The 72,089-nt window shown below is 39.9% G+C and overlaps 2 protein-coding genes across 12 annotated transcripts in view; both read right to left on the bottom strand.

Moving 5' to 3' along the window:
- CDC27 (cell division cycle 27) overlaps positions 1 to 18,742 on the bottom strand; it is a 67,728-nt gene extending 48,986 nt beyond the window's left edge. For 8 of the 9 annotated variants that reach the window (XM_070728893.1, XM_070728889.1, XM_070728891.1 and 5 more), the window contains exons 1-2: positions 18,287 to 18,742; positions 730 to 805 (exon numbers count right to left, since the gene is read on the bottom strand). In XM_070728893.1, the coding sequence (XP_070584994.1) occupies positions 730 to 805; positions 18,287 to 18,313 (103 nt within the window). In that variant the 5' untranslated portion in view covers positions 18,314 to 18,742. The remainder of the gene's footprint in view (positions 1 to 729; positions 806 to 18,286) is intronic. The other variant, XM_070728894.1, reaches the window with a different exon arrangement.
- A 14,459-nt stretch (positions 18,743 to 33,201) lies between these two features.
- On the bottom strand, positions 33,202 to 56,560 carry LOC139154714 (myosin light chain 4). Of its 3 annotated transcripts, none has more exons than XM_070729627.1 (7): positions 56,176 to 56,560; positions 46,474 to 46,501; positions 38,280 to 38,429; positions 37,521 to 37,694; positions 36,321 to 36,398; positions 34,290 to 34,334; positions 33,202 to 33,511 (listed from the first exon to the last, which is right to left on the bottom strand). In XM_070729627.1, the coding sequence occupies exons 1-6, from the start codon at positions 56,296 to 56,298 to the stop codon at positions 34,306 to 34,308; spliced, it is 582 nt and encodes a 193-aa protein (XP_070585728.1). In that variant the 5' UTR covers positions 56,299 to 56,560; the 3' UTR covers positions 33,202 to 33,511; positions 34,290 to 34,305. The 3 variants fall into 3 exon arrangements, with proteins under 3 accessions (XP_070585728.1, XP_070585729.1, XP_070585730.1); XM_070729628.1 differs by lacking the exon at positions 56,176 to 56,560 and adding an exon at positions 55,820 to 56,013; XM_070729629.1 differs by lacking the exons at positions 46,474 to 46,501; positions 56,176 to 56,560 and adding an exon at positions 45,286 to 45,363.
- Between the last annotated feature and the right edge of the window lie 15,529 nt (positions 56,561 to 72,089).

Raw genomic sequence — 72,089 nt, forward strand, 5'->3', positions numbered from 1 at the left:
TCATACAGGTGGACGAGGACAGGCCCGTCACCTCGACTGATTTATTATCAGCCGAAACTGCATTCCAATTGGAGTCAAGATCTGTCTGGATCTGAGCGATTTTCTCTGCAAAAAACCACTACTCTGCAAGAGTTCGTCAACTCCCCCCTAGTTAAGGAGGGAGCGAGGCACCCTAAACAGATGCAATCAGAGTGACATTGTACGCATGTCTTGTCGTCTTGATCGCCACTTTGTAAATCTCCATGTGAGCTTTTATAAGTGTTTGGTCAGATTTGGATTTACTTCTCCTCCAACACTTATCTAGACATGCGCTATTTTTGATTATATAAATATGAAATAATGTAACACAATAAAGTATGATTCAGTATTAAAATATTTTAAAATATTGCCCAGTTTTCATACATTTAGATTATAGAGTACAACCTCCTTCCAGCTGAGAGCTGATCCGTCAAAGAAGCCTATATTTTGGCTTTTTTTTAAAAAAAAAAGTTCTTGCTACAGTACATTGACTATATACTCAGAATGCTATCTACTAAAACTATTTTTAGTTTTAGTAGATATTTTATAGGAATAATCCTATACACTATTCTCATCTATATAGATGCCATGTTTGCTATTCATCAAACCATATGGCCATTTAGATTTCATGGATAATGCTAGAAAAAAGTTTCAAAGTATTTTAACAATTCTGTAAGCAGTACAAATATTTATATCAGAGCAGGTTCATACCTTCTGCATACAGTCTCTCTGCCAAAAACACAGCATCCCTATAAGAATAGTGGTTAAGAGCTTGCCATATAGCAGCCTATGAGAAAGGAGAGATAAGAAAAAATATTTATTGTTACTGGATGCAAGCAAAAGTTGTATACTGTAAATGTATTTCCAAATATATTTACAGGTCAACATATTTACCCAAAATTTTATTTCACTTGATTTTAAAACTAATTCTGTAATATTTTTTTGAAATGTATAGTAATTATAATTAATTAATTAACCTATTCTAATTTTGTTACTTTAAGCCACCTTAAAGAATGATTTGGATGACAAGCAATTTGGAAAGAAAGTAAAATTAAAATATTTCTGTTAATACAGAAAAAATGTTTCAACCAATAAACTTAATATGAAACACAGTATTGTTATGTGGATAAGACCAAACATAGCTAAGACCAAACATGGGCTTGTTTTGATTGCAAGCCTTACAAATCAGGCCATATACAGGAAACTTGAACAAAAAGCTATTATTATGTCCAACTTTTTTCCCCAAGTAGAAGAAAAATGGCAAGTGGGACTAACTAATTCTCTAGGCCAGTGATGGTGAACCTTTTTCGACTCAGATGCCAAAAGAATGCACGCGCACAATAGTATGTGTGTGTGTGTGTCCACACCCATAACACAATGCCCTACGTATGCACAAAACCCCTGTGCCTTCCCCCACCCATGTGCACAGGCCTCACTGAAGCTTCCGGATTATCAGTATGCCTGTTGAGCTGTTTTTCACTCTCCCAAGAGTTCAGGAAAGCCTCCTGAATCCTGGAGATGGCGAAAAATGGCCCAACAGGCCAATTGGAAGTTTGGAAACAAAACAGAACTGGAGCTACCCTACTACTTACTTTCCACCAAGCATTGCACACCTTGGCCCATTTCTTCTGCAGTCGGGAAAGCTTTCCTGAAGGCCTCTGTAGTCTTTAAGAGAGCTTTGGATCGATCTGGAGCTCCGTTATCAACTACAGAGGCTTTCAGAAAAGCCTTGCTGGCTGCAGAAGAAATAGGCCAAAGTGTGGGAGGCCTGACTGCCACTGTCCAAAGCTGGAGAAGTTCCTGAAGATCTCTGACAGGAAAAGGGAGGTGAACTCACTTCAGAAAGCCTTCCTGAAGCCAGGGGAGAGTGAAAATGGCTGAAAAGAGGGCTGAAAATCAGCTGGTCAGCATGCACATATGCACTGGAGATGACATAGGACAACACCTTGCATGCCTTAGATATGGCTCCAGATGCCAATTGTGGTATGCATGCCAAAGATCCGCCATCACTGCTCTAGGCCATTGCACCATATATATTTTTTATTCCACAAATAAAATTATAACAAATAGTTAAATCCAAACATGCTTGTATTTTCTGAAGCCTATTTGTATCACCCAGGTACAAATATTTCCATAAAATGATATTCATAATAATATTTATTACATTAACATTAATTCTATAGTATAATAATATTAAACATAATAATCATAATATTTGCTTCTCTTTCTTAACATATCTTCTATATTCACTTTTGTTTCCCTGGTCCTAACTTCCATTTTTGTTATCTAACCATTGAAAAGTAAGTCCCATGTCATATAATATTCAGTTTGCTCTTTCTCCTTAATGGCTAGTGTTATTCTATTCATTTTTGCACATTCTAATATTTTCCTGGTCATATTTTCATCTCTGGGATCTGTTCACTTTTCCAATTTTGTGCAAATACAATTCTAGCTGCAGTCAATGTATAGAAAATTAAATACACATTCTGCTTACTATATTTTTTGACAAAATCTCCAACCAGAATATTTCTAAATTTAAAACAATATGCTGGTTTACCATATTTTTCCAGCTATGTATATTTGCCCAATATTTTTTTTGCTTTTGAATATGTCCACCGCATATGGTAATATGATCCAGGTATCTGGTGGTACTTCCAGCATTTAGACAACTTATTTTTAAACATCTTTGCCAACCTCGCTGGCACAAAATGCCCTCGATAAAACATGTTATATAAATTTTCTTTATATACAGTTGACATTGCTTGTTTGTTTATTATTTATTTATTTATTAGATTTCTATGCCCCCCTTCTCCGTAAACTCAGAGTGGCTACCAACATAGGTAAACACAAAAAACACATAAGAAATCAAATACAGTGGTACCTCTACTTAAGAACTTAATTCGTTCCGTGACCAGGTTCTCAAGTAGAAAAGTTTGTAAGTAGAAGCAATTTTTCCCATAGGAATAAATGTAAAAGCAAATAATGCATGCAAATCCATTAGGAGGAGGAGGAGGAAAAAGAGGAGGAGGACAGTCGCTGCCGAAGGAAGAAGGTGAGGTGAGGGAAATAAAAAAACTCCAAAACTTTAAGGCTTTTTTTTTAAAAAAAGAGGGAATCTAAGGCTGCCAGGAGCACGCGCCTCCCATATACCCGGCGCGAGGCTGCCTCCCAAACACTGCGCCAGAGAGAAACCCAGGCGGACGAGAGGGGGGAACCTCCCGCTCCTCTGACTGAAAGGCAGCTGCTGCTGCTACCTGCTTCCTCTTTCTTCCCATGCTGAAGGGCTATCCTCTTCTCTCGCTCGCTTTGTAGCCAGCGCCTTTCCTTCACTGTAGTGACTCCTCAGTTTGGCTGAAGCCGAGTTGATTTGGCAGGGGCAAAGTGCCCCCTTTTGCCTTTCCATGCCCAGATGCTCCGGGAGGTACCTCTCGCCGGGTGTGTGGGAGGCAGCGTGAGGGAGTCACCACAGCGAAGTGGTTTCCAAGTGCCCAGAGAAAGGAAAACACTCTGTTTGCTCTGGGCTGCCCAGAGCAAAAGGAGTGTTTCTTTTCTCTCGGTGCTAGCAGAGGTTTATTCCCTCTCCAAGCGCCAAGAGAAAGGAAAATGCTTCATTCGCTCTGGACTGCAAAAGCCTCCTTAAGAGCCACTGAAAGGCTCCTTTGGCAGCCCAGAAAAGCCCGAGATGGAATGGCAGGAAACTGGCCGGGTCTTCATGCCGCTTTCAAATTTTCTGGGATTTTTTTCCGGGCTCGGGTTCTTAAGTAGAAAATAGTTCTTAAGAACAGGCAAAAAAAATCTTGAACACCCGGTTCTTATCTAGAAATGTTCTTTAGAGACGTTCTTAAGTAGAGGTACCACTGTATTAAAAATATAATCTAAAACCCTGATTCTTAAAACCAATCATCTATATTTCATCCTATCATACATTTTACTTTCAATCATCGGCAGGGGCTGGATGTTAAAAATTCAGTGGCCCCAGGCCTGTCGTCAAAACTAAGTTTTAAGACCTTGCGGAAAGCCGAAAGGGTGGGGACAGTACAAATCTCTGGAGGGAGTTGAGACCAGGTATAGTTCCTTTACCCCAGTTTCTGCCATTTATTTAACTCTATTGTATAACCAATACTATCATTGTCTCCTACAGTTGTTCTTTTTCCAGTTTAATGTCTAATAAGTAGCTGTACGTTTTCTTTATCAATTTTTCTTCTTCCCTATTAATATCTCATCTAACTCTGTTAGTTCATTATAAAAACTATATAGGTTAATAACTTTCTCATTTCTAGAATATATCTGCACTTTGTGAGTACCCTGCCATATCAATCCCTTGATCACTCAATTGTTAGTTTTGAGTTTCCCCTTTTCATTCAGAATATCTTTCATCTGGGCTTTTGAAGTATATTTATAAAAATGTTATTATTGAGCTTTAATTTCAATTATTTATATTTTATTTAAATGTATACAGTATTCATTGAGCATAGTAAAGATTGAAATGCATTTTAAAAATTGAAGTAATTAGTCAGTGAAAATAACATGTATGATTATGGGAGAAAATATATGTACTGTATATCTAATAAAGTTAGTATAAATAAATCTGTTAATATAAAACTAGGAAAAAAGCTTTATTGGTAGTTTTCTTATTTTCCTTAAAAACAGAATTATCTGATTTTCAAATATTCAATACTAATTATATACCAACATACAGTCAGAAAATATTACATCCTTTTTAATAACAATATTGAAATTTATAAAAGATGACTAAAAGCTAGAAATATTAATGCAATAGTTTAGTAGTTTTAATCATTCAGTCATATCAGATTCTTGGTGACTTTATAGGCAAGTGGTCTCCATGCTACCCTCTCAAGCACACATTCTTTCTGTTGGTGGATATTCTTTCTATCAGATTTGATGGTATTAAGCCAGCAAATTCTTTGTTTGTCCCTTCTTCTTGACATACTAACCATTGCTAGCATAATTGACTTCTCCAATGAATTTGCATCAGTGACATGCCCAAAGTAAATCTGACGTGGTCTTATAATTTTGGCTTCTAATGAATGTTTCTGGTTTTATATGATTTAGTAAATCTGTTAGTTGTTCTCGCTAACAAAAGTACATAAAATATTTTATGCCAGCACCACAGTTCAAAGGCAACACCATATTTTTCGAAGTACAGTATAAGATGCACATTTCTTCCCCCCCCCAGAGGGTGAAAAAATGGGTGCATCTTATACAGTGATCCCCCGGTTATTGTGTCCCCGACCATTGCGAACAGGGTAATTTGCGATTTTTGAACCCGGAAGTCAAAACCCCATCTGCGCATGCGTGCCCTTTTTTCTATGGGCACGCATGCGTAGATGGCGCCCGGCAGATCAGCTGCTGGGCGGCTTCCCTGGGTCTTCCCCCTCTTGCTGGCGGGAAGGCGAAGCCCCCCCCAGCACCCGCTCGCCCGCCCTTCGCCCTTCGCCCGGGAAGTTCGCCAGGAGTCAGCGGAGAACGGCGCAACTGTTTTAAAACGATCGGAGCTTTCCAATGAGTCCCGAAGACAAACGTCAAACTTCCGCGTTTGTCTTTGGGACTCATTGGAAAGCCGCGCGGGTGTTTTAAAACGTCCCCGCCGACATGGGGGGCTCGCTAGCACCCCCCCGAACCCCCCATCCCGGGTTTGGGGGGTGCTAGCAAGCCCCCCATGTCGGCAGGGACGTTTTAAAACACCCGCGCGGCTTTCCAATGAGTCCCGAAGACAAACGCGGAAGTTTGACGTTTGTCTTCGGGACTCATTGGAAAGCTCCGATCGTTTTAAAGCAGGCGCGCCGTTCTCCGCTGACTCCTAAAGCGGGGAAGTTCGCCAGGAGTCAGCGGAGAACGGCGCAACTGTTTTAAAACGATCGGAGCTTTCCAATGAGTCCCGAAGACAAACGCGGAAGTTTGACGTTTGTCTTCGGGACTCATTGGAAAGCGCCGATCGTTTTAAAACAGTTGCGCCGTTCTCCGCTGACTCCTGGCGAACTTCCCCGCTTTAGGAGTCAGCGGAGAACGGCGCGCCTGCTTTAAAACGATCGGAGCTTTCCAATGAGTCCCGAAGACAAACGTCAAACTTCCGCGTTTGTCTTCAGGACTCATTGGAAAGCCGCGCGGGTGTTTTAAAACGTCGCCGCCGACATGGGGGGCTTGCTAGCACCCCCCCAAACCCGGGTTGGGGGTTCGGGGGGTGCTAGCGAGCCCCCCATGTCGGCGGCGACGTTTTAAAACAGCCGCGCCGCCCCCAATCTTCGGCTCCTCGCTAGCGCTGCGGAAGTTAAAAACACCATCTGCACATGCGCAGATGGTGTTTTTACTTCCGAAGCGCTACTTCGCGAAAACCCGCTCGTTGCGGGGGGTCCTGGAACGGAACCCTCGCAACGAGCGGGGGATCACTGTATACCGAATATAGCTCCACCCAGCTACACCCATCCTTTGGCCTCTGTCTCCCAGTAATTTATCTCCTTGCATCAAACAGCCCAGAGCACAAGCCACTGATTATATGTCTCCCTACACTCAGCTTATTGATTGAAGCTGCAAGCAGGCCCACATGCTAAAATGAAAGTGAAACTAAAGCGCCACAGAGACAAATTGCTGGCAAGGAGAGGCAAGGCAAAATTTTATTTTCTTGTGCTAATCAGACTCCTGAAACTGACAGTTTGTTGTTTGCTAAAAAGAGGTAATTCAATAAATATAAAAGCTTATAGAATGTTCAAATTATTAGACTTATTTTTTAAAGACTGCTTCATTATTGTTCTAGACAACTTAACAAAATGAAGAAGCTTTTTAAAATACTGTAAATGCTTGATTGGAAGAGGTCCAGTGTTATTGTATCTTCTTTTAAATAGTAGAGAATAACTATACTTCAACAAAGCCACATCAATTTTAACAGGATCTGTAAAAGTATAATCTGAAATGTAGCAGCTTAGTCATGTTTAGAGTAGATCTATTTAACCCTGTTGTGCTGTTCGGGTCTGTAAGACTCGAAATCAAAGTTTGAGACCCTGTAAAAAAATTTCCCTGCATATCTGAAGTTGAAATTTCATGACTTTTCATCATTTCAGGCATTCTCTCTATGTGAATTTTTTTTTAGGGGTGGGGGGTATCTTTCTTGCTGAAAAAAAAAGTCACACTTGTACTGTTCCTGGGTCACCCTGACCCGGACCGACAATTCTTCATTTGAAGTGCTTATGTTTGGTCAATTTGAAAACTTTTTTCACTTGGAAAGTAGTCTGAACATTTCTGCACACAATATGAAAATTGAACTGAAAAAAATTATGCATATTGCTTTATTTTGATTATAAAAGGCAGACCCCCCCCCTTTATTTGTGAACTTTTTTTCAATTTATAGTTTAGCTTGCAAAATGTGTTCAATTTTACTAAAGTTGGTGTGGGATTGGTAGTTTGAACATTTCTGAACATAAGAAAAATATAAATGAACAGAAAGAAATGATGCTTATTGGTTTTTAAAAATCAGAAATAAGCCCCCCCCCCCGGCTGCTTGCAACCATTTTCACTTTAAAAAGTTTTTAGGCTCCAAATCCGCAATATTTTTAATGTATTAGGCATTCATTTACTCAATTTAACATTGCTGATCATCATAAAAATATTTTTGGGGGTGGGGGCTAACTTTTTAATGGGCAAAACTTTACCTAAACCTGTACTGTTTGAGTCTATTTGACCCAAAATAAAACAATTCTTTTAGGTACTTAACTTTGGTCTTTTTGAAAACTTTTTTCACTGGGAAACTAGTTTGAATATTTCTGAACATAATGATATGAAAATTAAACTGAAAAAATTGAGGCGTATATTTTTATTTTGATCAAAAAGCCCCTCCCCATGTTTTTAGCATTTCATGTCAGTTTATATTTTTTTAGGCTACAAATCTCTAAGGAATGTTCCCCCAAAAGTTTTGATATACTAAATTGAACATTCCTGATCATAAGAAAAATAGAAATGAACTGGAAAAAATGATTCTTATTTGTTTATTTTGGCCACAAAAGGGCCACCCCACCCTCGGCCTTGCTGTGTGCCATTATTTTCACTTTTTATATATATTTGGCTAGAAATATTTGGAATATCCTTTTGAAAAGCAAGCACATGATAGCCAGACAACTACTTTCATGAAAAAAATCCATTTTGCTAAAAACAAGTATGTAAGTTTGAAATTAACAGCATAATTTTTATATAAATTGAAATAATTGAACACGGGGGGGGGAATTTTATGTGCAAAATAAACAAATATGCATCAATTTGTCCAGTTCAATTTTCATATCATCATGTTCAGAAATGTTCAAGATACCAATCCCACACCAAGTTTAGTAAAATAGAACACATTTTGCAAGCAAAACTGTCCATAAATTGAAAAATATTTCACAAAAATGGGGGGGAGGATTTTATCAGCAAAATAAACCAATAAGCATTACCTTTTTCATTTCAATTTCATTTCAATGTGTGCAGAAATGTTCAAACTTGTTTCCAAGTGAAAAAAGCTTTCAAAAAGACCAACTATAAGTACCTAAAATGATCAATTTGCGGTCCGGTCAAATAGACCCGGGAACATAACATTAGGGAGTTTTATCGAATAGCACGGCAGGGTTAAATAATTGGGAGGAGTTAGTGTGACTACATTTAAGAAAACTTGCTGGCATTAACATGCTGCCATAATGTTCATTTCTCCATTTCTTTGCTATTGCTCTATGGATCAGGCATACATGCACAGAAATACACAGCAAATAGTGTATATCATGTGTTCTGTTTGCTGGGAGACAGAGGCAGATATGTTTTTTCCTTGTTTTCGTCCTCCAAAACTTAGGTGCATCTTATACTTCAAAAAACATAGTAATTCTTCTTTGATCAGCTATTTTTAGTATTCAACTCTCAAATCTATAGATCATTACAGAAACATAGAAGACATTATAGGAAAGACTATGGTTCTACTAGCTTGCTTTTTGTATTTACATGAATATTTCTGCTTTTCCAAACCTTATTCATGTTTATCATTGCAGTGCGGCCTAAAGTTATCCTATATTTGATAATAGATGTAGAACTGCCATTGTGAACTATTTTTGATCCAAGAAAAATAAATTCTCAAACAATTCCTTTTTGCTTTTAAACATCTTTTGTCCGTTTGCAACCATTGTTATTATCTTTAATATACTAATATTAATACAATACAATATAAAGCAATATAAAATAAAACAATACTATAATATTGAAACCCGCTTTATAAACATTCTTAATATTAATGCTAAAATTAAGATTATGTAGTCCTTTAGACTAAGACTAAGCTGGGGTGAAGATAAGGGGGTGGGTCACAAAAAGAATGCCAGGACAGATAAATATTAATAGATGCAAGAGGGTTTCTCTTTTTTTAAAGGGAAATCCTTAAATTTACTCTTAAACAATACCATTAATTTTCTGTTTACAATATTTAATTTATATCAAGCAAAATCTATTGACATTGTATATAATAAATGATTTCTTATCTCAGAGGAGAAAATAAAGAAGAAAACTTTATGTAACTTGCTGTTACATAAAGAACGAACAATACTTTTTCAACTATATTAATTCATGTCAGAATTTTGATTTCTTCTGACTTTAGAATAAACAAAATGGGATAGGATTTAAATTACATATAATTACAATAAGCCAGGAGTAAGTCCAATTTTGCTGTAATAGTACATTTTTTTAAAAATCAAGAAACTACATTTTTTGACCGTGTGTACGTTTTTAGTTGCAAAACTAGTTTATTAAGTTGTGATATAGAGAATTACAGAAGCTGAAACACAGACAAATATTTCATCTTTATTCATTTCATGTATACTGTATTTCCCCTCTTCTGATAATAAAAATTAATTGTTTTTTTCCTTAAAGAGAAATATAGTACAGGTTTTACAAGCCCTTCATGGCACCGGACCAGATTATCTCAGGGACCGCCTTCTGCTGCACGAATCCCAGCGACCAGTTAGATCCCACAGAGTGGGTCTTCTCCCGGTCCCATCAACTAAACAAAGTCGCTTGGCGGGACCTAGGGGAAGAGCCTTCTCTGTGGCAGCCCCGGCCCTCTGGAACCAACTCCCCCCAGAGATTAGAATTGCCCCCACCATCCTTGCCTTTCGTAAGCTGCTTAAAACCCACCTCTGCCGCCAGGCATGGGGGAATTGAGATACTCTTTCCCCCTAGGCCTTTACAATTTTATGCATGGTATGTATGTATGTATGTTTGGTTTTTATAATAATGGGTTTTTAACTGTTTTTAGTATTGGACTATTATTATATGCTGTTTTGTTATTGCTGTTAGCCGCCCCGAGTCTGCGGAGAGGGGCAGCATACAAATCCGATAAATAAATACATAAATAAACTACCAGTTTGTAATTATGTAAACAATAATATAGTTACACTAGTTAAAAACAAAAAAAGAACGTTTTAAGAGTTATATCATGGTGCCAAAGTAATATTTGCATAATGCCAGTATTATGCAAATTCAGTGGTACCTTGTCTTACGAAACCCTCATCATACGAATTTTTCGAGATACGAACCCGGGGTTTAAGACTTCTTTGCCTCATCTTAAAAACCTTTTCCGTCTTACGAACCTGAGCTTGGGTTCATGGGCTCCCTTACTGCACCTGCGCTCTCTGACTGTCAAAGGGATTCCCCTGCCTTGTGACTGTCACCACCGGGATTTCCCATTTGCTTGTATGGGAATTCCCCACCAGAATTCCCCGCCCCCTTTTGCTTGAGCCTGAGGCAGGGAATGCCGGAGCTGCCCATTTCCCTGCCACTTTCCTCTCTAGTCCTTCGCTTCCTCTGCTGCCCGCAGCCGCCCCATCCTGCTGCCAAAATCCCCCCTAGCCTGCCGCTTCCTTCGCCCCATCTCGCTAAAATCGCCAGTCCAAAAGCTTCCTATCTTGCCCCAAATTCCTCCAAAAATCGCTCCCCCAAAAGCTTCCTAAGCCACCCCAAATCACTTCCAAAGTCTTCCAAACTCACCTCTCCTTTCTAAATGCCTCATTTCTTCTTGCTGCCTTTCTTCACTCCATTTGCCTTCGTTAGGACCTCGATTTGGGTGGCATAGGAAGCAGCTGGAGGGGCGATTTTAGAAGCAATTTGGGGCAAAGTAGGAAGCTTTTGGACTGGCGATTTTTGGAAGAATTGGGGGCAAGATAGGAAGCTTTTGTACTAGTGATTTTTGGAGGAATTTGGGGCAAGATAGGAAGCTTTTGGACTGGCAATTTTTGGAGGAATTGGGGGCAAGATAGGAAGCTTTTGGACTGGCGATTTTTGGAGGAATTGGGGGCAAGAGAGGAAGCTTTTGGACTGGCGATTTTTGGAGGAATTGGGGGCAAGAGAGGAAGCTTTTGGACTGGCGATTTTTGGAGGAATTGGGGGCAAGAGAGGAAGCTTTTGGACAGGCGATTTTTGGAGGAATTTGAGGCAACATAGGAAGGTTTTGAAGGGGTGATTTTGGGAGAGATTTGGGGTGGCGTTAGCCTTCGTTCGGACCTCCATTCCTCGCTTCTCCTCACTGTCCATCTCCATTCCGTTAGCATTCACTTTGCCTTAAAGTTTGAATTTTCCTAATGGATTTGCACACATTATTTGCTTTTACATTGATTCCTATGGGAAACAATGTTTTGTCTTATGAACTTTTCACCTTACGAACCTCATCCCGGAACCAATTAAGTTCGTAATACAAGGTATCACTGTACCAGAATTGTGCACTTGCATTAAAATAGATGACAAAATAACTAAGATATGATATTTGTGCAATGACACAATCAGGCACCTGTCATCATTTGCTATCCCTTGTTGTCCCTAAAAATAGCCATGTTGGGCTGACTTGGAGGGAAGTAAATGGGTTAGAAAAACATTAAACTAATAAATATTGAACAAGTACTGTTAATTCAGTAATTGATTACTATAACCATGTCTTCAATATCAATGGACATTCAGTCAAAACATAGAGAAATTTTAATTAAGATTTGAGGACAAAGAGATAGAATCAAATTATTTATAGTCTACTCCCACAAAATAGTTTTGAGGAAATCTTGTATAAACACCATATTAATAGTATTCTTGCAATATTTTAATAATAATATTGCCTACTTTAAAATGGAGCCCTGAAATTTCTTCATTTCCATTCCATTCCTCCTCTTAGTGTAACCAGGTAAATAAAATAGCAATACAGTGTTCCCTCGATTTTCGCGGGGGTTGCGTTCCAAGACCGCCCACGAAAGTCGAATTTCCGCGAAGTAGAGATGCGGAAGTAAATACACTATTTTTGGCTATGAACAGTATCACAAGCCTTCCCTTAACACTTTAAGCCCCTAAACTGCAATTTCTCAATCTCTTAGCAACCATTTAGATTATTACCGCCCCGAGTCCGCGGAGAGGGGCGGCATACAAATCTAAATAATAAATAAATAAATAAATTACTCACCATGTTTATTTATTAAAGTTTATTTTTTAAAAAAATTATTAAAGGTGGACGAAAGTTTGGCGATGACATATGACGTCATCGGGCGGGAAAAACCGTGGTATAGGGGAAAAAACAGCAAAGTATTTTTTAATTAATATTTTTGAAAAACCGTGGTATAGCCGTTTCGCGAAGTTCGAACCCGTGAAAATCGAGGGACCACTGTAATTCATTTAGTGAACACAATAACAACGACAAAAAATGGTTTGTAATTGTTCATAGTGATGGATTTCAGTTATTTTGGCTTGTCCACTGAATCATATCAGGTATAGTGCCTGGCTCACCTTCCTTAGACTCCATATTAAATAAGGTTATATGTGCTTAGAATTTGGATGTGAGAGCTATAGGGAATACCACGGCTGCAAGCTAACCTTGAAAAAACACCCCAGGAAACCACTTCAGCACTTTTGCCAAATGTTATCTATCACAGAAAGAAAAATGGGAGGAAAGAGAAGATATAACCGGAGTTATTAAGCAAAATGGGTAAGACAAACCCAGGTAAAAAAGTGAAATTATCTATATCCAGGGAAATTAAATTCTTAGGTAACAAAGCACTAAAATTCTTTGATAAAACATCAATAAGTAAAGACTGCTCAATTGTGCCCAACTCCGTACAAGGACACACCTACACAGTGTTTGTGATAGAAATATAGAAATGGTGTACCATTGCCTTCTTCTTGAATATTTTTTGGTTCCTAATTCAAAAACAATGTTGCTAATATTTTGTCTATTGCCTAGAATCTAAAGAGTTTGAAACAGTGTTTTGAACTTTCAGCCTACAGACATTATCACTGAAAATAATTATTGAGTTTGGAAAAAAACAGATAAGACTCTAAAACTAATAGACAAAATCTGATTAATTGATAGAATTTTTTTTTGTCCTATTCTATTGCAAAGTCATCAAACCTTTCTATATTGGGTCTGCAATTATAATTTAAATGCACAACTACTGAAAAATCACATGTCTGATACAAAAATATATATACTAACAACCTTTTTAAATATCTAAGGGATTTGTATGCTGCCCCGAGTCCTTGGTGAGGGGCGGCATACAAATATTATTATTATTATTATTATTATTATTATTATTATTATTATTATTATTATTATATAGTGTTAAGATGTGATCATCTCACTTCAAGAGAGATAATATACATTACAGCCAATTTCCCTCCCAGCCCAATCTATCTCACAGGGTTGTTATTGTGGGGAAAATAGAATAGAATAGAAAATGTGGATTCCTCTTTTGTTTTCAAGCTGCGTAGGCCGGGATAGAACAACACCCAGGTCCCTTAACCAGTAATTTATGCATGACTATCAAATAATACAGTCATTGACAGATGAAATGTTCATATATACTGCTCAAAAAAAGGGAATACTCAAATAACACTTCTGAATGAATGAAATATTCTCATTGAATACTTTGTTCTGTACAGAGTTGAATATGCAAAACAGCATGTGAAGTTGATTATCAATCAGTGTTGCTTCCCAAGTGGACAGTTTGATTTCACAGAAGTTTGATTTACTTGGAGTTATATTGTGTTGTTTAAGTGTTCCCTTTATTTTTTGGAGCAGTGTATATTGTTAGTCCATGTATGACATGCCAAATACTAAATAAATATAGTCATGTATTTACAATTTGCTATAAAATTCCAATAAGGAAGTCTTGGAGATGGAAGTGTGAAAAAACATCTGCCACTTCTTGCTTTTTCTACCATAGTAGAAAATAGGAAAATAAGATTTTTCTAGAGAGAATAATAATAATAATAATAATTATTATTATTATTATTATTATTATTATTAATTAGATTTGTATGCTGCCCCTCTCTGTAGATTCCGGGTGACTCACAGCGGTAATAAAAACAGTGTACAACCTTGTACTGGATATTAGCTAATATGAGTTAGAAATATCAGTCTAGGAACTTATTTGCTACAACCAATTTTTTTCAAGGATAAAATATGACTAACTGCCAGTATTGTCCAATGTTATGAAATCTGGTTCTTTCAGCAGACAGCAACAACTATTTTCTAACTAAATAATATAAACATTAATTAGCTCAATCAACTGGCAACTTCAATGGGTATTTTTATTAATCAAGAAGGACAAAGTTCAAATTCATAACTGTCCAGCCTTATACTATAAGAATGATGTACACATTTTTTGGTTCTTCTAAGGTGAATTCTAAATCAGTATTAATGCAAGCAGTTTATCTCCAAGTGTCTTATAAACTAGCTAGCTTATCCTACAAAAGTTTAAGAACCTCAAAATTAGGAGTCAATTAAGTGAAAATTTAACAATTCCGAAAGAAACATGGCATTAACCCTGGTGTTCTGCTCAAAAACACATCCTAAAGTCCTGTTCCCGGACCGCAAATATTTGACCCAATTGTTCATTTTAGGTACTTATATTTGGTCTTTTTGAAAGCTTTTTTCACTTGGAAACAAGTTTGAATATTTCTGCACACAATGAAATGAAAATTGAAATGAAAACATTTTAAATTTATAGATAGTTTTGCTTGCAAAATGTGTTCTATTTTACTAAAGTTGGTGTGGGATTGGTAGCTTGAACATTTCTGAACATAATTATATGAAAATTGAACTGAAAAAATTGATCCTTATTTATTTATTTTGCACATAAAACTCACCCCCCACTGTTTTCAATTATTTCAATTTATAATAAAAATTATGCTGTTAATTTTAAAATTACATACTTGTTTTTAGTAAAATGGATTTCTTTCCTAAAATTAGTTGTCTGGCTATCATGTGCTTGTTTTTCAAAAGAATATTCCAAATATTTCTAGCCAAATATATATAAAAAGTGAAAATAATGGCACACAGCAAGGCCGAGGGGGGTGGCCTTTTATGACCAAAATAAACAAATAAGCATCATTTTTTTCAGTTCATTTCTATTTTTCTTATGATCAGGAATGTTCAATTTAGTATATCAAAACTTTTGGGGGGAAATTCCTTAGAGATTTGTAGCCTAAAAAAATATAAACTGACACGAAATGTTGAAAAAATAGGGGAGGGATTTTTGATCAAAATAAAAATATAAGCATCAATTTTTTCAGTTCAATTTTCATATCATTACGTTCAGAAATGTTCAAACTAGTTTCCAAGTGAAAAATCTTTTCAAAAAGACCAAAGTTAAGTACTTAAAAGAATTTTTTTTGTTTCAGGTCAAATAGACCCAGGAACAGTACAAGTGTAGGTAAAATTTTGCCCAGAAAAAGTTAGTCCCCACCCCCAAAAATATTTTTATGATGATCAGCAATGTTAAATTGAGTAAATGAATGCCTAATATATTAAAAATATTGCGGATTTGGAGCCTAAAATTTTTTAATAGTGAAAATGGTTACAAGCAGCCGGAGGGGGGGGGGGAGGCCTTATTTCTGATTTTAAAGAACCAATAAGCATCATTTCTTTCAGTTCATTTATATTTTTCTTATGTTCAGAAATGTTCAAACTACCAATCCCACACCAACTTTAGTAAAATTGAACACATTTTGCAAGCTAAACTATCTATAAATTGAAAAAAGTTCACAAATAAAGGAGGGGTCTGCCTTTTATAATCAAAATAAACCAATAAGCATTATTTTTTTCAGTTCAATTTTCATATCATCGTGTGCAGAAATGTTCAGACTACTTTCCAAATGAAAAAAGATTTCAAATTGACCAAACGTAAGTACTTCAAATGAAGAATTTTCGGTCCGGGTCAGGGTGACCTGAGAACAGAACTTTAGGGACTTTTTTTCCAGCAAGAAAGAAGCCCTCCACCTCCCCCAAAAAATTATCATAGAGAGAACCCCTGAAATGATGCAAAGTCATGAAATTTCAAGTTTCAGATATGCAGGGAAATTTTTTTTCAGGGTCTCAAACTTTGATTTCGGGTCTCACAGACCTGAACAGAACAGCAGGGTTAAAAAAAACTTCAATGTATTAGTCATGTAAAAATAAATTGGTTACTTTTAAAGGATACCACAAACTGTTATTGTTTTTTCCTGCAAAACATTAATATAGACACATGCTGGAAACAGTAATGGAAAAGTAAAATTTCTTCACCATTATTTGTACCATAGAATAAATATTACAATTATTGCAAGCACATGTTGCTTAGGTTTAGTCAGATCCATCTCAGGTTTTTCTCCATTATCATTGTAGTTGTCTTCTTCCTTGCTTTGCTGTCTTTAATTTTCTAGAGATCAGGGTCATCTGATTCTACGATCTGAAAATGGACACCTGGAAATTTGTGTTCACTGATTAAGTCATTATTTACTCTAATTGTCAACCAGGATAAAATATGAGGTGGACGCCAAATGATTGAATACTGAAACTTTTAGATGGTGCCTACAATTCTCAATGGGGGGTGGGGAGAAACCTTCAATAGAATATTGATTTGACTTGCTAGTCCTGGCATTACACATCAACAAATTTTATTTTATTTTTTGCAATTTTTAAGAAGCTTTAAGCTTGCCTTTGAGAAAAAGATGCCAATGAACTCTAAACAAATGAAAATGGTTGAACAATCAGTAAGCATAGTGGAGAAAGTAAATAGTAATTTGTAGAGCGCAAATCTATGATATTGTAGAATACACAAGTTGAGAATATTTAGGAGGCTGGAAATAAAAATATGGTTTGAAATGAATTGGGTGAAGAACACAGAAACCTGCATTGTACTGTAATACTAAAGAAATAGAAAGCAACAACAAATGCTGGGGTATTGCTGATGTGCTAGGCCCTTAAAAACATTTTTGACACTTATAATTTTTTGCAAAACTCTTCAGTTCAATGTAGAGGTGGCATTTGAAGAATCCTGATTTATAGATATGAATAATGATCCAGAATTAGCCAATCTTTCTACAAGATAGAAACTGAAAATATGGGACTTCCTCAACTGAAGCCCTAAACATAATGGAGAATCAGAAGGACAATAGTGGTAAAGGCCTTCTTAGCAATTAGAGAAAAACCATATAATATCTTGAAGTGGCAGAATGGAGGATACAAGACACAATCAGGTTATATATAAACTGGCAATTCAAATGTATCCTAAGTCCTTCATGGAAAAGAAGAATTGTCATGATGATAGAATATCTAATACAACAGGCATAGATTTACTTAGTACCATTGAAACCAGTAGAAGATCGTTATGCTGCAAACAGGCGGATATTAGTTTAAGTGACTATTTGGTTTGGTGTTTGTGCATGTGTGTAATAAAAGGGAAGGTTTCAATGGGAGAGATGGGACAGGGATTTAAGAAGCTGAGAGAGGGTTCAGATAGGGAAGATTTTTACACTACAGGTGTCTAAAAGAGGACGAAAAGCAAAGTGTAATCCGGGGGGGGGGGAGATGTCTTTGAGAGTTGAGAAAATGTATTTAAATTAATCCTAGAAAGGGGGAGGGAGGGGAAAGGAGAATTAAAAACACGAAATGCACAGGGCGATAAATTAAAAAAAAGACACATCGTTCCTTCCAGAGGACAAAACTGATTTACTGGGGCAGGGAGAGTCCAAGTGCGGCATTCACAAAAGCAAAAATAACATGCTGCAAACTCAGAAAGTGAGATTACAGAAGATACTCTTGCACCGCCATCCTCCACCACCACCTCCCGCTTCCCATTCCCTGTAAGGAGCGAAGGGAGTTTGGTAAAGGAGCCGTGTCTTAAACCAGGAGAAAAAGAAGGGGAGCAGGAACCCTCCTTTCTCCCGAGGTTCCCTTCCTTTTCCCCTTGCTTTCGTTTCTCCCTCCCCAATACAGGCCTTTCGCCGCCGGTGTCCGTACCTGGACGGGTTCCTGCAGCACAGTCATCCTGCCCCGGCTCCCCACTCAGGAACAGGACCCGGATGAGAGAGCTGGGGGGGGGTGCCCCCTTCTCTCTTTTCTCTCTCGTGTCTCCTCCTGCTCTTCTTGTCAGATTGAGACACCGCTTCAGGGTGTGCCGCGACAACGACCCGGATCCCGTCTCATTTAAACTGGTAGCGACCGTTAACCGGGCCGTGAAGGAGGTAAGGAAAAGGAAAGGAAGGCCCCAGTCCGTCAGGACCCGAATATTGCCGAACAGGCGACGGAAAGTGACGAAAAGACCCGAAGGCGAGACCTCTTCCGCTACTCCTCCCCGAGCGGAGACGAAAAGGACGCGAACGAACTCAAAGGCCATGCTTCTTCGTTCTTGACGGAAAGTGTCGAAAGAAAGCGAAAGCGGGTCGGACTTGGACTGTTCCCTTCACTGAAGTCACCGAAGCGTCTTCCCGTCTCGGCTTTATCGTGACGGAAAGAGCCGAAATGACCCGGAAAACCATATTGATCAAAAGTAAATTGCGTCTCCATCTTATGTGTAGTGGACGTACTATGTAAAACTAACTAACTATACAGTATATATAAAACTCATGAAAATAACATGCTGGGGGAGATTGTAATATCAAAAATTCTCCGAGGAGGTTTGTCTCTTATTTCAGAAATAGAGGAATGATAGCCGGAAATACCCAAGCTGCCGAAGTGGGAATAGGGTTTCCAGAAGTTTTTGTGTCCCGATTGAGGGAAAGGATCAATCAATCAGAATAGAGCTGGAAGGGACCTTGGAGGTCTTCTAGTCGAGCCCCCAGGTGTAGGCAAAGTTGGCTCTTGTATGGCATGTGGACTTCAATTCCCAGAATTCCTGAGCCAATCATGCTAGCTCAAGAATTCTGGGAGTTGCATAGGATATTCTGTTGCGAGTGGAGAAATTGAGGACTCTTCTAGTAAAGTGTATCTGAACATTTTCTAGAATAGTTATGTCTGAAATGTGGTGAGGGTTACAGACAAATGAGCTGTATTCAAAGATTGGTCTGGTGAAAATTTTGTATGCTCTGATTAGTAGTGTGAGATTACCAGAGCAGAAGCTACATAGGTTTAGTTTAACAACTCTTGAAGCTTTTTTTAGTGATGTTGCTGTGGCCTATGGCACTTAGGTCATTTGATGGCATCCAGAGCTAAATGGGAAGACTCAGATTAAATTGGTCAGATTTCTTATATAATTAGGGGAGAGAGGTGTGATGCAGATTCAATAATTTGTTTATTTAAAGGATTTATAGAGTCACCTATCTCCTAAAATAAAAACCATCAACAGTTTAAGCTAACAACCGCATAATTAAACAATAACCCAAAACACATCAGTAGCCATCAGAAAATCACATCTCTAAGGAGCTCACGGAACTGCCTGGCCCATAAGCACAGAGCATTGTTTCTCGACCTTAAACATGTTTGGACTTCCAGAGTTTCTCAGTCCAAGGAAATTATAGGAGTTGAAGTCCCAGGAATTTTAAAATTGCCAAAGTTGAAAACACTGGTGAATAACAATCAGGACTTCAGAGCTTTAGAAAAAATTAATGGGCACGCTTGAAAATAAAAATGGATAAATAATTAATGCAAAATTAATGTAAAAGAGATAAAGGAATGAGAAATATGATTGAGGGAATCAGGTTGACAAAAAGGGAAAAGGAGGCAGCATTAGATAAATATTTGACACATACTTAAATGTAAATTAGAACAGGTTTGAAATGGAATTTAAGATATAAAAATATGATTATTAGAATTAGATTTAGTCTGTCACTTTTTAGATTAAAATTAGTTACAGAAATTATATTTTAGCTTTTTTATATAATTTTTGTTTAGGTTTTTTCTCTTTTTTAGACAGACAGAACAATTAGTGATGAATTGAAATATGATTTAGGATGTTTTATTAGTTCTCGCATACGAGATTTTATAAACACATTGTTAAGTATTGATGGTATATGTGTTGTTATGTATGTATGTTTTTAAGTTGGAGAAAAATTTAAAACTTATATATATGTTTTAAAAAGTTTAATGGGCAGGCCCATCAAATGTTGGGGGAAGGAGAAATGCTATTTTACAGAGCAGTCGAGAGGTATAACAAAATGGCACTGTTTAATAGAGGGGTCTTAGAGCATGCCCACCATGCTAGACCTACGGTAATCCAAGCAGGAAGTGAGTAAGGCATAAATCATTATTAGGAATGGGCACAATTGGTTCACAAAATGAACCTGTGCAAAGGCAGAAGCTGTGAGCTGAAAACCTCCAAATTGTGCTCAGCAGAGACCAGGCAAGGTGAAACACCTGCTAGACATGAGTGACGTCAAAATTGGCCAGCCCACCCAGTCATATGACCTCGCAGCCACACATATCCATTAGGATATTATGATTCTTTGTTTATTTGAATCTCATCACTGTTTGTGGGATATCTTTGCCATATTGAATTATTTGTAAAAATAATAAAAAAGGGGATATAAATAAATAAACGAATAAATAATTGAAGTGGAAAAAATTGGTCTATTGTGTTATTGTTGGCACAATCTGGCAGTGTCTCTCTGAAGGGTGCTCTTTTTAAAAAAAAAAGGGGGTTTAACTGTCTTAGTAGTTTATTCCATTCTTGAATAACTTTTACTAATGGGATTTTTTTTCTGATTTCCTTCTAATTTAAAAACATTGTTTTGAAATTACAACTCTGAAAAATGTTTGCTGAATCTTCTGTGTGAAATCCTTCATATATTTGGAGATAGCAAATATATAGCCATCTCAAATTCCAAGATTTATATCAAAATAACATGTCAAAAGAAAAGGGTTTTTAATTTTTTTATTAAATACACATTAAAACATTGGACACAGTGTAACTGTCCTGGTATTATCTTTGCCATACGTTCTAAATTATTAGATAATCATAAGTGTCATATATACCTTACGGGTTATATACATTTGGTCTTCAGTATTTACATTTATAAAGAACTACAGAAACGTTCCGATTTGGTTATTCACATTAGAAGAGTTAGTGCATCCCAATCTTGTCAAGCAGGGAAAACATGTCAGAAGTGGGTTCGAATCAGTTCTCCCAAACTTGTAGCAACCCACTGGTGATGTCATGATGACATCACAGAACCGGATGTCGCTGCTGATCTGTGGAGACTGCAATCTTTTTTTTATTTTGGGGGGGATTTGGGGTGTGTTTTTTTCTTCTGCCCATGTGCAGAAGCTGAATTTTTGGCACTGCGCATGCGCCACCATCCTGTTTTTGGCTTTTTTGTGGGGGTTCTGTTTTTTTGCTACTGCGCATGCGCAAAGCGTTTGCATGGCCATGAGGCGTGGCCACGTGGTGCCGGAGCAAGGTAAATTAGAACCCACCTCTGAAACATTTTACCTAAAAGGATAAAATAAATGAAGGGAAATTTAAATCGAGGCAAGAACTAAAAGAACAAGGGATAGAACTGGAGTGGTGGTCCTATTTACAAATCACATTACTTGAAAGATTTAAAAGAGTGGGTTATTAATAGGGAGTTAATGACAATAGATAAGATCTTACTAGGAACAAATAATAAATTGGTAAATAAAATTTAAAAATTGTAAGATGGAGGAAGAGCAGGTTAAGGAAACAATGATGGTATGGGCAAAGAAATTTGGGCACAATACAGTATATAAATGAAAAAATGGCAAAGATTATGGGAAATAGGAAAATAACATTTGAAGTACTGTACAAGAAAATTTACATAAGATGTTCTATAAGTGGCACCTTCCGCCAGCAAGAATGGCAAAAATATTTAAAACTTTATCACTAAAATGGTGGAAATGCAATCAAGAATCAGGCACATATTATCATATGTGATGGTCATGTAAAAAACCAAAGGAATATTGGTGAAAAATTCAAATATGACTGGTAGACTTAACTGGACAGAAAATAGAATTTAAACTAGAATTATTTTTATTGGGAATTATAAATGAGAAATATAACTAAGGGGTAATCTACTTAATGTTGTACATACTCCTGGTCAGTTGGAGGATGATGAAGAACTTGAGGACTCTGATACAGATAGTGTTTATGAATTAGTGGTGGGCCCAGGGTTACAGGTAGTAGAACAGGTGGGAGGCCAGCCACAGGATGTTACTATGAGTCCAGAATCTAGCGAGGAAGAATCAGACGTTTGCTGGGTCGATCCTAAATTCAGAAGGGTCCAAAAACGTAAGGAACAAGTGTCTGGAAGAAGATATTAAGGGAAGGAATGGGTTAAATACTGGAGTGATGTATTTGGTCAGTGGGGAAGAAGGGTAGAGTTTCAATGTTGTAGAACAAAAATGGAAGGTGTTCCCGTTCAAAAAGCAAACTCATTCTGTGTTATTTTCTATTCATTTCTGCTGTTTTTGAATCATGCTGTGAGTACATAAATCTTGGTGAACGGAGGAGGCTGAGAAGAATGCAAAAGGAATTTAATTAGGAGAGATAACGGGAGAACAAGAAATGTGCTAGTATGAAGTGTATTTTGAATACGGAAGGAAGAGAATAAAGATGAAGTTTCTTTGTTTATGAAATACTGCATTTAGTAAAAGTTATTTGTAATAGCTAAAATTCTACCAGAAACCAGAACACTTATTATAACAGCAGAATGGATTTGCCCCCAAACCGGAAAAATTAGAGAGATCCCTCTAGAAAATGAAATGAATAAGATAATTCTAGTTTGCGCTGAAATGGATAGATTGACTTTGGAATTGAAAGATAAACAAAATACTACGAGACATGGAACAAATTTTATCAATTGTTGAAATTGAAAGGAAGGACCTAAAACAAGAAGTAACTAGGATTTATAGTATGGAGAATTAAAGTTATGTATATTATTATAATAGAATGAAATTGGATTAGACAAATTTAAAATTAATATGAATGGAAGTATGATGGCTGAGTTATTTAATAGGAATATAATTTAAATGGAATGTTGCAAAGAAAAAATGGATCAATTGAAATAAATATGACTAGTACTATATTCAAAATCCTTTAATCTAGATAAAATCATTAAATGATTTATCTAGTCGGTGTCAGGTGAAAAACAATGTAAAAAGCCTAGCTTTAATTGTTGGAAAGAGAACAATATGCTGAATCCCCATAACATTGAAACTTCAATATTTGCTCGCTTGTTTTCCTGTCATTTTATAAACACATTTTTAAAATTTATTTATTAAATGTGTTTCTGCCCACTGTAAAATGACTCTGAGCAGCTTACATCAAAATAAAAACATATACAGTACATACATACAAAACACAAACATACATGCATGGTTTTATATATATTAAAAATATATAAAAATCACCATAAATTCACAATAAAAATATAGATTATAATTCAAAGGGAGGAAAGAATAGTGTAGAGAATGGGAATAGAGTACAGAGAGTGGGTGAGATGGAAACATAGAACCATAGAAGATTGACGGCAAAAAAAGACCTCATGTCTGCCCTTACACTATTTCCTGTATTTTAGCTTAGGATGGCTATATGATGATCCCAGGCATGTTTAAATTTAGTTACTGTGGATTTACCAACCACGTTTGCTGGACGTTTGTTCCAAGAAAGCTACATTCATTGTGGTACTCTCTCCCCCCAATAGTAAAACAGAGGAGGCCTTATGAAAGAGATCACTTTAATACGGAATGCATGCCAGACAGGCAGGTACAGGCTTAAAGAAATCCAACAATACATACAGGGTTATATAGCAAGCCCTGGCTGAGGCAGGAACCAATCATATACACAGTAACTTTCCCGCTTACAAAGTAACTATGGAACGCGCCCTATCAGAACCTTGGATAGGGACGCCAATCGCACGGCTCTAACCGGCCGGCTGTTTCTAAGCAAACACAGCACTCCTAACCCCTTGATTGACACATACATAGTCTTTTAAATATGCCGGTTTATAGCGCGCTCTCTCTGAGCGCCGGGGCATGCCCGCCTGCACTGGAACCCTTTCCAAATTTGCTTCTTGCAATCCCTCCTCTGAAACCCTTATTTCCTCACCCCTTAAAGGTTCCGACGATGCGTTTTCCCCTGACAGTCTGACGGCCAGCTGCAGCGGATTCAGAAGCGATCCCGGCTGCTCCTCTTCTCTTTCCTTTTGACCATCACACGCCTTATTAACCCGAATCTGGTCTAAATGCCTCTTCCAAACCCTTCCATCTTCCAGCTCAATTTCGAAAGATCGAGGTCCCAGCTCCCTCCTTACGGTTCCCCTTTCCCAATTCAGTCCTCCAGAGTAAGCCCTGACAAATACCGTGTTACCTATTTTAACCTGTCGATTTGGGGTTACTGGCCACTGTACCGTTTGAGAGTACCATGGGTGCAGTCTGTCCAGAATGATGCGGAGCTTGCGACCCATCAACAGTTCGGCTGGGGTTTTACCTGTAGCCACGCAAGGGGTGGAATGTTGCGCTAGCAACAAATCTGCTATCTTTTCTTGCCATGAACCTTGTGGCATCCTCTTAAGAGCGTCCTTCACAGACCTAACTGCCCGTTCCGCCTGGCCATTACTGGCCGGATGCCAAGGCGAGCTTAATGCATGTCTGATGCCAGCAGAGGCCAGGAATGTCTCAAAGTGCACCGCCGTGAACTGGGGACCGTTGTCCGAAACGAGAAGGTCGGGGAACCCATGAGTAGCGAATAGAGTCATCAGGGCGTCTATGACAGCTTGAGCGCAGGTAGATCTGAGCAGGACAACCTCCACCCACTTTGAATGGGCATCCACGACTATCAAAAAGGTCTGTCCCATAAAGGGACCGGCGAGATCAATATGTATGCGAGCCCAGGGACCAGCAGGCGGCTCCCATGCCAGCGGCTCGGCTCGAGGAGGGAAAGGGCGGCTTTCCTGGCAAACTGTACAACTAGCGACCCTTAACTCCACCTCCTTATCCAATCCAGGCCACCACACATAGTCCCGAGCTAAACTTTTCATGCGCACGATGCCTGGGTGATTTCTGTGCAACATTGCAAGCACCTGGCCCCGCAAGGTTTCCGGGATTACCACCCTGCTCCCACGCAGCACCACCCCTTTTTCCACAGAGAGCTCAGACTGACATCTAAAAAATGGGACAAACACATCGGCTGGGGCTGTGGCTGGCCATCCCCTTAATACCCATTGCCTTATTTGGGATAGAATGGCATCCCGGCCGGTCACTCCGGCCACTTCGGTTGCAGAGATGGGAATTCTGCTCTCAGATAGAGCAAACACGGAGCACGTTGGAGCAGGGTCGACAAGAACATCAGGCAGCGGACATCTGCTCAGGGCATCAGCGTGTGCTATGTGGCGACCAGGCTTGTAGGTCAGCGTGTAACTATAGTTCGCTAGGAAGACGATCCAGCGTGACATCCTTGGTGAAAGGACCACTGGGCTCTGACGGCTTCCTGATAACAGTCCTAGCAGTGGTTGGTGGTCTGTGACCAACTCGAACTGTCTCCCATATAAATAATCGTGGAACCGCTTGACCCCTGCAATAAGTGCCAGCGCCTCTTTGTCTATATGACCATAGTTTCTTTCAGCAGGCGCCAAAGTGCGAGAGAAAAATGCCAGGGGGGCTTCGGCTCCATTAGGCAACCTGTGACTAAGGACAGCACCCACCCCATGCTGTGAAGCATCACAGGTCAATGTTAAAGGTAAACCTGGGGAGTACTGGGCCAGCACATTATTGGACAGCAGTAAGTCCTTGACCCCATTAAAAGCCGATTCCTCCCTTCCACCCCAGTGCCATTTCGCATGTTTGTCCAAAAGTCGGTGCAAAGGCTCGGCCACCGACGCCTTATGCGGAATGAATATCGCGTAAAAATTTAAAAGTCCTAAGAAGGCTTGTAGCTCAGCCTTAGATCGTGGCCTGGGGGCCTCCCTAATTGCCCGTGTCTTTTCAGGGGTGGGGTGAATTCCCTCCCCATCAACAATAAAGCCCAGGAATTCCACCCTTGGGACACCGAAAACACATTTTCTTTCCTTAAGCTTAAGCCCCGCATCCCTGAACTTGGACAAAACCTTTCGTACTCGATCCATCAACTCGTCGGTGGAACTCCCCGACACCAGGACGTCATCGAAGTAGGGCACCGTGCCATCGAGCCCATACAGTAACCTCTCCATCAGGCCCTGGAATAGCCCTGGGGCAATAGAGACCCCAAATTGTAAACGGTGACACTTAAAAACCCCTCGATGGGTAATGATTGACTGCGCCTCTGCAGCCAGGGGGTCAACTGGAAGCTGCTGATAAGCCTGAGATAAATCCAGCTTCGCGAACACCTGACCTTTTCCCAAAGTGTGCAGCAGCTGTTGCACCACTGGCAATGGATATGAATGGTGTGCCAACGCTTTGTTAATGGAACATTTGTAGTCCCCACACAGCCTAATTCCCCCATCCCCCTTAAATGCAATGACTACCGGGGTTTCCCATTTAGCCTGATCAACCGGCTCTAGCACCCCCTGGGCGATCAGTCTGTCCAGTTCCTCATCAACTTTCGGCCGGAGGGGAATGGGCACCCTGCGGGCTTTCAAACGAACCGCTGGTTCCTGTGGGTTTAACCCGAATGAAATTGGGGATCCCTTGTAACAGCCCAACTGACCATCGAATACGGTAGGAAACTCCCGTGCCAAAATTCCAAACTTCCCCATATCAGTTACAGCATTTACCCCAGTCACAGAAAGTCCCAAAGCCTTGAACCAGTCCAACCCCAAGAGATTAGAGAATGGCCCATTAATAATAATAAGAGGCAAATTGCCCACAAAAGTTTTGTAACGAACTGGAAAACAGCCCTCCCCCACAATAGGTATTAGAGTCCCTTGATAGTCTTTAAGTTGCACCGAGCAGGGAGACAGGCGACCTCTGCTGGCAGCTGGAAAACAGCGCTTCAATGTTGTCCAGGAGATCAAGGAATGGGCAGATCCAGTGTCCACCTGCATAGGGCACCTCGAAGAACCCAACTGGACCACCAAAGAAATTTTCTCCGCTGAACTGGACATCTCCTTCACGAAAGTGGTAGCCAAACGTGGCCGACTATAGATAGCGTTGCAATCCTCACGCCGGTTGGACGGAAATTTTTTCTGCCATCGGGGAATAAAACTCTGGGGCTCTCGTTGCTCTCGGCTAGCGGCTGTAGAAACTCTGCGAGAACGGCAGACCCTGGAAAGGTGCCCCTTTGCACCACACTGCCAGCACACGGCATCACGGGACGGGCAGGAGGACCTCAGATGGTTGCCCCCGCAGCCCTGACAAGGAGCCTGGGGTGGCCTGGGACGGGTAACAGGAACGTCTCGGTTCCTACTCGGTGCCAATTTACACACCTCCTCCTCCTCTGCTTCGTGACTTCCCTCCTCTTCTGGGAGACCGGTGGCCTTATCAGCGGCAACTGCAGCTTTTCGGGTTACATTGACGGTGCTGTCCATGGCTGCCAGCGACTGCGTTGACAGCTCAAACGCACGAGCCTCCGCCAGCGCAGCCTGAAATGTCAAATCCCTAATGGCCAGGAGACGCCGCTTAAGCCGACCGTCTCTCACCCCTATTACAAGCCTGTCTAGGAGATAATCGTTCAGGTCTGCAAACTCGCAATAAAGTGCCGCGCGACGCAGGGCGGCCACATAGTCATTTATAGATTCCCCCTCAGCTTGATTCCGCTGGTAAAATTTGTAGCGCCTCGCACACCGGGACGGGGCTGGGGCATAATGATCCTGCAAGGTTTTTAGAAAGTCTTCCCAAGAGACATCGTGGATCGAAGTAGGGGCAAACAATGCTCGAGCCGTTTCGAACATCTCGGGGCCACAAAACCCCAGGAAATAAGATCTTTTCCTGTCACCGGATATCTCCATGTACCCATTGGAGATTAGAAAGCAATCGAAACGGGCAACATAGGACTCCCATGTCTCCCCTTGGGGATTGAAGGGGGCGAAAGTAAGTTGCACTGACATTGTCACTTACGTCCAAGCATAGAAATCCTGAAGAAATGGCGAGAATCCTCGTCGCCAGTAAAACAGAGGAGGCCTTATGAAAGAGATCACTTTAATACGGAATGCATGCCAGACAGGCAGGTACAGGCTTAAAGAAATCCAACAATACATACAGGGTTATATAGCAAGCCCTGGCTGAGGCAGGAACCAATCATATACACAGTAACTTTCCCGCTTACAAAGTAACTATGGAACGCGCCCTATCAGAACCTTGGATAGGGACGCCAATCGCACGGCTCTAACCGGCCGGCTGTTTCTAAGCAAACACAGCAAATAGGGTTCAAATCAATTTGCAGAGCAAGGTCGTCAGGCTCTTAGCAAAATATCTGGAAATGACAGAGCCAATCTCACCTCAGGACATGATGTTCCAAAGAGTTGGGGATTTCAGCAGAAAAGGCTGTCCTGAATATCATCATTAAGAATTTATTGACTGAGAGTGTTGTGTCTACAGGACAGTTTGATATGGGTAACCGCCCCTATTCCTTGGGGGCGGGAAATACAGAAACGGGATTGGTTGGCTCAGCCTGGCAGCCATCTTGTTGTTATTATCTTTTAGCCTAGTTCCAGTACTGTTGCTTATAACCTTGTTAACAATAAACCACTTTTAACAGTTCCGGCCTACGCTGACTCATTTCCTGGACTGACATAACAGATAGGATTTGCAGCATGCAGCATGTCTCCTCTGCCTGCCCAAGTTGGGCAGTCCTGTCCCACAGGAGTTAGAGGGTTCCTCAAGTGAACGCATGCCCTGCAGAACCTTATATAGATAATAACCAACACCTTGAATTGCACCCAGAAGTATATCAACAACTAGTGCAGCTCAGGAACAACAGTAATATTGGCCACTCCAGGAGCTCCAAAGATTGACTGTGGCATTGCAATCTGCACTAGCTGAACTTCTGAATGCTTTTGAAAGGTAGCCCAATGTAGAGCTCATTGCCCCTGTGAGATAATTGACTGGACTTACTCTTGATCCAGCAAAAGTAGCAACTGATTGCCACCTGCTCTTTGACTCTCTCTCTTTCTCTTTCTCTCCTGCGCTCCTCCTCGTTCACATACTTATCCCAAAATAGTAAAACCTGGGAGTGTTTGAAAGAAATAGCACACCGTTTAGTAGTTATTTATTTATTTTTATTTGCTTTCTAACTTCTAATCTTTTTCCTCCCACTTAGGACTGTATTGTCCTAAGTTTCAACAAGTAACTTGTTGCTTGTATCCTAAGATTTTTATTAATAATGTTTCTTGATTGCTTATTTGACCCCTATGACCATCATTAAGTGTTGTATCACATGATTCTTGACAAATGTATACATGTATTTTTCTTTTACATACACTGAGAGCATATGCCCCAAGACAAATTCCTTGTGTGTCCAATCACATGGCCAATTAAGAATTCTATTCTATTCTATTTTATTTTATTCTATTCTAATTGTATGGATAACCCTAAATGTATTAATGGTTCTTGATTAGAGGGCAACATTACAACTTATTCTTAGAGTATATAAATGAATTTTCTTTTCATTTAATCACTGAACCACAATATTTATTCTGAGACGGGATAACTTGATTTTACATTTCAGTTTATATTTTAAAAGTTCAAGTTTGATCATTGGTAATTTCATGGGCTATTCTCTTATCTTTCTTTGGTCTCCTTTTTCTACTTCATCTTTGGTATGAATGTTTTTTTTAATCCAAGAAATGCCAGCAAAGACTCTCCTTGAATAGCTTGCTATTTTTATTTCTTTTCAAGCACCCCTGCTTTCTAAGACATGCTCTATCCTAGGAGCTAAAGAAGAAAATGCTTCCAAACTTTAAAAGGAAACAGCTGAGATTTGGCTATTGTCCTGGGAGAATTCACTCCTGTTAAGTTTCTATTTATATTGTCCTCCTTCTTCAGTTGTGACAGGAATTTTGAAGGAGAGGGAGACAGCTGATGCCAAGAAAAACCTGTAATAAAAGTATAATGTGCTTTATATGGTCACCTTTCCTTGGAAAGAGCCTATCTGAACAGCAAACTCAACATGGGTTTTGATGAAGGCATAAATAATTGAAGTGGGCCAAATTTATATCAGCAAAGTAGAGGGTAAATCAAATTAATAGTGACTTTATCCTACAGAATTTCTAACAACTGATATTCAGGAAGTATAGTTTCAATTTGAACAAATATCATTATCATACTATATGCCAATTTTATAAAAACGTGTCTGCCAACAGAAATTACTAGTGATTTTAACTTTTATTTAGAATAAATAAATAATTGAAAATCCCCAGTGTCAATTGAAAACTCCTGTAAGGAAAATCATGGATCTTCCAGTATTACCAAAATACAACCTGGAATGTTGCTACTGATGATGGAATGCTATGAATTCATCTTAAGTTGTTTTGTATCCATGGTGCAATCATCTAATATTGGCCTGCTATCAAGGTCTTAGATTAGCATTTTTTCTGTCATAATAGCTGACTGATGCTTCAGGGATGATTCTGCTCAGTTATTTTGCTGCAGTTGGTATTTGGAGATGTGCTGTCTTGCTCCTTGGTAGTAGACTTGTCTTCCATAAATATATTCAATCCCCTTTTAAGTTTGTCCAAATTAGTGGCCATTACATTTTATGATAATAAATTCTTTATACTAACCATGTCTTGTGAAGAAGTCATTTTTATTGTCTGTTCTAAATCCCTTTCCCATCATTTTTGGCCTTAGTATTTTGAAATCCCATCTCTTATTTTATTCACCTGCATCACAGTCCCCTTTCAGTTTTTTCCATGCCAAAAAAATCACAGACATCGAGAATATATTTGAACATTCTTGATGATTTGGGTGGTCTATCATTTATTCAGAAATCAGACAGTTTATGTTCCTTGAGACTTCCTAGATGGATGACATTGTGATTCAGCAATTATTACTGTGAAGTTGCTTAAATATTTTAAATGTCTTCTTTTATTTTCCCAATGTGCTTTAATGATTGGAATTACAGTAATCCCTTTGATCTGAGAAAATCAATCTAATCTCTGGTGCAAGGAATTGTTTAAATTCCTCTGCAGTCTCCATATCCTTTTAGGAATCTATTTTTATCCTTTGTCATCTAGTTCAAATATATTTCAATAAATATTTTTACCATATGCTTTTCAAAGGTTTTGCTTTATTCCTTAAAATTCCTTACTAGTTTACACTTCTTATGCCACAGCGCAGACTCCTTTTTTTATCTTTTCGAGTTTCTTGTATGTTACTAGAACATAATGCTGGTCCCTTCCTGGGTTCCTTCCTTTTATTCATAATTGTGATTTATATGGCCATGTAACTTGCAATAGTAGCCCTGAGCTTACATATGGTTAAAAATTAAACAAAAAAGGAATTAAAAAATGAAATGTAGAAATACTAAATAACCCAGGCCACCCATATCATATTCTCATTCAAATCACTTCATTTCTAGATAAGATCATCCAGGTTCTATCCAAGACTTAGAGGAAAAGCTACATTTGCAGGGCCTTAGTAAAGGCCAAAGATATGACCATCCAAATCACAAACAGAATGCTTTTCCATATGGAATGCTATGGTAGAGAAAGCCTGTTAGGTCCTATTAAGTGACATATTGTTCTTTGCTAGAAGGAACCTGATGCATGCTCATTATGCCAGATTTTGTGGGATGACCAAGAGAAAGTTGGAGATTGGCAATCATACAAAAAGCTCTTTAGCATGAAAGGTTTACAAATGAAAACCAACACTTTAAATTGCATCTGGAAACCTATCTACATTTGACAAAGGCAATTGCCAAAGCCTGTTTTAGCTGGACTTTTGCTGGATTTCCCTGACCAAAACCATTGCCTACCATATGGGCAAGATCCTAGATATTTGTTTTAAAATATTGTAATACCGTATTTTTCGGAGTATAAGACTCACCTTGCTTTGGGGGGGGAATGGGGGGGATCTGCCTACCAGGTATTCATCTGGCTAGTGTCCTTAGTCTGATCAACCAGCACATTCCTTGGTTAGGGCTGAAAAAGCCTTTTTCAGAGGGAGTAGGAGTTCAGGGAGTTCAGAGGGAGTAGGAATGCAAAGACTTAGGGCAGGAAAAACTGCTTCAGAGGGAGTAGGAATAGAAAGAAATGCTATAAGCCAGTAAGATCATTAGCACTGCATTAGTGCTGAAAAAGCCTTTTTCAGAGGAAGTAGGAATGAAAACAAACCTGCAAAGACTTAGGGCTGGAGAAACCCTGCTTCAGAGGGAGTAGGAAGCAGGAAGATCGTTAGCACCTTGTTAGGGCTGGAGGAAAAAAAGTTTTGAAAAAGCTACATTTGGAATATAAGATGCACCCAAATCTTCAGGCTCTTTTAGGAAATAAAAAGGTGCGTCTTATACTCAGAAAAAATATAGCAGTTATTTTTAAATAGAACCTGCTTTAGAGGGATTGTTATTCTAAATAGTAGGATATAAATTGCAATAAATATACACATGTGTATCTTCCTGTTTTTATATTTATGTATTCTGTCATTATTTTTACTTTATTTTTATGCCTGCATTGTGTGAATCATAAATTACCTTGAATGTTTTTTTCTGTTGCAGATGTTTCTGCTGCAGATGTTGAGTAACTATGCTTAGTAGTCATGATATGCAGCAAAATATCTATAGATGGATTATAAATTGCCCTTTCTACAAAAGCCAAATAGTTGCTGCCTTATGTTTTCCTTAGGCTGGTACTTTCCAGATATCTTGGATTACAAGAACTGTCACTATTTATCAAGATGGTCAAGTGTCAGCGCTAAAATCCTACAAGTCTATATAGCATCAATTTGGGGTGAGTGCTTAACACATATAAAGAGGAAAATACATTGAAATATTTGTTACGTTGGCAAACTATTAAATTGCTAATATAAAAATAACTAATTATTAAATGCTAGATTTCCTTTATTTTACATATTTTATTTTTTATTAAATGCATATATAAATATACACTATTTTCCCCTCTGCCCTTTTTCTTCACCAAATAATAATTTGTGCATCTTGCACAAATATTTGTATTCTAATTTAAATATACCAGATGCAACAAAAAGAAGGAAGAAACTATTTTTAAAAAAATTGAAATTGATGCAAAGATGTTCAATGCAGTGGTTTTGTTATTATAATGGGCGGTCCCTTTAATGGGACTTGTGGTAGATTCATCTCCTACAGAATTTTAAGGGGGAAATAGTATGAGGAAATTTCTGCCGAATCACTTTTTTACTCATCTGAAGAATCTAGAAAGAAAGAACAAAATAATTGAATTACTTTTTAGTAATTTTTTTAAAGTTAATTGTGCATAACCTAATCATAATATAGTTAGTTATACATTTTCATTCAATGGAGCTAAGATTGTTTCCAATAATAATAAAATAGTGCAAATGTTATTATTTACAGTTTCAACAACAAAGAACTTTGTTGAACTCAGTATTTTGGAAGAGTCCAGTTTTGCATCTCTTCCACTTCAAAAAGTTACAAAAGGAGTGCAGTTTTGAATTTCACAAATAACTAGATCAATTAAAAACTCAATTAGTACAATCAATTAGTATTTCTATATTTATTTTTTCGCCATGAGGAATTGCCCAAACATTTGTTTCATTTGTGTATGCCACTACTAGTACTGTTCAATTATTTGACTGGAATGTTTATGAAAATGCAAAAAAAGAGCAAAATATATCTATTAAGGAATCCTTATAATTAATCCATGTGTCTTTCTGTCCATTAATCTGTTTATCGCTGAATTGCATTTTTTACTTCTTAATCCTCTTCCTAGTTTTGTCAGTCACCATTATTTTTGCAACATCCTGAAACTTCCATGACATTACTATCTATTTTTCAACCTCCTTTCCCCAACTTCTCATTGCTATTTTGAGACTTGCTAATGTTAAAATATTTAGCATTAGCATCATCTTCCACATCTACTTTCAGGACTAACTAAAGTGATAATATATGCCAGAAATTTTCCTAATCATACAATACAACAATTCAAATAAGAAATATTGAAAAAGGACTCACTTGGAAGATTCTAGCTTCACCCAGACATGATATGCTTGACAAAAGCTGCGGAAAATAAAAACAGGAATTTAGAATTCATTCAGGATAGTCTCTAGATTATCAGAAAAAGGATATTCCAAAGATAAAAAACATTCTGTATATTTAGCCATTATAGTCAGTGCAGAGTTAGTAAATACTAAAATGGCCACTACTTTCCCACATTTCATTCTTGGTCATGTGTGTCTCAGCTTTCTGTAAATTATCCCATTTAAATTACTTTGTTTTAATAATTATTACCCTTTCAAATGTTTCCCAAAGAAAGGTCACAAACACAAGATTTTTACACATACACAGACCACAATTTAATGGTTTTTTCATACATTTCTTGCTGCATTGTATGCTTCTCAGAATATATCTTCGCAATAATTGTGAAGAAAGTTTTGTTGATAGTAACAGCATATACACTTGATAGTGGTTTATAGCATTTACAGCGCATTCTAAGTTTACAGAGTCTGTATATAGCCCTCAACAATCTGAGTCCTTATTTTACCAACCTTGGAAGGATGAAAGGCTGAGTCAACCTTGAGCTGGTCAGGATCGAACCGCTGGCAGAGCTAGCCTGCAATACCACGCCACCATGGCTCTTAGATAGCTATTGAGGTCACTCCCTCCCACCCCCAATTCTGTTATTTGATCACCAAAATGATGCCTGCTGTAAAGATAGTGCAGGTAAGTAACTGAAAAAGAAGTTTTGATCCTAAATTTAAGAATTACTTTTTATAGGAAATTAAATGGCATTCAAATTCTCAGGACATTCCAATTGTACCACTAACAGTCCCTATGTCCTAAACAGAAAGCAGCCAAAGGCAGTGGAACACCTACTCAGTCATATTCATAGAAAGCTAGGTGGTTGCAGTACCAATCTTTATTCTATCAGTATTTATTTATTTGTTTGTTTGTTTCTTTATTTACTTACCTACCTACTTACCTACCTGTTTGTTTATTTATTTATTTATTTATTTATTTATTTATTTATTTGATTTGATTTTATTTGTATGCCGCCCCTCTCCGCAGACTCGGGGTGGCTAACAACAGCAATAAAACAGTATATAACAAAATCCAATACTGTACAATGTTCCCTCGATTTTCGCGGGGAATGCGTTCCAAGACCGCCCGTGAAAGTCGAATTTCCGCGAAGTAGAGATGCGGAAGTAAATACACTATTTTTGGCTATGAACAGTATCACAAGCCTTCCCTCAGCACTTTAAACCCCTAAACTGCAATTTCCCATTTGCTTAGCAACCATTTAGATTATTACCCACCCTGTTTATTTATTAAAGTTTATTAAAAAAAATATTTATTAAAGGCAAACAAAAGTTTGGCAATGACATATGAGATCACTGGGTGGGAAAAACCGTGGTATAGGGAAAAAACCCATGAAGAATTTTTTAATTAATATTTTTGAAAAACCGTGGTATAGACTTTTCGCGAAGTTTGAACCTGCAAAAATCGAGGGAACACTGTACTAAAAACAGTTAAAAGCCCATTATATAAAAACCAATCATACATACAGACATACCGTGCATAAAATTGTAAAGGCCTAGGGGGAGAGAATATCTCAGTTCCCCCATGCCTGGCGGCAGAGGTGGGTTTTAAGCAACTTTCGAAAGGCAAGGAGGGTGGGGGCAATTCTAATCTCTGGGGGGAGTTGGTTCCAGAGGGCCGGGGCCGCCACAGAGAATGCTCTTCCTCTGGGTCCCGCCAAGCGACATTGTTTGGTTGACGGGACCCGGAGAATACCCACTCTGTGGGACCTGACTAGTCGCTGGGATTCGTGCAGCCCAAACATTTCAACATTGTTCCAGTTCTATTTCTTCATGGAGCTGCTGTTTATTGCTGGCTGATTTGTACTCAGATTTCTAAGAAATAAAACAGCAGTAGAAACTTTGCAGCATTCGGCAATTTTAGCAACAGCTCCAGCTATAAACAGTAAATGCAAAGGATCCTTTTTAACAGATTTGTTTAAAAATGGGTTTCATCAACTAACAATACCTTCATAGTTGATGCAGCCATTGGCATCTTCTTGTCCAGCCATCAATTGTTCAACTTCGTTCTCTGTCATTTTTTCTCCTATAAAATAGAAATCAAGTGAGTTTAATTTTGCTTCAGTTCCTATCTCTGAATGCAAGAGAAATAGGAATTACTTAAATAATAAATCTGGTTGTTTGTTTATTTATTTATTTATTTATTTATTTATTTATTATATGTACAGTACTTATAGACTGTCTAACTCCTTTCGGACTCTGGGCAGTGTACAACATAAAAAAATACAAGCATTGATCAATGCCTGGAACCAGCCTCATGTCACCTCCTTACTGGCCGAGACCAGCCAGAAGGGGCACGAGTCCAATAAACAGGTGGAGCTGCTCATGGCTCCTATGGCCTTGTTTACTTCATCGGGTGTCACAGGATAAAACTTGTCCCACACAATAGGACTCAGACTAGCCCGCCACCTCGGTTGAGATTGCACATCTGGAGTCCAGGTCCACCTGAATCTGAGTGACTTTATCCACAAGAAACTGAACAAATTCCTCAGCTCTGTCCTCTAAGGGCTCTTCCCCCTTCTCCATGTTAAGGAGGGAGTGGGTCACCTTAAAGAGGGCAGCTGGGTGTGATTCTGCGGACCTAATAAGAGTGGGAAAATGTGAACATTTTGCCACCTGTATCGCCACTACATAAGTTTTAATAAAGGCTCTTAACAGTGTTAAGCTGATTCAGATTTTCTGGCCCTTCACTATTGCTCCTTTTGGTGTTTTATCTCCCAGAGTTCCTCGGTAAACTAAGGAGCTCTCCTGGATCCACTGCCGCAAAGAAGTCGCATAGGCTCAATCCTATCTAGAGCCTCCAATACAGCCTTATTCCAGGCCTCTATTAAGTAAGATTTAGTTCTGTCTTTCTTAACCTGGCATTCTCCAAATCTATTTGGATTGTAAACCAACGAATGTCTAGCTAACACGGACAAAAGAATTATGGAAGGACCAAGTCAGGGACAACTGATTAAAAAGCATGACTGTCCCGCTGAAAGTGGGATGTCTGGTCACTTTATGTATGGATGATTTGAAAGACAGCAGATAGGTTGGCCAAATGCTAATTATTCTGGAATGTTAAACTTGGCAAAACATAATTTTTGTCACAAATCCTACAGATGCTCTACACCTTTCAACATGCTATGGACTAAATTCCTTCCTGTACCTAAAGTAGCAAGGACATGACGCAGTTCAGCTCCCATGACAGTGCCATTTCCTTCCTTGTCAAAGACACGGAGTCCTTCCACAAAGTCTTCAAAAGTCCCTTGGTCCTTGGATCGGGCAATGTGTTGTAACATTGGGAGGAAGGTCTCAAAATCCAGCATCTTTGTGTTCATTTCTGACAAGGAAGAATGTGCTGATTACGACAAATACCAAAAGTAACAGTTCTGAAACAGCAACAGACAATTCCAATAATTTTCTCAGCCTGCCACCCCCACCTTATTGACCTCTTAGGAATCTGGATAGATCAACCATAGATAATTTAAGGGTAAAGTGTTGGGGGTTTGAGGATGACACTATGGAGTCCGGTAATGAGTTCCATACTTCGACAACCTGGTTACTGAAGCCATATTTTTTACAGTCAAGTTTGAAGCGGTTAATATTAAGTTTAAATCTGTTGTGTGCTCTTGTGTTGTTGTGATTGAAGCTGAAGTAGTCGCCGACAGGCAGGACGTTGCAGCATATGATTTGTGGGCAATACTTAGATCTTGTTTAAGGCGTTTTAGTTCTAGGCTTTCTAGGCCCAGGATTGAAAGTCTTTCCCATGTGTTTCCCATTTCAGCAGTATAGCTTCTCGTAACAACAAACTTGGAAACCGATTCAAGCAGGATAAATTACAGCTCGGAAGTTAGGCAATTGCTTCTGGATCAGTTATTGAACATAGGCAGGAAACATCTGAAGTAGGATATGTCTATATACGTACCTTCTGCCTTTGGTTTCCCTAGCACTTTCAAGACCTCTGCATTGGTTGGGTTCTGTCCCAGGGCTCTCATGACATCTCCACATTGACTGTATGTGATTTTCATTTCTCCAGTTGGAGTCTTGTCAAAGAGCATAAATGCTTCCTTGAACTCTGGGGGGGGGAAAACAAACAGAATTCCATTAGCTCTTTGCATCAGTAGAAAGTTTTGTAGAAATCCTTCCTAACCAACATAGAAACATAGAAGACTGACAGCAGAAAAAGACCTCATGATCCATCTAGTCTGCCCTTATACTATTTTTTGTATTTTATCTTAGGATGGATATATGTTTAGCCCAGGCATGTTTAAATTCAGTTACTGTGGATTTATCTACCACGTCTGCTGGAAGTTTGTTCCAAGGACCTACTACTCTTTCAGTAAAATATTTTCTCATGTTGCTTTTGATCTTTCCCCCAACTAACTTCAGATTGTATCCCCTTGTTCTTGTGTTCACTTTCCTATTAAAAACACTTCCCTCCTGAACCTTATTTAACCCTTTAACATATTTAAATGTTTCGATCATGTCCAGTGTTCCCTCTAATTTTTTGGGTGGGTGGGTGGAAAAGTATAGTGTCTGAGCGGCAGTCCCTTCGGGACTGGGCGGCACAGAAATAATAAATAAATAAACAAACAAACAAACAAACAAATAAAAAACCCACCCTGTTTTGCCTCAGAGAATTTCAGAATAAAATACTGTACTGTGTGTCTATAACAGTGAGCTCATAATAGGGCAACTCTATCAATATCAAAATGCCACTTAAATAGTTGAGCTAGTTTCAAACTAGATTTTGATTTTCTTTCTCTCTTCCTTACTCCCATTCTTTTTCTTTCTCTTTTCCTTCCTCTCTTTTTTCTATCTGTTTCTCTCTCTTCCTCTCTCTCTCCTTCCCTTCTCTCCTTCCCTCTCACTCTTTCCCTCTCGGCTTCTGGGCAGGTTTGGAAAACTCTGAGTTGATGATGATTTTTAAGTGAGCGATTGCTCACTGCTCAGCTTAGAGGGAACTATGATCATGTCCCCCCTTTTCCTTCTGTCCTCCAGACTATACAGATTGAGTTCATTAAGTCTTTCCTGATACGTTTTATGCTTAAGACCTTCCCCCATTCTTGTAGCCCGTCTTTGCACCTGTTCAATTTTATCAATATCTTTTTGTAGGTGAGGTCTCCAGAACTGAGCACAGTATGTGTTCCACCCAAAGTATCCACGCCTTGGGTTGGGTGAACAGTGGGATATTCCTATGGTTTCCAAGAGAGGTCCACATGTGAAATAATAATTAAAAAAACAGAAATGGAGGCCTATTTTTATCTGTATGTGGGAGTTTTGGAGAGGTTCTCTTTATTGGATCTCAAAAGAAAGCCTCACGGCTAGACTACGTAGCAAACAGAAATATTATAAGTCGTCTCTTCTCATGTGAGAAATTTGCAAAGTAGAAAGTGATTGGGGCTGTTGTTCTATGGAGATCGGAATGGCCTCGGCTGCCTGGCCATGCCCATTTCATCCAGGGGCCGGGCCCTCCACCTCAGCTGACTTATCAGGGGGCTGCATGCCTTCCAGACATTGTATCCTGTAGTAGATCAGTGTTTCCCAACCTTGGCAACTTGAAGATATCTGGACTTCAACTCCCAGAATTCCCCAGCCAGTATTCACTGGCTGGGGAATTCTGGGAGTTGAAGTCCAAATATCTTTAAGTTGCCAAGGTTAGGAAACACTGCTGTAGATTCCGTGGCAAGGCAGTTAGCAAGAAAGCAGAGATTCATGGTGGTTCTGAAAGGGAGATATTGGCTAATAATAGAGTACTTCCAAGCACATCCAGAAATCAGGAATTTGTTTCCTTTCCTCTGCCAAACTAAAAATAAAAAATAAAAAAATCCTGCCTGGCCCAACTCTGCACTCAGTTCCTCTGGGATGCTCTGGATTGTGAGGAGAAGCTGGGAGTAAGAGAGGATGAAGAGAAGTTAGCCTCCTCCTTCTCCTCCTCCTGCTCTGGATTGTGAGGAGGAGCTGGGAGTAAGAGAGGATGAAGAGAAGTTATCCTCCTCCTTCTCCTCCTCCTGCTCTGGATTGTGAAGAGGAGCTGGGAGTAAGAGAGGATGAAGAGGAGTTGGCCTCCTCCTCCTCCTCCTCCTCTGGATTGTGAGGAGGAGCTAGGAGTAAGAGAGGATGAAGAGGAGTTGCCTCCTCCTCCTCCTCCTCCTTAAAGGCTGGTAAGGGAAAGGCCCTGCCACTGATTGTCCCTCCCCACAGGCCCCTTTCAGAATGTTGGATGCCTGAGTATATTAAAAGAGAAGCAAATGGTCACAGCTGGAAAATAAAAATAAAATGAAATCCACCCAAAGTATCCAGGCCTTGGGTTGTGTGAACAGTGGGATATGCCCATGGTTTCCAAGAGAGGTCCACATGAAGTTGGGAGTGAGGCGCCCTAGTAACAGAGGTAAGTTCCTCCTGGTTCGGACCAGTTCTCAGAACTGGTTTGGTCAGTGCTGGTCCGTGGGCGTCGCCATCTTAATTTTTTTCCATTTCCTCTGAGCATGCGCAGAAACTGAGTTTCTGGCACTGTGCATGCGTTTGCCATCTTGTTTTCAGCTTTTTTTTCCTGATTTTTTTTTGGCACCGCATATGCACATGTGCGCAAAGCACAGACGCCTATGAAGCGCGGCCATGTTGTGGGAAGGAACCAAACCAGCAGTGAGGTAAGTTAGAACCCACCCCTCCCTAGCAACCATTCCCTGGAGAGAAAAGTCTTTTTATTTATTGTGAACTGTTACTCCTTTTGCCTCACGCATAGTAGTTGTCAGAAGCTGAACTCTATAGACAAAGAGACAAAGGAAGAGCGGCTGGTTTTAATCTCTTGGGGAGGAGTCTTGAGCTTCCCCAACCCTCCTTCCATCGCTCACAAGTACAGTACTTCAACAGAGTCCCCTCAACTGACTTCCCCTCCCCCATTTTCCCCACCCCATCACTAGCTGGAGGGCTGGGCTGGGATTCAGACAGGACCAGGCTAGCTGTGATGTTGCGACTTTCCCCCCACTCACTATGTCAGACTCTGAGCATAGATCAAATCCAAAACATTTTGAAGCAATATTAAATTCTGGAACTAATTCACCATGATATAAATAAACAAAGCTAGATCTGTGATTAGTAATCTTATAAAAGATAACAAGTTTCCAACCCCTAATTTTTGACAATAACATTACAGTAACATTTTTTTTTTAGTTTGGCAGAGGTAAGGAAGAACAATTGGGGTATAGCTAGGTAGACTTTCAGCCAACTCCTCCTCCCATTTAGAAACGGAAAACAAATTCCTGATTTCTGGATGCGGTTTGGAAGCACTGTATTATTTCAGAAGCGCTACAAATCTCCACCTGCCCATCTGCTGCCTTGCCATGAAACTGAAGCGTTCAGCCAAGGGGCTCCTTATAACAGCGTAGAAAGTCTGGAAGGCAGCAGCTTATTTATTATTATTTATTAGATTTGTATGCCGCCCCTCTCCGTAGACTCGGGGCGGCTCACAACAATAATAAAAACAATGTACAACAAATCTAATATTTAAAAATGTCTAAAAAACCTTTATTTAAAAAGCAAGACATGCCCACAAACATACCATGCATAAACTATATAGGCCTGGGGGAGATGTCTCAATTCCCCCCATGCCTGATGGCAGAGGTGGGTTTTAAGGAGTTTACGAAAGGCAAGGAGGGTGGGGGCAATGCTAATCTCTGGGGGGAGCTGGTTCCAGAGGGGCGGGGCTGCCACAGAGAAGGCTCTTCCCCTAGGTCCCGCCAGATGACCTTGTTTAGTCGATGGGACCCAGAGAAGGCCAACTCTGTGGGACCTAACTGGTCGCTGGGATTCGTGCGGCAGAAGGCAGTCCCGGAGATATTCTTGCGGGGACCCACTGAATCGTTCCTTTGGTTTGCTCTGTCTTGTCCTGTCCACCATGTCCAGAGGTGGGTTTGTCACGGTTTGCACCGGTTCAATAGAACTGGTAGCAAACCTCTGGTGATGTCATTGAGCCAGTTCTGTCAGTGCCAGTCTGTGGATGCAGCCATCTACATTTTTTGGGGGGGTGGGAGGGTTGAATTATTATTTGGGGAGATTTTTTTTTAAAAAAATTCTTCTGCACATGCACAGAAGCTGACTTTCTGGCATGTGCAATCTTGGGGGGTTTTTTGGGGTGGTGGTGGATTTTTTAGGTGAATTTTCAGCCCTGTGCCACATGACCACATGGCACGCAATGCATATGCAACCACACAGCCTGAGAGGAAGTGAACTAGCACTAAGTTATAACTCACCCCTGGCCATATCCATTCGTGCTCCCTCGCGCTCTGTATTCACAATGGCCTCAGACCAGATAACAGCACCAGTGGAGATGGAAATGGCAGCGCTGACTAGGCAATGCACAGTGATAGCTCATCACAAGGTTGAAAGCCAGTTCTTCCAGCACACTGTGGGTCAATGTTTGAGCTTAATGCAGCTTCTCATTTTTCCTGATAAGAATAGAAGTGGCAAAGATGTTGGCTGCTGCCCTAATCTTGCTTATAGTGTTGTTGGTGCTGCCACCACCATCTTGCTGTCACTTGCAGCCTGCTGGGAGCTCACACATTGTCACCAATTCACTGCCACTTGCACATACACAAAGCGTAGTGGGTCAGGAAGCAGCACTTCTTGCCAGGGGAAACAATAAGTTGCTCCCTACACACACACCACATTTTCAGTTTTCATTTCAGGAAGGTGGGATGCACAACTAATTGGTTAGGGACAAGTATCCCTTGGCAAATTGAATAGGACAAAGGGGCAACAGGGACTGGTAATGGGGGAGGAGGACTGGCTGAAGGGGCAGAAGAGGGTGACTTTCCATGGTGGATCAGCTATGATGGGGGGGGTCCAAAGGTGGTGAAGGTATAGCCAGGTGACCACAGACAATTGTCCTAGACCTAGATCCTATGGATGCATATTTCATGGCATCGGACCAGAATACCTTCGAGACCGCCTTCTGCCGCATGAATCTCTGCAACCGATTAGGTCCCACAGAGTTGGCCTTCTCTAGGTCCCGTCGACAAAACAATGCCGTCTGGTGGGACCCAGGGGAAGACCCTTTTCTGTGGTGGCCTCGACCCTCTGGAATCAACTCCTCCCGGAGATTAGGACTACCCCCACCCTCCTTGCCTTTTGCAAACTCCTAAAAACCCACCTTTGCCACCAGGCATGGGGAAATTGATTCCCCTTGGCTGCTCCGTTTATGTATGGTTTGTTTGGGTTGTATGATTGTTTTTAAATCAAGGGTTTTTAACCGTTTTGCTTTTTAATCATTGGATTTGTATTTTGTATTGCTGTTGTGAGCTGCTCTGAGTCCTCAGGGAGGGGTGGCATACAAATCTAATAATTTTAATTATTATTATTATTATTATTATTATTATTATTATTATTATTATTATTATGAAATTCAACATTTCAAAGCTCTTGCAAAATAAAGAGGAGGAAAACAGTTAAATATTTTAGCATAAAAATGAATAATGTTCCTCGAATAAGTTGTACAAATAAAGTTGTAATATAAAAGATGTTCCGGACATGTTATTTGTCCAACTTATTAGTTTGGAATAGATTACAGGAAAGGTAGAAAGGTTGGAAAGCTGAGTGACTTTGGGCCAGATCTAGGAAGACCTTAGTGGCAAACTGCTTCTGAAAGAGCTTGCCAAGAAAATGCCAAGGACTTGTCCAGACAGTTTTCAAGAATTGAACACAACTGAACAGAAGGGGAGGGGGGGAGCTTTTAGTTAAACTTCAAAGGAAAATTTCTGATACTAAAAATAGTATAGTCCTGTGATGGCCAATCTATGGCACGCTTGCCACAGGTGGCAGATGGAGCCATATTGGAAGACACGCAAAACATTGCTCTATGTCAGCTCCAACGAATATGTGAGCACTGGCCAGCTGATTTTCAGCCTTGGGGAAGGCAGTTTTACCCTCCGGATGTTTCAGGGAAGGTTGCCTGAAGCCCCAGAGTGCAAAAAAAACCACCCAATGGGCAAACTGGAAGTTCAGAAAACGCACTTCTGGTTTGCCCATTGGGTGGTTTTTGCACTCCGGATGGTTCATGGATTGCTCCAGATTGCAAAAAAACCAGCCCAATGGACAAACTGGAAGTTTATAAAACGTACTTCCAGTTTGTCCGTTGGGCTGTTTTTCTCACTCCGGGGGCTTCAGGAAGCTTCCTTGATCCCTCCAGAGTGCAAAAAACAACACAATGGGCAAACCAGAAGTCTGTTTTTCTGAACTACCTGTTTGTCCATTTGCCCGTTTTTTCACCATCTCAGGTTTCAGTGAGGCTGGTGTGCATGCATGGGGAAGGGGGGGGGGGGATTGTGCACATGTGCAAGGGCAGTGTGTGTGTGCATGTGTGTGCGTGGGGGAAAAGGGGTTTGGGCATTTCCACATATGCTAGGACATCCACACATCCCCTTTTGGCATGCAAACCAAAAAAGGGTCGCCATCGTTGGTATAGAGATATTTAAGCAGAAAAAGGAAGCCAGTGTATTCTACATTGTATATTGAACAGATCAGAATCATGATTTTCAATATTTTTTTCCTATTTTTATACTATTTTACTACTATTCCATTTAATGGACTTATATTTATTGATCTTTTTGTTGTCATCTTAAATCTATTTCTGCTTAGATAATTCTGAAATAAATTATCCTATGTTTTGAATCTACTGTTTTATTTGAAGTTGCAGGAAGTTTACATTCTTTTGAGTAGCCTTCTGAACACAAAAAAAGTAATTTAACTGAAACCTATTTACTGGTAATAGTATATTCAATGTAGATTCAGAAGTACACTCCACTAAATTTAGAAGGAATTATTAATTTAAATCCCATTGATTTTAAACAGTATATTCATAGCATAATTATCTGGATCCTATAAACTGGATACCATCTGAAATGTTCAAGTTTAGTTTCAGCCCAGAACGTTACCTTCAGGGATGGATATTATTTCTGGAAAAATCTGAATTATGTTATTTTTGTAAGTGATAGTTTTTAGCTTCTTAACTTGCTGCATTATCCTCTCTTTATCCTTTAATTCTGCAAGCTGAATAAGAACAGTTCTGCCGCATTGGTTTGCGTTTGATTTCTCCCTTTTCTGCGGTAATCGGTAAGCTTTTTCCACCACAATGGTAGGGCTTCCTAGTTTCACAATACGTGGCAACCATTTTTCCACGAAGGCTGCCAAATTGTGGCCCTCTTCTTTCTCAGGCAAGCCATGGACCCTGAGAGTACGAAGTTGCATTGATTTCTTGATCTGTTTCATGTGGCAACTGAGGTGTTTATTTAGTCTAGCTGAGCCATCCAAATCTTGTCTGTATGCTTGGTCATGCCCAATTATAGAGCTGGTTGCTGCTATTGACTGGGCCAGGCTGTGAATTTGCTCTTGCAGCATATCCATCCGTGAATTCAAGGCTGAAATTTTACCATCAAAATCCTTCACTATTTCTGAGACGTGGTCTACTTTTTTCTGGATCTCCATCATCGCCTTTTTCATGATTGTATCTCTACCATTGAAATATTGCAAGATGTCACCCTGATTTCAGACAAGTGGAAGCCCAAGAATCTTAAGCTTTACAGAAATCCTTGAGCCCCAGCAATAGTTGGGTTGGCTTGTTAATAGGTCATCAATGGCATCACAATGGCTAATAATACATCAAAGGATTTATAAACTGGATTGAACTTCAGGACTGAAGTTCAGACCTGCCATGGCAGTTTTTCTAGCCAATAATGTAGGGTACATTATTAGAGAATGTAGGGTACCCAAAAATTCCATTTTAGGTCCAATACTAATAATCATAAATGATTTAGATAAGGGAATAGAAAGGGAACTCATCAAATTTGCAGATGACACTAAACTGGCAGGAATAGCCAAAACCCAGAAAATAGGCTCAAAATCAAGATTGATCTTGACAGACTTGAACATTGTGTTCTATTTAACAAATCAAATTTGGCATAGAGAAAAGTAAGGTTTTACACTTAGGCAAGAAAAGAAAAATACACAGGTCAGTGGTGGGTTGCTACCAGTTTGACCCGGTACAGTGAACCAGTCCCTAAAATATGGGAGGGGGAAGTAGCATAAATATGAATACAATGGTTTTAAAATAAACCATTACTTACCTTCAATCTGATCGGCATTGAATTCAATCTAAGGGAGAGAAAGGGAAAGGTTATTATTTGCTATTCCCCTTTTACACCATGACTCAATTTGAGTCAATCCATTTCTTAGCATCTACTAGCATATTAAGGTTAGCAATAAATAGACTGAAAGACCAAATGAGGGACAGATCGTCTTGGAGAAAATCTACAAAGTCACTAAGAATTGTCACTGACATGATAGCACATACTGTATTTTTCACATTATAAGACACACTGGACTACAAGATGCATATTAACTTTATAGGAGGAAAACAAGAAAAAAAATCTGCGTCTGCCTCCCAGCATCCATCCGGTATTCATCTGGCTAGCATCCTTGCAGCAAACAGCCTAGTCAGCTTCAGCATGTTATTGCAGCCCCAACCTGTGGCTCATCAGGGCTCCACTCCGTTGTGCCCACCACCGGTCAACTGAGCTGAGCTGCTGCTGCTGGTAGGGACTACTGGAGCCTTTGCTACTGAGCTGCTGATTGGCAGTTGGATCTTCTCCTGGAATACCGCTGATCAGCAGTTTAGGCGCGGTGATCGTCTCCACCATTTATTGCTACTGCCGTTCACTGCTGCTGATTGCTGCCCCTAATTGCCACCACTATTTGGCAGCAGCAGTAGTGAATGGCAGTGGTGAACAGCAATGGTGAAAGGCAGCGGCAAACAATGCCGATCCCCGACACCTAGAACAGTTAATCGGTGGTATTCAGGAGACTGATAAACCACCAAACATTATCATTATTTTGTAGAAAGTTTAATCTCAAGAGAGGTGAAATAGACACCTCTGTTACACATTTAAATTAGTATTAGTATTAAATTTAAATTTAAAATTACGCATTTTTATTAATATAGAAATACTTGTCAACTGATGAGAGAAGATAAAAGTTCAGAAGAAGAAATCTGTTGCAAGAGATAGTGATTAGGACACTGAAAATCTGGACAGAAAAATTCCATCTTCTGTAGAATATAATCTATTCTTTGTTTTCAACAATCATGTGTGAGTATATGCACCCAATTTTGTAAGAAATCATAAGGTCTTCAAAAACACCAAAAAAATTGCCAAGATGTGGGACTCACAAATACCACAACGAAAGCTCAAGAGAATGTTGATTTGGGGTGAAAGATGGAAAATTAGATTAAGAGCAGAAATAGACTGTAGTATCTTGAAAGAGAATGGAGGAATGCAAAGGAGCACTCTGCCATTGCAAGTTTTTTTCTTGCAGTCCCACTATTAAAACATCTCTTTATTTTCTGATAGGAAAATGTACCATATTTTTCAGAGTATAAGACACACCAGACTATAAGATACACCTTAGGTTTGGGGGAGGACAACATGGAAAAAAGGCCTCTGCCTCCCAGCAATTTGCTAAACAGCAAATAGCAAGCAGCATAGATGATATACACTGGTTGCTGTGTATTTTTCTGTATGTTTGCCTGACCCATAGAAATAGCAAAGAATTAGAGAATGTACATTAAGGCAGTATCCCAGAAAGTTTTCTTAAATGTAATCACACTAATTCCTCGCAGTTATTTAAATAGATGTACTGCCTTATCTTAATACTAAAACAGGCCACTGTTACATTTCAGATTATATGTTTACATATCTTTAATATTGATACGGCTTTCTGAAAGTATTCTGTGCTATGTAAGAGAAGATACAATAGCACTGGGCCTTTTCATATCAGCATTTATTTTAAAAAGCTTATTCTTTGTTAAGTTAATAATAAAGCAGTCTTTAAGTCTAATAATTTGAATATTCTATAGGCATTTATAGTTATTCACTTACCTCCTTGCAGCAAAAAAACAAACAGCCAGTTTCAGCTTAGTGTGATCTCTCCAGCAATTTGCCTCCATGCAGCTTTAGTTTCACTTTCATTTTAGCCTGTGGGCTTGCCAGCAACTTCAATCAGCTGAGTATCTGAGGCAGATAATCAGTGGCTTGTGCTAAGCAGGCTCTGCTGCTGTTTGTTGCAAGGAGGTAAATAAGACATACCCAAGTTTTCGCCCTCTTTTGGGGGGGTTAAAAAGGTACATCTTATACTCTGAAAAATACAGTAATCAGGTTGTCACTGTGAGTGGAGAAATATGTAGAAGTATATTAGTTTCATATTGTTTCTGTACATTTCTATATCAGTTTTTAAAAGTCCTATTCTTTTTCATGAACATTTCTCATTTTTGTATGTTCCTTTCTTAGAATATACTTTTTTTGCAAATGGTTTTTCTTTCATATTATTTGTAAGATTATTTCCTTCAGTTATTCCAGTTATGTTTCTTATTTTTTTATTCCTGCAATGTAAATTGGGCTGTGAAATAGCAACTGGTTCAGGACCAATGAGTGAATATTCAATACAAAATTGAACTGGATTTCCATGCTCCCATTTCAGTCCTTATTAGTGTTGGGCAAACCCATTGGAGTTCGGGTTCGGCGGGTTCAGACGAACTTGACGGTGGAGTTCGGGTAGGTTTGTTGAACCTGAACCCAAACCCCAACACCTCTGGCCCAGCGGGAGGCAAAGCGCTGGAGGGGGGGGGGTGTCAGGCTTGATCAAATGGGCGATGGCCAGAGCCGCCGAAAATCCATGCCCCTTGTTCTTTCTCATTTTGGATGCTCCCAGCCATCACCCGCTTGATAGAGCCTGACACCTCCCCCCCCAGCGCTTCGCCTCCCGCCAGGCAAGAGGACTCGGGAGGCAGGTTCTGCCGGCTGGCTATTCAGGATCCTGGCCAGTGTCTGAAATCTGCGGGAAGCTCCTGGATTTGGGATTAGCCCTCAAAGCCACCACCGCCAGCCCCAGATAACCTCAGCAGTGGTGGCTACGTTAAAAGAAGACAAAAACGAACTGATCATGGGGAATGAATGTGGCGTCTCCAGCTTGATCCATCTCACAGAAGAAGGTGAAAATCAAGCTGGGGGCGCCCCATTCATTCCCCGTTCATTTTTGTCTTCTTTTACCGTAGCCACCACCACTGAGGTTATCTGAGGCTGGCGGTGGCGACTTTGAGGGCTAATCCCAAATCCAGAAGCTCCCCGTAGATTTCAGACACTTACACTTTTGTCCAGCTTCACCTTCTTCTGCAAGATGATCTTCTGGATTCGTTTGCTGAAGCTCGTGCTGCCCACAGCTCAATTCCATCTCTTGCCCTCCTCCCGTAAGTAGCATAACTGCCCAGCGCCGGGTCTTGCAGTCCCGAGGGGACTGGCTAAGCCCATGGCTGTCGCAGCAGTGGCTGACTAAATCGCTCTTTAAATATTGTGAGTCAGAGCCCTCCCTGCCTCCCCCTCCCACCCACCGCCCGCTTGAAGCTGCCAGCCAAGATCCTGAATAGCCGACCGGCAGAACCTGCCTCCCCACCCCTCTGGTCCGGCGTGAGGTGAAGTGCTGAGGGGAGGTCAGGCTCTGGGTTTGGAGTCGCCCCCCCTGCCCCTCCCAAGCTGAGTTGGCGGCTTGAGCCTCAGAGCCCTCCCCGCCTCCCCCTCCCCCCATCACAGTGTTCGAGCGAACGCCGAACCTGAACACGGCCTTTTAAAAAAGTCCGGGTTTGGGGTCAGTATCCTGAACACCGCAAAGTTCTGCACGGACCCGAACTATGCAAGTTCGGTTCACCCAACACTAGTCCTTATCCATTATGCAGTTATGGTGCCTTTGTCTGCATAGAATTACACTTTGCAAGCAACATGTACAAACCCTTAAATCTGTGCTTTGAATTCTAAAAAAGTATCTACAAAATATTCTAAATGGCAAAAATTTCAATAATTTTGGCTTAATTATAGATTAGTGTTGATTGTGCAAATTTATTAAAAATGTAATTAAATTCATAGCAAGCCCTAATAATAGGAACCGAGATAAATTGGCAAAAATGGACTGAATTCACACACGCACACACACACAATGTGACTTACAATGTGACTTTAGTGTAATAAGTGATCCAAGGCAATTTATTATGATTTACAAGTTTATGTATCCGTATCTGTGTTTGTGTTTATATATACTGTATTTCTTAACATAAGTCATCTTTCCGTAGACAAAGCTCAAATCTTTTCCATTCTGTTCTCAGGCTATTAATAATTCAACAGCAAGAGCTATCTTACAAGAATGTGCCACTATCAAAGGAGAGGAATGCAAAAAGTTTTTTCCTTTGCCTGCATGATAACCACTGCTTTGAGTGCCTGTGGAAAGCATATGATAACAAAAAACACATGACCTACTGCATGTGTTAGAAAGTTCAGTGTGTTTCCTTGTTATTAAGAGTAGCTTCTCTGACACTTAAATATTAAGAGGAAATATAATGGTCAAACAAAGGAAAAAAAGTTGACACATTCCTCATAAGCTTTTTCTGTTATTTGATCATTTTTGGAAAGTGGATCCAGAACTAAAGAGATTCTTTAGGCTACTTTACGATAATGTACCTCTCCTTTTATACATTCAGTATTATAATGCCAAGTTGAAAAGTGAAAAATTGGCTTATTATGTACTGATTTAGATAAATGGTGCATTTGGGTACTGTAGAGAAATGGGCTGAGAATAACAAAATTTTAAATTTTAAATGTCATTTCATTTTTATATGAAATTTAAAATTTAAGAGAGACAAATGCAAAATTTTTCATTTAAGAAACAAAGTATGCATGTAAGCTAGAGGATTTGATAATAGTATTGTGATAAAGATCTTGGAATACCAATCAATTATAAACATATGGTTAGGAAAGAGGCAAATGCTCTTTTAAGCTGTGTCAACAGAAATATAAATTCCAAATCATCTTCATATTCTATGCTGATTAGCCCAGAGCTTGGTTAAGTTCAGTTTTGGACAATGCTCCTTAAGCAGTTTCCAGTCTCTTATAAAGTTGTCTAATCCATTATTTCTAATCAAAGCAGGGTTGAGATACAAGTTAAGCAGCCATCTGTCTGGAATGCTTTAGATTACCCTACTGAGGAAGCTAAGAGTTTGGCCTAAGGGCCCTTCCTTTTGCATAACTTTATGGTTCTGCACAGCTTCAGTAAAACCATTTGGTTTTTGGGGAATTTTTGGCAACCACATTGACTATTTTATACTTTGTTGGTTTGGTTTGGTTTGGTTTGGTTTGGTTTGGTTTGGTTTGGTTTGGTTTGGTTTGGTGTGGTGTGGTGTGGTTTGGTTTAGTTAGTTAGACCTGAATGAACTCACAGATGCTGTAACATCTTATGTCAGCTTCTGTGAAGACTTATGTGTACCGATCAGGAACTTGCGAATATACAGCCACAACAAATCTTGGTTCACAGCTAAACTTAAGCAACTGTGTCATTCCAAAGAGGGTGTCTATAGAAAAAGTGATAAAATGCTGTACAATCGGGCCAGAAATGTACTAACAAGGGAAATCAGAGCAGCAAAAAGAAGCTACTCTGAAAAGCTGAGGAATCAGTTCTCCACAAATGAACCAGCAAACGTGGAAAACTCTTTAAAATATCACTAGTTATCATAAACCACCTTCCCAGGCTGAAGAAAATCAGCAACTGGGAGATGACCTGAATGTGTTTTACTACAAGTTTGAAAGGAAACTACGGCCACCTGTCTCTACAACTCCCATCTCAGACACATCAACAACAGCCAAGCCTCCTACAACTGATCCCATACCATTGGGTTCACAATCCTAATGATAACAGAAAAGGAAGTGCAAGACCTATTTCACAGACAACAGCCAGGAAAAACTCCATGCCAAGACAAGATAACTCCTTCTTGCTTAAAGGTCTGTGCTGACCAATTGGCTCCCATCTTCGCACTCCGCAGTCTGCATTGGTTGCCGATCAATTTCTGGTCACAATTCAAAGTGTTGGTTATGACCTATAAAGCCCTTCATGGCATCGGACAAGAATATCTCCGTGACCGCCTTCTGCCGCACGAATCCCAGCGACCGATTAGGTCCCACAGAGTTGGCCTTCTCCGGGTCCCGTCGACTAAGCAATGTCGCTTGGCGGGACTCAGGAGAAGAGCCTTCTCTGTGGCGGCCCCGACCCTCTGGAACCAGCTCCCCCCAGATATTAGAGTTGTCCCCACCCTCCTTGCCTTTCGCAAGCTCCTTAAAACCCACCTCTGTCGTCAGGCATGGGGGAATTGAAATTTCCCTTACCCCTAGGCTTATAGAATTTATACATGGTATGCTTGTATGTATGAGTGGTTCTTTAAATTGGGGTTTTTAGATTGTTTTTAATATTAGATTTGTTTACATTGTCTTTTTATATTGTTGTTAGCCGCCCTGAGTCTTCGGAGAGGGGCGGCATACAAACAAACAAACAAATAAATAAATAAATCTTCATCGAATCTTCAATAAATCGCTAGAGATGTGCTGTTTCTTCTTCCTTTAAATGCTCTACTATCATCCCAGTGCCGAAGAAGCCCATCATCAAGGAACTGAACAATACAGACCAATTGCTCTAATAACTGTAGTTATGAAAACCTATGAAAGGCTAGTGATGTCCCACTTGTAAACCATCAAGGATCCACTGTTAGACCCCTCCTGCAATCTGCATACCGAGTAAACAGATCAAGAGATGATGCTGTTAATGTGGCTCTGCACTACAACCTACAACATCTTGAATCTCCAAAATCCTCTTTGTACACTTTAGTTCAGCATTCAGTGCTATCATTCCAGACACTCTTCTAACTAAGCTGAACCAGCTAGAGGTATCTGAACACACTTGTTAGTGGATCATAAGCTTCCTAACAAACAGAAAGAAGCAGGTGAAGCTAAGCAGAATCACATCAGATACTTACACAATTGCACAGGGAGGCCGCAAGGCTCTATGCTCTCTCTCTACTTCTCTCTTTATACCAATGACTGCATCTTTAATGATCCATCTGTTAAACTACTGAAGTTTCCAGATGATGCAACAATGATTGTTCTCATTCAAGACAATGATGAAAACGGCATACAGACCGGAGGTTAAACAACTACCGTAGCCTCATGGTGCAACTGGAACAATCTGGAACTGAATACACAACCGTAAAAATGGTGATAGACTTAGGAGAAACCCACCCATACTTCCACCTCTTATAATATTAGACAGTCTAGTATCAACAATAAGTTAATAGAGTAGACCTTCAAATTTCTAGGTTCTATCATATCACAAGATCTAAAATGAACAGCTAGCATCAAAATCATCATCAAAAAAGCACAACAAAGAATGCTGTTTCTGCACCAATTCAGGAAGCTCAAACTGCCCAAGGAGCTGCTGATACAGTTCTACAGAGGAATTATTGTTAGCCGCCCTAAGTCCTATTGGAATGGGCGACATATAAATGAATGAATGAATGAATGAATGAATGAATGAATGAATGAATGAATGAATGAATATTGAGTCTGGCATCTGCACATCTATACTTCAAAGGATAATCAGAACTGCAGAAAAAACAATTTCTGCCGCCCTGCTTCACATTGAGGACCTGTATACTGCACAAATTTTTAAAAAAGGGTTGTGAAAATATTTACAGACACCTCACATCCTGGACATAAATTGTTTCAATTCCTACCCTCAAACCAACACTACAGAACACTGCACACCAGAACAACTAGACTGAAGAACATTTCCCCCCCCCCCCCGAATGCCATCGCTCTGCTAAACAAATAATTCTCTCAACACTATCAAACTATTTACTAAGTTTGCACTACTATCATTCTCCTCACCCATCTCCTTCCATTAATATGTATATGACTGTAACTTTGCTGCTTGTATCCTTACGATTTATATTGACTGGTTCCTAATATGATTTGATTGCTTATTTGTACCTGGACTATGATTAAGTATTGTACCTTATGATTCTTGATGAACTTTTCTTTTATGTACACACTTGGCTGATAAAAAATTCTCTTTTCTCTTCTCCTCTCCTATCCTCTCTTCCCTCCCCTTCCATTCCATTCTATTCTATTCTTTTAGCATATGGCATATCATATCTGGACTAGGAATATAAATTAACTAAAGAAGTCGTGATGCAGCTTGTTTAGTTTGAGTTTATAGTAAATCCAGTCCCTGGGATCTGTGCAACTCCAATCAATTGTGGTTTATTGGATTAATAATTATTAAATGTACTATTGCATGATATATGAACCTAGTTATTATGTTCAACAATAAAACAAGTAGATCCAAAAGGATATGTTCTTTCTTTAAAAAAAAGAACTTAAAAAAAATAGGTGTCTTCCTATTTTTATATTTTGTCATGTATTTTTCCTTAGCTGAATTTACGTATCATCTGAAAGTCTGAAACCATGCCATAAATTATGATGATATTATTTTCTAATGTGCCTCCGGTATCATGAGCTCAATATGACTATATACACATGTTGAAAACTATATGTTCGATGTTACTTTCTGCCCATTCCTTTACAAATATTATCAAAGGGAGTTTCTACCTGGAAAATAAAAAAGGATCCTATAACGATTAAGAAAAAAATTAGAAAATGTCCATCATTTGACACCATTACTCCTGCTGTATTTTCTATGTGAAAATTCATAGAGAAAATAGATAATGATGTAATTAGACAGAATAGATAGATAGAATTCTTTATTGGCCAAGTGTGATTGGACACACAAGGAATTTGTCTTGGTGCATATGCTCTCAGTGTATGTAAAAGAAAAGATACATTTGTCAAGAATCATGAGATACAACACTTAATGATTATAGGGGTCAATATGTTACAACCTAACATATCAAAACAGAACAAGCTTTGGAAAATGTATTGTACACTAATGATATCTTCTTCTTCTTCAGAATAGTACAATATCACAGAAGGGATCTATACCAAACTTTCAAAAATCCAGATTTTTAACTTTGGGAAACTTTTGAAAGTCTTTTAAGCTAGATGTAGACGATTTCTTAAAATACTGTAATTGAAAACAACATTAAAATGGGACAGATATTTATTTCATGAACATTTATTCCATTTTCAACATGGGTTTTAAACAAGAAAGAAAATATGTAGAATGTATCCAAGCATAATTACAACAGCAGAAAATAATAAAATAAATGAATGAATAAACAAACAAACAAATAAATAAAGGGATTTTTCAACATCTTCGGGGGCAAGAAAATGAACATATACATTATAATATTTGTATTTGATGAAAAAGCGTTACAAACAATGGTTCTACAATTAATTTCAAATTAAATACAAATATTATCAAAACTTTCAACACCTATTAAGCACCAGAAACATTAAAAGTTACAATTAACTCAAGCTACTTAGTTTCTGCAAAATATATTTACATTCATTGAGCAGAAGCTGATTTCCAAAATAACAATTCGTTGCAGAACACATTATTTAATTTTAAAAAGTAATTAATATTTAATATTACCTGAAGCTGAATAAGGAAGGAATGGGAGCATGATGGAAAAAAAAATCACAGTAGCCAAATGATAAATTTGGAGTAAAACATGGCTTCTTCCACTATTTAAATTCACTAGCTTGGGTAACTCTTTGTGCCATCTTTTAATGTATCAATGGCAGAATTGTATTCCCTGCTCCTTCTTCCAAGGAAGATAATGAATAGCTATGCTTCTCAACCTAATGCCCTTTCAGAAGTGCTTGAGCCTGCTATCCACAATCTTTTCTAAGATTGTTATCTGGAAATTATAGGAGTTATTATCAGACATATCTGAGGACAGCCGATTGGCTGAGGCTGGATCAGGCAAAACTGAAGCTCCTACTTACGGTCACACTTTTGGGATCAAAGGCAGGTTCTTTAGGTGGTTCTGGAGCTGGAGCTGGGGCTGGGGCTGGAGCCGCAGCTGCTTTGGGGGCTTCTTTCTTGGGTTCAGGCTTTTTAGGAGGCATGAGTCTGGATTTCTTGCCAAAGTGCTTGGTTGAAAAAAAACCTTAAAGGCTTCAAGGGAACAAAAGGCAATACTTGCATCCAGGGCTTATATACTCAGCTGTGGGTCTCATACCGGAGGGGTGGGTAAATTGCAAAGACAACTGTTTACTATAAAAGGAAGGGGCTCCAAAAAAGTAGCTTGTCTCTCAATCAACAATTGTCCTTTGTCATCCACAAGGGCCTGGCTTGGCTCCATGTCCTATGATAGAAAATGCAGTCTGCTTTTGCACACCTGAGGCTGGGAAAGCTCTGGAAAACACTTACTGAAATGGAAATGCTTTTTAAAGAGGATTATCCATGGAAAAAAATATATACAACCTTTTGCTTCTCAACCTGCCTCTATACTCAAGGGGGGACAAAGTGTGTCTTTTTATAGGCAGGCCTTACAAGTACAAATGCCACACATTCCTTTTGAGCTCTGGATTTACTTTCTAACACTTTCCCAGTGGAATAGTTGACTGCAAGCTGTTTGATCAACAGGAGTGTGTGTGTTTGTGTGTGTGTGTGTGTGTGTGTGTGTGTTTCACTAGCTGATTTGCTGGAGAGCCTTATTTGGCTTTGTGTCTCATTTTATTATCAATCGTATCTTTTGCAATCTTGCCTTTTTCCCAGAAACTCAAATTATTTTTCAGAAATGTATTATGCTGCATATTGAATGATGACACTTGAATTCTTCCATTGTACTAGATTTTGCATTGACTTTTGCTAAACAGTGTGTGCAAGCCTAGCCAACTGTAATTCATTCAACAAAACAGGGCTATATCATTATAGTTTTTAACATGGTGGATAAACTAAACCAGGTTTTACAAACCATAATGGCTAGGTTTGGATATCATGCTAAGTCTAAACCAAACAAATCACATTATGGCTTGACATACTAAATATTTATGTATTTATTTATTTTATTTATTTTGTCAAACAATTATAGGGTGGTAATTTGTACAAATAAAACATTAGATAAGTAATGATTAAAAAATAACAAAGGAAGACAATAGGACAGGGACGGTAGGCACAGTGGTGCGCTTACGCACGCCCCTTACATTCAATTGCTTTATTATTAGAACTATGGTTACTCATAGTTAATTTAAACATAGTTTGCCCAATTAACTCAATTTTCTATGTTATATTATGTTATATTATACTAAATAATGAAGTAACAACCCAGACTAAGTCTTCAACACTTTAGACCTAAATTTAATATGGGAGTCTACAGCAATTTTTATAAGGGTGATTGCAATTTACAATAGATTGTTTCTTTACATGCATACATTACCACTAAAATTGTACTGTAAAACTGTACCCCTATGTCCTTTTTTGTTTAGTATCATATTATATGAAATAACTTATGATCTATTGAGTCATCCTTTCAGATATATTTCCTTTCCTAAACAAATTAAACAGAAAGACCATAAGCAGGCAAAAAAGTACTTGGAGTGATAATTCTTGACAATTCCCATTGCTCCGCTCACCACAAAAAGTGCCCTTCATGCAAGTTGCAGCTCTTTTTTGAATCACAAATAACCAGATTAATTTAGACTCAATGAGGAGAAAAATTGGATGATTGGATAGGGCTTTTTTATTCCTCTTCAATGACGTGTGTGTGTGTGTGTGTGTGTGTGTGTGTGTGTGTGTGTAATCACTTTCTACAGATCTATAGCTCTTTTCCTGGAAAATTCAATCTATTTTTTATCTTTTTAGTTTCAATTTTCTGTGTTTGTTTTTCCTCCTTCTTTTCTTCTTTTTGTTCTTGGCTGAACTTTGTGGCTCATTTTTTCTGAATCTTTTCTCAATCTGAGAGAAACAGCTGGAATAATATTTCCTTCATGCTGTTTTAAAAATTATTTGTTTATTTTATTTCATATTTATTATTTTTATAAATATCTCAAAGTGGTGAATGTACATAATACTCCTTACTTCCATCTTTATTTTTCATAATCACCATGTGGGCTAGATTGGACATAGTGAGAATAACTGGCTCAAAGTTATCCAGCAAACTTTCATGGTTAAGGCAGAACTAGAACTCCCAGTTTTCTGGTTTCTAGCCTGGTACTTTTACCACTGGATCAAACCAAGTATGAATTGAATCATCGGAACGGTATCCTTACCTTAAGTATGAACATGAGCACTGGTGGGGATTCTCCTTTATTCGTGTCAGAAGTAAATTATAAACATACATCCTAAAATATTAAGGAAATAAAATAAATATAAAATAGGTAATAAAAGTACAGTGATACCTTGTCTTACAAACTTAATTGGTTCCGGGACAAGGTTCTTAAGGTGAAAAGTTTGTAAGACGAAACAATGTTTCCCATAGGAATCAATGGAAAAGCGATTAATGCGTGCAAGCCCCAATCTCACCCCTTTTGCCAGCCGAAGCGCCTGTTTTTGCGCTGCTGGGATTCCCCTGAGGCTCCCCTCCATGGGAGACCCCACCTCCAGACTTCTGTGTTTTTGCGATGCTGCAGGGGAATCCCAGCATCGCAAGAATGAGCACTTTGCTGGCAACAGAAGTCCAGAGGTGGGGTTTCCCAGCTAAGGGAACATCAGTAAAATCGCAGCATCGCAAAAAGACCGAAGTTCTCGAAACCCCTCTTCCGGACCTCTGTGTTTTTGCGATGCTGCGATTTCACTGAGGCTCCCATCGCTGGGAAATCCCACCTCTGGACTTCTGTTGCCAGCGAAGTGCCCGTTTTTTTTGCTACTGGGATTCCCCTACTGGGATTCCCCTGCAGCATCACAAAAACACAGAAGTCTGGAGGTGGTGTTTACCATGGAGGGGAGCCTCAGGGGAATCCCAGCAATGCAAAAATGGGCGCTTCGCTGGCAACGGAAATCCGGAGGTGGGGCATCCCAGTGGCGGCGGTGGGTTTGTAAGGTGAAAATAGTTTGTAAGAAGAGGCAAAAAAATCTTAAACCCCGGGTTTGTATCTTGAAAAGTTTGTGTGACGAGGCGTGTGTAAGACGAGGTATCACTGTATAGCACATATAAAAAAGCATATAAAATAAATAGGATTGAAACTAAATGACATTTGGCCATATCGGGCCACATCAACAGCATTGGTTTTTTTGCCATCATGCATACATGTTGAAGGCTATTGTACGCATCATAGCACATGTGAGATGGATTGTTCTCCACATTCTCACAGAATATCTTCTAGGAAAGCCCCATTTTTAAAGATTATCCTTTGATCTCCCTACCTTAGTGCCTGGTCTATTTAGCAATGTCCATAGAGGATAGTTTTGTTCTTGACCAGGTGACAATTGTGTGGCTATGCTCAATTGTGGGCAATATGTGGTGATTGATTGTTAGGAGAGATGGAAGTTTTGAGGAAACTGTTTCTCAATCTCAGTCTTGACCTTGAAGGTTGATGGCCATATAATAGTGTAAAATTTCTGTCGATGTCACTTTAACTCACTGTTTCTGCATAACACTTTCCTGGCAGAATTTTTTTGGGGGAAGGGAGGGTATAAATTTTTATTGTTTTTCCATACCTTACAGAGATTCAAATTCACATACCTCAAATTAGAATACAATACAATATAATATCAAATATCAAATCCTTAATCCAAATTTCCTAATTATTTTTCCAATTTATTCTGGTACATATCATTCATCCTATGCTACCTCCTTTTCAAATCCTATCATCTGGATTTCAGATATTCTCCTTTGCCCTGATTTGAATTCAAAGTGCCTTTAGCTATCTCAATTTCTCGTGGCTATTTGCTGTTTATCTACCAAAACTGTACTGTTGTGCTTAAACTCATTCTTACTTTTTTTTTCTGGGAGAATTTTGAAGGAGGGATATTAGCTAGAGAATACACCTTTTGTACTGGAATCAATATTTTCTGTCTGGTTTTAAAACTGGTTCTTAAAGATATGTGTGCAGACCAGAATTACTTCCAGATACTTTGGAAAAACACAATGTTCTGTGCTGGTTCCATTCTATCATATATGCAGTATTCTTAATGCCTTATGGTTTTTCAAATGGAAAGTACAAGGTTGTGCTTTTAGGCCATTTGGCTTCAACTGGTTATCCTTGGAGTATGTGACCAGAGCCTTGGTCAATTTTTTTCTTGAAATCTTGAAAGTTATGCTCTACACTATTGTTGCCAGTTTGTTGATATAAACAAGTTCCTAACAGTGGTTGATCATTAGTATATGTACATTAAACAGCATAGGAGCTAATATACAGTACTTCCCTGTGGGAGAGTTCTTCATCAATAGTGTTGTTATTTATTTATTTATTTATTTTGTCCAATACATAATACACATTGAAGAGAATAGATATGTAATAATATAAATAAAGAAAAGAATAGAAGAAAAGATATAAAAGTATAGGTGAACATATTTGAAAGGAAGAAAAGATAAATGAGATAAGGAGAGACAATTGGACCGGGGACGGAAGGCACACTGGTGCACTTATGCACGCCCCTTACTGACCTCTAAGGAACCTGGAGAGGTCAATCGTGGATAGTCTAAGGGAAAAATGTTGGGGGTTAGGGGTTGACACTATTGAGTCAGGTAATGAGTTCCATGCTTCGACAACTGGGTTGCTGAAGTCATATTTTTTACAGTCAAGTTTGGACCGGTTAATATTAAGTTTGAATCTGTTGCATGCTCTTGTGTTGTTGCGGTTGAAGCTGAAGTAGTCATTGACAGGTAGAACGTTGCAGCATATGATCTTGTGGGCAATACTTAGATCGTGTTTTAGGCGACGTAATTCTAAGCTTTCTAGACCTAGGATTGATAGTTTCCTTTTTAGGGTATTCTGTTTCGAGTGGAGAAGTGAAGGGCTCTTCTGGTGAAGTATCTTTGGACATTTTCAAGGGTGTTGATGTCTGAGATGTGGTATGGGTTCCAGACAGATGAACTGTATTCAAGGATGGGTCTGGTAAAAGTTTTGTAGGCTCTGGTGAGTAGTGTGAGATTGTTCCTGAAAGTTGACAAAATCTTTGATATCTATGATAATAGGCATCCTATAATTTTGTGAATATAAAATACTTTGTAAGGTGAAGGAGTTTCTTCAACAGGCTGCATAGTTGACTGTATCGTAAGCCATGGTGAGATCTATGAGCACCATTCCTGTGATTTTCTTCCATTCAAAGCCATGTATATGCTAGGTTGAGAATTTGAGCTGCAAAGCTTTTGCCAGCTCTGAAGCCAACTTTTGTTGCGTATATTTTAGATAATCAGTTCAGGATTAAACATTCAAATACAGTGGTACCTCATCTTACGAACGCCTCTTCTAACGAACTTTTCAAGATACGAACCCGGTGTTTAAGATTTTTTTGCCTCTTCTTCCGAACTATTTTCACCTTACGAACCCAAGCCACTGCTGCTGGGATGAAGGGGTTTCTTTCCCCCCCCTTTTTTGAAGAAAGAAAAGGGAGGGGTAGCTTGGAGGGGGAAAAGACTCCATTTAAATAACTAGGAGAACAGCGTGTTTGCAAGCACTGAAAGAGTGTCTTTTTAAGAAAGAAAAGGGAGGGGCAGCTTGGAGGAGTAAAGATTTTGCATGCTTGCAAAGGCACTGAAACGGTGTCTTTTGAAGAAAGAAAAGGGAGGGTCGCCCCCCTTGCCTTTCTTCCTTCCCACTCACCCTTTAGCCTAGCCTTGCTTCTTCCACCCGCCCCCTTTAGCTGCTCCTCCCTGCCCTCTGTTCCCCTCCCTTCTGAAGTTTGGGATTTTCCTGAAGGGTTTGCACGCATTATTTGCTTTTACATTGATTCCTATGGGAAACATTGTTTCGTCTTACGAACTTTTCACCTTACGAACCTCCTCCTGGAACCAATTAAGTTCGTATCATGAGGTACCACTGTACCTTATATATAATAACTGAGAAATGATCTGGGCCATAGCACCAAAAGCCTAAGTGGTGCAGTGGTTAGAGTGCATTGGTTACAATGCAGTACTGCAAGCTACTTCTGCTGATCACGGGCTGCCAGCAGTTTGGCAGACCGAATCTCTGTAGGCTCAAGGTTGACCCAGCCTTCCATCCTTCCAAGGTTGGCAAAATGTGGAGCCAGATTGTTGGGGGCAATATGCTGACTCTCTGTAAACCGCTTAGAGAGGGATGTAAAGCTTTGTGAAGCGTTATATAAGTCTAAGTTCTATTGCTGTTGCTATTTTTTGGATCCTCTGATGGCTTGTCTGGTTTAAGTATGACTATCATTCCATAACTTGGGTATATGAGGACCCGGATTGTGGGGGCAATAGCCTAGCTCTGTTAAAAAAAGTGCTATTGCTAACATGTTGTAAGCCGCCCTGAGTCTAAGGAGAAGGGCGGCATAAAAATTAAATAAATAAATAATAAATAAATATGAACAATATTTAAACATCTATTGTAGAGGTTGAGAAAAACTTTTTTTGTTTTAGGTTAAAAATGTTTAATCCACTCAACGTGAAATTTATCAATACCAGCTGCTTTGTCATTCTTACACTTGTCTATTGCCGCTTCCAGCTTGCCTATAGTAAAGAGGATTATCAGATTTCCTGTCTTCCATTATTTGTTTCTGACTATCCTCTGTTTATGTTTTTGTTTAAAATCTAGTTTGTGATAAAACAGCAGCAGTAATCTCACGTAGAATACCCAGGGGTGGACAGTAGGCAGGACGGGGTGGAACACAGTTGGGGTGTAATGTGTTTAAGTGATGCCTTAATGTATTTGGCTTCACGCTGTCCATTGCCAACATTTTTAGACACAGTAAACATACCAGTCTTTCCTTGTCTCCCACCATAGTCACAGTGAAGCCAAGCGCTATGTACGTTTCGTCATACAGTGATCCCCCGATCATTGCGGGGGTTCCGTTCCAGGACCCCCCGCAACGAGCGGGTTTTCGCGAAGTAGCGCTGCAGAAGTAAAAACACCATCTGCGCATGCGCAGATGGTGTTTTTACTTCCGCAGCGCTAGCGAGGAGCCGGACTCAGCTGGGAAGCGGCGCTGGGGTTTCCCCACCGCCCACGCAAACTCCTCGCTGCCGCTCGCCCGCCCTTCGCCCGCCCACCCCGCTCGCTTGCGCCGCTTCCCAGCTGAGTCCTGAAGCGAATTCTCAGCTGGGAAGCGGCCCCAGCGAACGGCGTGGGCGGGAGAAGGGCGCGCGAGCCGCGGGCGTGCGGGCAGGCAGGCTGCGGACAAGCCGTTTGCTCGGGCCGCTTCCCAGCTGAGTACTCAGCTGGGAAGCGGCCCCAGCGAACGGCGTGGGCGGGAGAAGGGCGCGCGAGCCGCGGGTGCGCGGGCAGGCAGGCCGTGGACAAGCCGTTCGCTTGGGCCGCTTCCCAGCTGAGTACTCAGCTGCGAAGCGGCCCCAGCGAATGGCGTGGGCGGGAGAAGGGCGCGCGAGCCGCGGGCGCGCGGGCAGGCAGGCTGCGGACAAGCCGTTCGCTCGGGCCGCTTCCCAGCTGAGTACTCAGCTGGGAAGCGGCCCGAGCGAAGCGGCAGCAGCGAGGAGTTTGCGTGGGCGGTGGGGAAACTCCTCGCTGATGCCCGACAAGAGGGGGAAGACCTAGGGAAGCCGCCCAGCTGCTGATCTGCCCGGCGCCATCTACGCATGCGTGCCCATAGAAAAAAAGGGCACGCATGCGCAGATGGTGTTTTGACTTCCGGGTTGAAAAATCGCAAATTAGCCTGTTCGCAATGGTCGGGGACGCAATATTATTTGGATTTGTATGCCGCCCCTCTCCGAAGACTCGGGGCGATCACTGTATTTCCTTGTCTTAGTTTTTGGGAGACTTTCTTTCTTTCTTTCTTTCTTTCTTTCTTTCTTTCTTTCGTTCTTCCTTCCTTCCTTCCTTCCTTCTTTCTTTCTTTCTTTCTTTGCCGCCCCTCTCCGTAGACTCGGGGCAACTTATGTTTGTCTCCAGCTGATCGGCGGCTCTCACTTCCTGGATTACTGGTCTCGGCTCGGCTCTCCTTTTTTCCCCTGTTGCTGCGTCTGCGCTCCTTGCTTTTTTCCTCTTTCCTCCTTCCTGGCCTTGGATGAGTTTCCCTCTCTCCTGTCTCACGCAGCCACCTTCCACCTGAGGTGCAAGCAGAAGACATGTTTGGAAGCGGCGCTGGCAGCATTTATGCTTCTGGCAGCACCCGTTCATCTAACTACCCAGCCTGAGGCAGGAGGGTGCCTCAGGAAGGAGAGCACAGGAAACACGAAGCAAATTGTCATCCCAGCAAGCGATCCTGGTAAGATTGTAAGCTGAGGACTTAACAGTTCATGATAATTCAAGCCACTCCCACCTGGTCACATAGCCGGCAAGCCACTCCTACCCAGTTACATGACCATTAAGCCACATCCACAAAATAAGCCACCCCCACAGTGTGGCAGTAAAAAATTTGGCTGCCGATTACTGAGAATACCTCAATGTTGAGTCTTTGATATTGGCATTCCTATTGACTTTAAGCATTAATGCGCTATATTCTCACTTATGAAAATAAGGCTAGGGTTGTAACCACTGTAATAGACAGCCAAAATTTTTACTGCCACACTGTGGGTGTGGCTTATTTTGTGGGTGTGGCTTAATGATCATGTGACTTGGTAGGAGTGACTTGCCAGCCATGTGACCAGGTCGGAATGGTTTGAATGGTCATCATTGTTCAAGTGAACTGTTAAGTCCTCAACTTACAACCTTACCAGTGTGGCTTGCTGGGATGACAATTTGCTTCGCATTTCCTGCGCTCTCCTTCCTGGGTCCCCCCCTGCAGGGTAGCTAGGTAAATGGGTGCTGCCAGAAGCACAAATCCTGCCACCCACGCCTTCTGCTTGCACCTCAGACAGGAGGTGGCCACGTGAGGCTGGAGGGGAGCTGGGCAGGAGAGAGGAAAACTCATCCGAGGCCAGGAAGGAGGAAAGAGGAAAAAAGCAAGGAGCGCAGATGCAGCAGGAGGGGAAAAAAGGAGAGCTGAGCCAAGACCAGTAATCCAGGAAGTGACAGCGGCCGATCAGTGGAGCTGTGCACACATTTTCATTTCCACCAGTGGAACTGTGTTCCACCCCGTCCTGCCTACTGCCCACCCCTGGGTGTAACCTCTCTTCTATACTGTTAAAGGACACTAATAGTTTGGAAAGTGATAGTTAGTTGGATTCCACCCATTCTACTATGGTCTCTCTGCTTTCATTGTTATCTTTATAGCCCCTCAGATTATTAGGACAGTTGAAATCACCTATTAGAAATTAACTAATTTATTTGGTGGTTCAGTGAATGAAAATATTATAGGAGGTGATTTACAGACATATGTCACTGTGTAGTCACTGATGTCTGCTATTAATATTTCTACATTATTTTCTTTCATTACTGCCATCGACAAGATATGGAGATTGGTTCTAGCAAAATCTGTGCCTCCATATTGCTGGTGACATTGTCAGTGGGTAGTTGTGTTGAAGGAAATATCCATCTGGTTCAGTTCCAAGCTGGGAGAAAGATACTGGAAACATGGAGGCTAATTGGAAAGATGATTTAATGTTAAACAGAATCACCAGCGTTTATGGCTCTGGTGCAACTGACAAAATGGATTTGAGAGTGGAGAGACTAAAAACCTTCTCTGGGCTTTTTATTTGAGCATCCTGTGCCTGTGCAAGAGCATATCCTTAATATTCTATTGGCTGTTGTCAAATTCCTATGGGGTCATTTGGGGGCCATGTAGGAGTCAGAGCTGGTTCTACAGGCACAAGGGGAAATGCAAATCCTAGATGTTTGTCTGAGGTAATCTTGGTCAACTTCTGGCATTGTTTAGGTGAGGTGTGGACTGCTTTGGGGGTTTCGACTGTCCTGGCTGCTTCTAATCCTACCATTCTGACTTTGTTTCAAAATATCCTGTCATGAATGGATTACCAAATCTTCATTTTTAAAAGATGACCTCATTTTCTGCTTGGGGGCAGGCAGACTGGGGCTGATTCCTAAATAGGCTGGTCCAATTTTTCTTAACGAGCACAAAATATCTGCTGGGGCCTGTTAAGAAAGACTGAGTCTGCTTCCTGTCTCTTAAAAAACACATGTTTCTCCATTTCTTCATTTAGGGCAGCTCTTCTCAAATAGTGGGGCAGGCCCCCCTGGGGTGGGGTGTTCTTTTGCGCCGAACAATAGCACAGAACAGGAGATATGAAGTGCAGATAACAAACCCTTAAGAGACCCTACAGAAAAATATTTAACAGGGATGAAAAAAAAGGAGGAGAGAAACAGAGGTAATGAGACAAACATAAGTCGCCCCGAGTCTACGGAGAGGGGCGGCATACAAAGAAAGAAAGAAAGAAAGAAAGAAAGAAAGAAAGAAAGAAAGAAAGAAAGAAAGACAGAAAGAAAGAAAGAAAGAAAGAAAGAAAGAAAGAAAGTCTCCCAAAAACTAAGACGAGGAAATATGATGAAACATACATAGCACTTGGCTTCACTGTGACTATGGTGGGAGATGAGGAAAGACTGGTATATTTACTGTGTCTAAAAATGTTGGCAGCAGACAGTGTGAAGCCAAATACATTAAGGCATCACTTAAAGACATTACACCCCAATTACGCTGATAAGCCGTTTGAGTTTTTTCAGTGAAAACATGCCAAATATTGCACACAATTGTCCCAGTGGAGAGTTGGGAAGAGGGACAAAATGTTTATTTCTTACTAGGGAGGGGGTGTAACAGAAAATAATTGGGAAGCACTGATTTAGTGAAATATAATATTCTGCCTTTTTTAATATTCCTCAAAATATTTCATTCTTCAAGGAGGAGTGGGGTGACTTCCCACAATTGCATTTATGGCATTGCTGGTTTTCCTCCATTTTCTTGCAACCGTAATTGGTCACGTTTATGTTTGACACAACATTTTTGGAGCAGGATTTCTTTGACCAAGGATAGTTATCGTCCTTTTATGATAACTATGATCAGTGTCAGTTTGGACCCTGAGAAGAGGCATATTTTGAAGTTGTTCTTCCTAGTAGCTATGTCTGACTAAAGATGCTTTTCAATTGAAAGGTTTTTGCCAGTGCACTCAATTACAAAAAAGTATTTGGGGAGGCTCCTTCCATGAGCACCATTGGTAGGGATAAGAAACTACTAAAAATATCCTATCACTAAAACAATGTGCTTATGTGAAGGGTGTCACTGCCTTGCCTTCATATGGACTTCCTATTGCTGTAGAGAACATGTACTTTGCAAAGTACATCTTTATGAGAATGCATATAATAGGGCGGGATTAACTTATCTTGTAACTTTAATATAACGGAGGAGGAAAGCTCCTGTTACTGAATAGGATTAAGCTTTTATTTTAATATAAACAACAGATGTACTTCCAATACTTCCTGATCTGCAGCACAGGAAGACAGGAGTTAAACGCTATTTCTTTGGCAGGATCCCTTGCCTCCTATGCTTGTTATTTGCCGTGAACAAAACCTCCTCTTATTTGAGTGAAAAAAAGTGTATACTGTACGTTACAACTCCATGGTTCTTTATTATTGTTGTAGAGAAAACACTCTTTCTGAATCAACCCTCAGCTCTATTTCCAACCCTGCTTCCATGTCTATCCTTTTTTAGATCCGCTCTTCCTTCTCAGCTGTCCTTCTTAGCTAGCTAAGTTTATCGTAACACATCCTGAAGTGGAATATCCAGGAGATATTTTGACTTTGCAGCCTCTCAGGGGGATGGTCAGGTTTCTTAAGCAGGTGCTGTGTAGCAAGTACACTGGGGTATGTGCAGACCTCAAAGCTCTTGGGAAGGTGGAGTGGAGATGGACAGGATGGGCAGCTGCCGAAATTGCTGAGTTTGTGTAAAGTCTCCAAATTCGCTCCCCTGCTTTTCTTACAATTACTTTACTGCTGAATCTGTTGATCCAAACATAGGAAGAGAAACCATTTATTCAGCCTTGATAAAATATGTTCCTCATCTTCCTAATCTGTTGCCCCCCAAACAGTGTTCCCTCTAATTTTTTTTTTGGGGGGGGGGCGGAAAAGTATAGTGTCTGAGCGGCAGTCCCTTTGGGACTGGGCGGCACAGAAATATTAAATACATAAACAAACAAACAAACAAATAAACAAATAAACAAATAAACAAATAAACAAATAAACAAATAAACAAATAAACAAATAAACAAACAAAGAAACAAAGAAACAAACAAAGAAACAAAGAAACAAAGAAACAAAAAACCCACCCTGTTTTGCCTCAGAGAATTTCAAAATAAAATACTGTACTGTGTGTCTATAACAGTGAGCTCATAATAGGGCAACTCTATCAATATCAAAATGCCGCTTAAATAGTTGAGTTAGTTTCAAACTAGATTTTGATTTTCTTTCTCTCTTCCTTACTCCCATTCTTTTTCTTTCTCTTTTCCTTCCTCTCTTTTTTCTATCTGTTTTTCTCTCTTCCTCTCTTCCTCTCTCTCTCCTTCCCTCTCACTCTTTCCCTCTCGGCTTCTGGGCAGGTTTGGAAAACTCTGAGTTGATGATGATTTTTAAGTGAGCGATTGCTCACTGCTCAGCTTAGAGGGAACTATGCCCCCAAATATTTTTCCTTTGTTCAAACCATAAACTACACATTGTCCAATATTATTATTATTTATTAGATTTGTATGCCGCCCCTCTCCGAAGACTCGGGACGGCTCACAACAGTAATAAAAAACAGTATAATAATGAAACAAATCTAATAATAAAATTATATAAAAAACCCCAACAATTAAAAACCATACAACACATACATACCAAACATAAAATATAAGAAAGCCTGGGGGAGATGTCTTAGTTCCCCCATGCCTGGCGATATAGGTGGGTCTTGAGTAACTTGTGAAAGACATATACAGTGTTCCCTCGATTTTTGCGGGGGATATGTTCTGAGACCGTCCGTGAAAGTCGAATTTCCGTGAAGTAGAGATGCGGAAGTAAATACACCATTTTTGGCTATGGACAGTATCACAAGCCATCCCTTAACACTTTAAACCTTAAATTACCATTTTCCATTCCCTTAACAACCATTTACTCACCATTATTACTGGTACTCACCGTTGAATAAGACGCTTAGTGATCCTGATATTTATAAACATAATTATTTATTAACAATAATTATTTTTTTGTTATTTATTGGCAAAAATTATTAGTTTAGTGATGATGTATGATGTCATCGGGCAGGAAAAACTGTGGTATAGACTATCCGCGAAGTTTGAACCCGCAAAAATCGAGGGAACACTGTATACCTAAAATATGCAGTATTACCTAGTCTCCTTTAAACCCGGGAAAAGTTTTTAAATATAAATTAAAAACAAAAAGAATTGGAGTATGACAGCATACTCTGCAACACAGGAAGGAGCCATGGTGGCGCAGCAGTAGAGTGCTGTACTGCAGGCCACTGAAGCTGGCTGTAGATCTGTAGGTCAGCGGTTCAAATCTTAACACTGGCTCAAGGTTGACTCAGCCTTCCATCCTTATGAGGTGGGTGAAATGAGGACCCGGATTGTGGGGGCAATATGCTGGCTCTGTTAAAAAGTGCTATTGCTAACATGTTGTAAGCCGCCCTGAGTTAAAGGAGAAAGGCAGTATAAAAATCAAATAAATAAATAAATAAATAAAAGTAATGTATGGGAAAGAAATGAAAATAGCATTTCCCCATTCTTTTATCTCCTTTAATTTCTTTTGCTTATTCCCACATGTTTTCTCTACATTACATAATGTTAATTTTCACGAAGTAAAGCAGAACCCACCGAAGTTAAGTAGCTAATTAATTAAACAAACAAGTAAATAATTAAAAAAACAACCGTGTGAAATAACTGTTTTAGGGTTTGATGGTGTATCTTGTTTCCTTGTTGGTTGGTTGGTTTTTCACCTTTTCTTTTCCCACAAAGAGGCATTCTGGTTGCTGCACAATAAAATGTTAAAATATAAAAATAATATATAAAGATTATTTATTTATTTATTAGACTTCTACGCCACCCTTCTCAACCGACTCAGGGAGGTGATTAAGCTGTTACAATGAAAATTTTGGAATTAAGATTTAGGAAAAAGATAATAATGATTAAACCCCATTGAAATGGCAAAGGGAAGGATCTTAGGGCACCACCCAGCCCTTCAGTCACATGCTCTTTTGGGCTCCCCATCAGTGTTCCCTCTAATTTTTTTTTGGGGGGGGGCGGAAAAGTATAGTGTCTGAGCGGCAGTCCCTTTGGGACTGGGCGGCACAGAAATAATAAATAAATAAACAAACAAACAAACAAATAAAAAACCCACCCTGTTTTGCCTCAGAGAATTTCAAAATAAAATACTGTACTGTGTGTCTATAACAGTGAGCTCATAATACGGCAACTCTATCAATATCAAGATGCCACTTAAATAGTTGAGCTAGTTTCAAACTAGATTTTGATTTTCTTTCTCTCTTCTTTACTCCCATTCTTTTTCTTTTTCTTTTCCTTCCTCTCTTTTTTCTACCTGTTTCTCTCTCTTCCTCTCTTCCTCTCACTCTCCTTCCCTCTCACTCTTTCCCTCTCGGCTTCTGGGCAGGTTTGGAAAACTCTGAGTTGATGATGATTTTTAAGTGAGCGATTGCTCACTGCTCAGCTTAGAGGGAACTATGCTCCCCATAGGAGGATGCAGAATTATGTCTTAATTCCTTTTTGGAAGGCCAGAAGAAGGGGAGGGACTGCCTCACCTCCAGGGAAAGAATATTCTGTAGCACAGGAGCAATAGGAGAGAAAAAAAACCCTCTCTTTCTACACTCTGCCAGAGTTCTTTAGCTGACAGAGTCCACAACACTGCTTGACTGGATGGGACAGGCTGATGTAATGGAATGAATCCAGTCCCATAGAATAGAATAGAATAGAATAGAATAGAATAGCCATTCCTGTGCAGGCCATTACTGATCCTCAGGGAATTTCTCTGTATGCTTTGGATTGTTCCATGTATGGTATTTACATGGTAGCTGTTCTGTGTAGCTTTTAGATGTAGATTGGGGTGTTGACAGCTGGCAAGAAAGCTAAGATAACAGCCACCATAAATGCCACTCACAGAACAGTCCAACGCACATAGAGAAGTTCCCTGAGGATGGACTCCAGCGTGAATCCAAATGCGCAGAAGACAAAACCTGGTGAGTGACCCAGAATGGATCCTGCAGTTTCCACACAACTGGGTAAGCCCTCTCCTCAGGCATCTCCACAGAATTTGCACCCCATGCTCAGTATCCAACTCAGAAGAAGATCTGAGTGATTCTCTCCTCCTGATGCCTGGAAAATTCCTCCTCATGATCCTGTAGGTGGGCCTCCGAGTTTACCTTTCCGAGGAGAGTCTAATTGACCCTGTTATGTTCGTTTAAAAGAAATAAAGGGAAAATCACTGATTGGTTAAGATGCGGCTGGGTTTAGATTGCCGCCAAAAATAAACGGTTGTCAGAAAAAGTTCCCGCGTTAAGAGAAGGTATAAATAGGGCAACGGATTAGCCGTTGCCCTTGTTAGGAGTTGATTGTTAGAGAGAACTGTTCTACGTTATGTCTTCTGAAATAAACTTGTTAATACTGAAGCAGTCTCCGTTGCAGTGATTTAACAGTGGCGACAAGGAGGTCGAACTCCCGCTGAACAACCATGAGCTCGGTCATGGCTCAACCGCCAGCTTTCTACAACCCGGACACAGAACCATGGACGTCCTACATGTCCAAATTTCACATTTTTCTACAGGCAAGTAATCTCCAGGACGCTGAAGACGATAGGAAGCGAGCCATATTTTTAAATTATTGTGGACCAACAATTTACAGCCTAAGGCAGCATTCTGGAATATGAGTACCTTTTGGCCTTAACTTGTATTTGGT

The sequence above is a fragment of the Erythrolamprus reginae genome, chromosome Z (assembly GCF_031021105.1).
Source record: "Erythrolamprus reginae isolate rEryReg1 chromosome Z, rEryReg1.hap1, whole genome shotgun sequence".
Classification (NCBI taxonomy): Eukaryota; Metazoa; Chordata; class Lepidosauria; order Squamata; family Dipsadidae; genus Erythrolamprus; species Erythrolamprus reginae.

What these genes read in the sequence shown, in the direction of transcription:
- LOC139154714 (XM_070729627.1), bottom strand. Translation starts at nt 56,298, where the DNA reads ATGCCTCCTAAAAAGCCTGAACCCAAGAAAGAAGCCCCCAAAGCAGCT. An exon ending in TTGATCCCAAAAGTGTGACC is followed by an intron (nt 46,502 to 56,175) that starts GTAAGTAGGAGC and finishes TCTCTCCCTTAG; the next exon opens with ATTGAATTCAATGCCGATCA. An exon ending in CAATGCCGATCAGATTGAAG is followed by an intron (nt 38,430 to 46,473) that starts GTAAGTAATGGT and finishes TCCCCCCCCCAG; the next exon opens with AGTTCAAGGAAGCATTTATG.